The 69,750-nt window shown below is 40.7% G+C and overlaps 6 protein-coding genes and 1 long non-coding RNA gene across 17 annotated transcripts; 2 read left to right on the top strand and 5 right to left on the bottom strand.

The window, feature by feature from the left end:
* Positions 1-9,638: 9,638 nt before the first annotated feature.
* On the bottom strand, positions 9,639-16,860 carry pfkfb3 (6-phosphofructo-2-kinase/fructose-2,6-biphosphatase 3). 5 transcript variants are annotated; one of them, XM_034226118.1, is made up of 14 exons: positions 16,620-16,860; positions 15,736-15,864; positions 14,595-14,758; positions 14,441-14,515; positions 14,302-14,358; positions 14,070-14,194; positions 13,385-13,592; positions 13,165-13,311; positions 12,985-13,089; positions 12,691-12,820; positions 11,996-12,123; positions 11,702-11,890; positions 11,466-11,488; positions 9,639-10,230 (listed from the first exon to the last, which is right to left on the bottom strand). In XM_034226118.1, exons 1-14 carry the CDS (start codon positions 16,696-16,698, stop codon positions 10,224-10,226), a joined length of 1,566 nt encoding a protein of 521 aa, XP_034082009.1. In that variant the 5' UTR covers positions 16,699-16,860; the 3' UTR covers positions 9,639-10,223. The 5 variants fall into 5 exon arrangements, with proteins under 5 accessions (XP_034082009.1, XP_034082006.1, XP_034082008.1 ...); XM_034226119.1 differs by lacking the exon at positions 9,639-10,230 and adding an exon at positions 10,676-11,047; XM_034226115.1 differs by having other exon boundaries at positions 11,702-12,123.
* Positions 16,861-18,477: 1,617 nt separating this feature from the next.
* rbm17 (RNA binding motif protein 17) lies at positions 18,478-26,030 on the bottom strand. Its single transcript, XM_034226125.1, has 13 exons — positions 25,847-26,030; positions 25,342-25,473; positions 25,140-25,256; positions 24,831-24,997; positions 24,436-24,548; positions 24,049-24,099; positions 22,968-23,100; positions 22,436-22,587; positions 22,119-22,169; positions 20,884-20,960; positions 20,715-20,813; positions 20,563-20,635; positions 18,478-18,731 (listed from the first exon to the last, which is right to left on the bottom strand). Exons 2-13 carry the CDS (start codon positions 25,462-25,464, stop codon positions 18,628-18,630), a joined length of 1,260 nt encoding a protein of 419 aa, XP_034082016.1. The 5' UTR covers positions 25,465-25,473; positions 25,847-26,030; the 3' UTR covers positions 18,478-18,627.
* A 748-nt stretch (positions 26,031-26,778) lies between these two features.
* Positions 26,779-37,640, bottom strand: LOC117552424. Its single transcript, XR_004569965.1, has 3 exons — positions 37,585-37,640; positions 26,951-27,205; positions 26,779-26,838 (listed from the first exon to the last, which is right to left on the bottom strand). It is a non-coding gene; the product is annotated as an uncharacterized LOC117552424 (long non-coding RNA).
* On the top strand, positions 26,845-32,439 carry il15ra (interleukin 15 receptor subunit alpha). Of its 3 annotated transcripts, none has more exons than XM_034225825.1 (8): positions 26,845-27,000; positions 27,425-27,619; positions 28,891-28,935; positions 29,024-29,077; positions 29,934-30,044; positions 30,456-30,575; positions 30,663-30,735; positions 30,926-32,439. In XM_034225825.1, exons 1-8 carry the CDS (start codon positions 26,925-26,927, stop codon positions 30,993-30,995), a joined length of 744 nt encoding a protein of 247 aa, XP_034081716.1. In that variant the 5' UTR covers positions 26,845-26,924; the 3' UTR covers positions 30,996-32,439. The 3 variants fall into 3 exon arrangements, with proteins under 3 accessions (XP_034081716.1, XP_034081715.1, XP_034081717.1); XM_034225824.1 differs by having other exon boundaries at positions 28,891-28,941; XM_034225826.1 differs by lacking the exon at positions 29,024-29,077.
* Positions 37,641-38,037: 397 nt separating the features above from the next.
* Positions 38,038-53,182, bottom strand: fbxo18 (F-box DNA helicase 1). Its single transcript, XM_034226105.1, has 21 exons — positions 52,817-53,182; positions 52,246-52,413; positions 51,595-52,130; positions 50,935-51,071; positions 50,182-50,329; positions 49,908-50,089; positions 49,748-49,822; positions 49,567-49,655; positions 48,611-48,779; positions 46,800-47,013; positions 46,634-46,721; positions 46,465-46,554; positions 44,494-44,630; positions 44,136-44,232; positions 43,795-43,961; positions 43,618-43,702; positions 43,339-43,533; positions 43,036-43,161; positions 42,054-42,160; positions 39,179-39,313; positions 38,038-38,558 (listed from the first exon to the last, which is right to left on the bottom strand). The coding sequence occupies exons 1-21, from the start codon at positions 52,869-52,871 to the stop codon at positions 38,397-38,399; spliced, it is 3,162 nt and encodes a 1,053-aa protein (XP_034081996.1). The 5' UTR covers positions 52,872-53,182; the 3' UTR covers positions 38,038-38,396.
* Positions 53,183-54,782: 1,600 nt separating this feature from the next.
* On the bottom strand, positions 54,783-57,839 carry nudt5 (nudix (nucleoside diphosphate linked moiety X)-type motif 5). 4 transcript variants are annotated; one of them, XM_034225975.1, is made up of 10 exons: positions 57,759-57,839; positions 57,427-57,500; positions 56,931-56,998; positions 56,797-56,849; positions 56,613-56,720; positions 56,437-56,532; positions 56,244-56,345; positions 55,965-55,973; positions 55,825-55,878; positions 54,783-55,737 (listed from the first exon to the last, which is right to left on the bottom strand). In XM_034225975.1, the coding sequence occupies exons 2-10, from the start codon at positions 57,481-57,483 to the stop codon at positions 55,628-55,630; spliced, it is 657 nt and encodes a 218-aa protein (XP_034081866.1). In that variant the 5' UTR covers positions 57,484-57,500; positions 57,759-57,839; the 3' UTR covers positions 54,783-55,627. The 4 variants fall into 4 exon arrangements, with proteins under 4 accessions (XP_034081866.1, XP_034081863.1, XP_034081862.1 ...); XM_034225972.1 differs by having other exon boundaries at positions 57,677-57,765; XM_034225971.1 differs by having other exon boundaries at positions 57,665-57,764.
* Positions 56,696-65,848, top strand: cdc123 (cell division cycle 123 homolog (S. cerevisiae)). 2 transcript variants are annotated; one of them, XM_034225969.1, is made up of 14 exons: positions 56,696-57,092; positions 58,498-58,582; positions 58,797-58,868; positions 59,002-59,059; positions 60,624-60,656; positions 60,885-60,980; positions 61,169-61,275; positions 61,536-61,587; positions 61,785-61,860; positions 63,696-63,818; positions 63,954-63,982; positions 64,075-64,179; positions 64,347-64,484; positions 65,190-65,848. In XM_034225969.1, the coding sequence occupies exons 1-14, from the start codon at positions 57,053-57,055 to the stop codon at positions 65,247-65,249; spliced, it is 1,074 nt and encodes a 357-aa protein (XP_034081860.1). In that variant the 5' UTR covers positions 56,696-57,052; the 3' UTR covers positions 65,250-65,848. The 2 variants fall into 2 exon arrangements, with proteins under 2 accessions (XP_034081860.1, XP_034081861.1); XM_034225970.1 differs by lacking the exon at positions 56,696-57,092 and adding an exon at positions 58,338-58,410.
* The last annotated feature ends 3,902 nt before the right edge of the window (positions 65,849-69,750 follow it).

Genomic DNA, 69,750 nt, shown 5'->3' with positions numbered 1-69,750 from the left:
CCATGCATAGCATGCCGAAACTGCTTCTTAATTTCCTTTTACTTTACTGGCATTGATCCGGACCATTGACCTTGTATAAAATTCACAAGTGGACCTTTAACAAAAAAGTTTGAGTACCCCTGCCCTAGCCTAATAGGGAACGTAACAAAATCCCATTAGCCTTAACCTTGTTTTATGTGCAGAGGTGGGAAGTAGTGGAGTACAAATACTTTGTTACTGTACTTAAGTACATTTTTCAGGTATCAGTACTTTACTCCACTACTTATTTTTCTGACGACTTTTTACTTTTGCTTCTTACATTTTGAATACAAATACCTGTACTTTATACATCTTACATTTTCCAGGCTTAACAGGCTTGTTACTTTAATTTAAATGTGTGTTTGGTGGCGTGATCATTATTAATTAGTCATTGCGTGCCTATTGATTTGAACACGATCCGTGTATCCATCACTTCCTGGTCTTCTCTAAAAAAAGCGACCAATGAAAACGTTGTCATGTTGCCGTTGTTCAGCATGGAAACATTCATTAGCTAACAATGACATTATTGTTCTATTAATATAAAGGGAGGTCAGTTAAAGTTACTCTTTAAAACAGCTGGTAGTTATGGGTACTTTTTACTTAAGTACATTTTGAAGCCCAAACTTCTTTACTTTTACTTGAGTAAAGAAGTTTAGTCAGTACTTCTACTTTTACCAGAGTATTTTTAACCACGAGTATCTGTACTTCTACTTGAGTAAAGGATGCGTGTACTTTTGCCATCCCTGCTCATGTGATATAATTAATGATTTACATTTCAAAGATAAAAAAAGGTGCGGGTATCAATGGCATGCTTATGAAAATAAAAATCTTCAAAAACAGCAACAAGTTGAACATTTTAGCAAATATTTTCTTGCCTATAATAACATAAGAGGATGACACTGGTGTCATGCATGTCAGTTATATATGAAGCTAAAGCAGGTTAGCTTAGCTTAGTTTACCTATCTTTGCATGTAGCTAAACTAAACGCCTCATTAGATAACAGATAAAATATTCCCATGAAATGTTATTCCCATACAATTGTTCCTTTATGCCTATGGTATTTCTGTACCACAGTATCTATAAAACATGTGTGTCTGGGACTGAAGAGGCCCCTGGTTTCCCAGCAGCACATTTCAAACATGAAGAAGTGATACTCAGTTTAGACTACAGTGAGCTGTGACAGGTTGACAATCATTCATTTTAGATTTCAGTTTTCTTCTTTATATCTTACAGATTCAAGTGGGGGGGTTTTTATACGACAATGTAAGAATGTTAAACTATTTCTATCTCTTCTTATATGAATAACATTGACTTATTAAGCACCAAGCATACTGGCATTATTAGATTACTTTGGAAATAAATTAGCTAGAAAACAGGACATGCGGAATGTGACCTAAACCTCTTGGTATTCTATATCGTATATCTTTCCTGCTTTTGTCTTCCTATGTGTTTAAACCTTACATTTACTTCTACACAAAGAGTTCTCATTCAACTTTGTAGAGACTTTCAACACAGAACTTCTGCTCTTATCTTTAAAATAGAAAGCACATGAATTAGCGTGACTTATACTTTATTGCCTATACTTTATTGTTGGAAAGTCGTCTCTTAATCATACCACTTTGATTGAAAGTTTGCTTAGGGAATTACAGTATGTGGCTCAGACCATAACATCGACAGTAAAAGTCCTGCAGCCCATGCATTGTTTCTTATCGTGGCTCAGTTCAGAACAACATTTTTGAATATTTCATTCATTCATTTTCATGAATCAGATCAATTATAGATTCATTATTAAGTGTTAATTGACGTAAAAACGATATTGTTTTTATTGCATATAAATAAACAATCTTAATTTGCTTAAATTGATTGCTGTCACGGAACAACTGGATTTTGAATGACAGTCTAACTCTTTTAGTGGAAAATGTTTAATATTTATATAATATTTAATGTGAACATGCCTCTTGCTTGTATCTTAAACCCTACACCACCATCTAGTGTACACTGGTAGTAATGACTAATCTTGGACAAAATGATGTCAGTGTAGCAGATAGAGCTGTTAGTTTTTACAGCAACACAGTGATTACAATTATTATTGCAGAGTGAAGAAATTCTTATTGGGCAACACAGCAGGATAATTTAGGCTTCCCCTATAAATAACATCTAATGAAACATCTAATGGAACAGCCATAAGACCTTAGAATCAACTGCAATATGACACATAGATAATATTCCTTTATTGGCTAATCCCTAACTCCATAGGCGTTTCACGAAGATTCAGTCAAGATTCTATTTCCTTTACACACCGAACTAAAATAGTTATGGAAAATATATGATGTGAAGTTAATGCTTATTATTTGTTCCCATCATAGTGTCATGGTGTGTTAATGCCGGTTATCTGTGTTCAGTTGCAGATAGTAAATATATATCCCTCACCTCTTGCCAATTAGCACCGGGTTTTCTGTTGTCATACAAAATAATGGATATCATTGTTCAGCAGTTTTTTTAATGATTTTTACATTTTGTTTACTCTATTAACTGTCCTTATGTGTCCAATGTTGTATATTTGTGGTCTTATAGGGTCACATGTTCAAGCAGCAGTGACTCGGATATAACTCATGACACTGGTATGCGCTCATCTTTAATATTATTTACAGTTGTGGTTCAGTCGTTTTACCAGCAGGTAGCATGAGAGCTACACAGGAAAGTTAACTGAGTTAATACTGTGTGCTCTTTATCTTAATAAGTGTCCCCCTTATATCAAATAAAAAAAATGTTGATAAGGGTCCCCCCTACTTTATTGATCCGAGTCCCCGCTTAACTTCAGAACTAACTTTTTAGATAAGGGTCCCCCACTCAATGCATACTAATCAGGGTGATGTTAGTGGGCCATGCATCCTGAGAGTTAAGAGGATATGTAGGTACCGTCATATTATGTTCAGCATTACACCGGCTTTGCTCAAACTAGATAGCAGTAATTAATACAGTTTAAATCACTCTGGTAAAATTGCGTGACAGACAGCGTTTCTGAAACTGATCCTGGCTAAGACCATTGCAGCTGACCCGCAGAGAGGATAGGGGTGAGGGGGTGAAAAGTTCACGTGATAAGACGCTGAACAATACCACACAGGACTGCGGCTGAATTTACCCATGTGTTACACACATTATAACATCATTTATGTCATTACTGAAACAGGGTGAATGAAACTGACAAAGGGCACGCTGAAGGTGAACTGAAAGTTTAACTTGCAGAAATGACTTTTTTGCAACACGGGGAACTTGGCTACGCAACTCAAGAAATTCAGTTTTGTCATGTCTGTTGCAAAAGAAACAGCAAAGTCACAATCCTTCATTCCAACCCAAATACATTTTCCTCATACAAAATATATTTTCCTATCTGACATATTTGTCTGTTATTTCGCACAAACATGTCGTCTTTTCAGATATTTGTACTTAATACAATGAATGTTTACATTTACTTTGGCATGCTATGCTGTGACTTTTGATTGATATTTTCAACAGACTATACTACGTTGTTTTTTGTTATATTTTCGAAATACTATACTTCGTCGTTTATTTGCATATTTTCAACATAATACATTATGTCGTGTTTTTTGCAAATACCATGTTGTTTTTTTCTCGAATTTGTTCAAAATATACACTCAAAATGTCATTTTTGCTCACATTTTAGACAGTCGTTTTTTCGACATACTATACTATTTCATTTTTCGACATGCTATACTATGTCGTTTTTGTTATATATATATGTCCTTTTTTCTGAAATCTTCAACATACGACATACTACATAGTATGTCGTTTTTCTCCTGTTTTCGACAAACTATACTATTATTATCGTTATTTATATATGTAGTCAAATATATACATTGTTGAAAATGTGTTTGGCCAATGAGGGTTGGAGCGTTTGCCTAGGGGATAATGTGTAATAATAAGCCATGAAATAGTTCATGTTGATTTAAACTGTTGATGAGACTACGTGAGCCTCCACACACCACCTTGTGGATTACTCATGTTGAGGGAAAGGAGGGGGGAATTATAGGAAGTGTGAAAGAACAGGAAGCTCACTGGTCGAACTTCAATTTTTAGATCCTATCCCTTTCAATTTTTATGAATTTGACCCATCTTTTTTTCCTCATCGCTTCTTTTTTTCCTCCTCTTTTTATTTCCTCTTGTCCCTCCCTTGCTCTCCTTGCCATCCAATTCTGAATTGTCCTTGTGTTTTCCCCACTGTCCTTTTTCTGGTCCACTTATTTGCTTTCATAGTTTCCACTCTGTGTCCACTTCTCCTCTCTCTCATAATGTTGGCGTGTCTGCATCCTATTAGTCCACCATTTCTAACCCAATTACTTGCAGAGGAATAGGAAGAGTCAGGACAGCGATTATAACAGGAAGTAAGCTGCTGTTGTCCAACTACTACACCAAAAGCACTTCTTGGCAACCTCCCTTTGGAGATTTAGATCAATTGCAATCAATCCACTAATCTAGGGTATATTTGGACCCCAAGGAAATGATGGTAATGTATCCTCTGCCAACGCAGTTGACTCCTAAATCTGTCCTCTGCAGTCCTCATCACAAACAGGGTTAAGACTTGGTTATGAACACAGGTCAGTAAACAAACACACATGGACACAGATACATTACAATGCTTTTATCCGGAAGACTCCCAAAGCACTTAACAACGTTGGCCGTGGCTATTGGAGCCATTTGGGGTTCAGTATCTTGCCTAAGGACACTGTGAAGCTGACAATTGAGCGGCCCGACCAAGCAAGGAGGCAGAGGCAGAACGTCCAAAAATACAACCCGGTGTGGGCATTTATTAAAACATGAACACATTACACACCGCCTCAATCCTGCTGCTGCTGTTCACGTGAGCCCAGCCTGCAGCCACCAGGATCTCACTCACACTCCCTGCCCCTAACAGACAGGGAAACAGAGCCTAAATACCCACACACACTAATCAGCAACAAGACACAGGTGAGGGGGGAGGAGACAACACAGGGCACCAGGTGCACACAATCCAGCAACAGACATAACGGGAGGGGGAACACTTTTCAAACACAAACATATAACTGAACAGAAGTACACACATACAAACCCAACTAAACGCAGTCAGCACTTGTACAATTAATGCCACTTAACGCTATGATGTCTACACCCCCACATATTATTTGCACCCGGATTATTCTTAACCGCTGTCATTCTACACCAGCATAAGCACTTTCGGAGCTCTCGCTAACTCCCCTATCTTGTCAGGCGGAGCCGAGGACCCGACCAGCACCTGCCAGACGACATTTCAATTAATACGGTTTAATCCTTTAATAAATACTATCTCAATAATTAATATTTAAAATGTGCAAATATGCCATGCCAAACGGTACTGTGCAATCACGCTAATAAAGTGCACAACTGTTCACTAAAGTGCTGAGTTACAAGGCCCGAAGCCGTCAGTTCACAGTGACGAAGTTACCTTCGTCACAGACACTTCAACATGGTAAGGGACTGGGGATCGAACCACTGACATTCTGAATTATATGGCCATCTATGCCCTGAGCCAAGTTAAAGGTCCCCTATTATACTGTTTTTCATCAATATATTATAGGTCTCCGATATATACAAAACATGTCTCTGAAGTGTTTGGCTCGAAATACCAAACAGATCGATCATTGTAGCTTCCCATAATCCCCTTTGTTTCAGCCCTGTTTCAAAAGTGCTGATTCTCTGTCTGTGACTTTAGATGAAAATAAGGAGCCCCTCCCCACGCCCCTCTGAGAGATATTTGGTTAACACAATGGTGCTCTAGGAGGAGATTCAGGTGATAAGGTGGGGGGGGGGGTTACCTTGGTTGGTGATTGGCTAATGGTTACACAAGCCAACAAATCGTAATGACATCATAAAGTGGCCAACATCTGACTTCCTGACTTCCATGGATCAGGACAAAAAGTAGGCGAATATTTTTTCCTGAAACTTTCAGAATCTCTTCACACAGAGGGGACACATGTTGATGTATAAAATACATGATAAAGTGGATTTTGCATAATAGGTCCCCTTTAAACCAAGTAATAAAAAGAAGATGTATATGTATTTGATAATATCCCAATGCAATACTACATTTAGAAAAAACAATTGTGACAAAACTATGCAAGGTATCCTGTTAAAGGGCTTTCATGTCAGTGCCAGTATATTCAGGTATAACCCATGATCTATTTAATCTGCTCTATTCAAGGCCAGCTGAGTCACTTATCCTCTCCATTCAACGCCCAAACTCCTCATCAATGGCCTCTGCACAAAGGGAGTCCCGCACATCAATAATGAGGTAAAGCATTCTTTACAAACAGAAGGTATGTGCACAAGGTCAACGTGTGTATGAGGCAGTACCAAATTGCTTGCTTGAAAAGTGCAGTAGTCAGATTTCACAGTGTAGGGACTGCACACCCAGGCATGGTGGGGGTAGGATTTCCCCTTTATTTGCATATATTTTTTAAATACCAACAATCCCTCCACCCTGAATGTTTTGTTAATTTTCTGATTATATCAATATTTTTAAAGACTCATTATTGGATTAACCTGTTTTGGCCCGTTTGCAAGCTAAGAGCGGCTAGCGAGGCCTCGCCAAAACCTCTGTCCATGTTTCCAAGAGTGTGAGGCTGTAAGCTACTGCACGTCCACCAGGGTCTTTACAGTAAGGCGTGATGTTGCAGTCACTGCAGGGAAACCACTGCTGAGTCATGATGAGCAGCAACAAAAATAGAGACATGACTCAGAGAGTGACTCGCTCCGTGACACAGAAATGTGTCCAGGTGGAAGTGGGGCGCTCCTTCCAACATTCCAGACGTTCAAACATTCCAACGTTCTGCATATTTAATTCACAGTAGGGCACTTGTAAAACACAACAACATGCAAAGATAGAATTCAAAGTAGGTGTGAGAGTTTCAGTGACGTGAGGAGAGATGAGGATAGGCTCAAGTACACGAGAGTGTGTGTGAGAGAGAGAGAGAGTGTACCTGACAGCAGTCACATAACCATCTGACCACACAATGAGCCAATACACATAATAATAATTATTATAATTATTATAATAATAATAATAATAATAATAATAATACATAGTGGTTCCACATTGCAATAACAACAAATAATACATGCAATCCACTGCTCTAAAAGTAGGGAGAGATAAAAGACAAATTAACTGACAAACAAATTAATTAAAGTTGATTTTTGACAACTTTAGCTAGTTAGCATCAAGATTAGCCCAGATCTATCCTGAAGGTTACATCATGTACTTTAGAATATAAAAAATATCAGGAAACAATAAAAGTCCCGGATCATTTTCATATGCAAAGTGGGGAGAACGTCACAAGATGAATACAGAAAATATTCCTGACACAGCCTGAAACTGTTTGCATAGTTTGATCCAATAACTCTTGCACTCTTTGACTTCTCACCCTGAAAGGACTGAGAACACACACACACACACATACACGCGCACACACGGATGAACACGCACACAAAAAGACACACACACACTTTTAGCACACAATATCCCAGCAGCGTTGGAGGAAATTGAGAAATTCTACTTAAGTAGATTGAACCACAAGGTTCAATCCTGGGACCATTACTATTTTCGCTCTATATAAATGATGTACCATCTGTATGTCCTGACACAAACATCCAAATGTATGCAGATGACAGTGTAATATATGTACATGGAAGCAATATGACACAAGTGCCTAATGAACTGACAAACACCATGGTTCATGTAACAACTTGGTTGGAACAATGCTGTTTGCAACTAAATATTTGTAAAACAGTGCATCTTCTTCACCAAAACAAGACCTCTTGTGTTGCACCAGATGTTTTTGTATCAGGGGAGAGGCTACAGGTGGTGTCACAATACAAGTACCTTGGAGTCATGATTGATTCAACACTCAATTTCAAGGCTCAGGTTAAAAAAATATGTAATAGGGTCAAATTCAGTCTGTCGAATATTAGGTTCACCAGAGATGACATGTCAATTGAGGCATCTCTGATGTACACACACTCTCTCACACATCACCTACTGTTTAACGACCTGGTCACATGCCAGTACAACAACATTAAAACCACTGGAGTCATTGTACAAACAAACACTCAAAATACTGGACACAAAATCTGTTTTTTCGCATCACTGCCCAATACTCAAATACAACTTGCTAAACTGGGAAAACCTCATTAAACAAATGCTTGCCTTTTCTACAAGATTGTCAACGGCCTTACCTCACCTCCTCTTAGACAGTTTATTAACATACGCACAACTGCAACTAGGGTAACAAGAGGTGCAGCGTGAGGAGATTGCATTATTCCACTCAGAAAAAGTTCTTTCAGTCAGTCTTCATTTTCTGTTAAAGCTGCTCAGCAATGGAACTCAATCCCACCTCCAATCAGAGACCAGACCACATTCACTTTATTTAAATCAAATCTCACAATATGGTTAGTGAGGAATCAGCTCTGCCAACACTGACCCAATCTTCTGCTCCTTACAACCCACTGCCTGTGTTTTAACATGTTCTTTTGTTTTATTTGTTTTGTTTTAATGTTCTGTATTTTAAATTGTTTTATTTAAGTATCCCATTAATGTCTGTTGCATGTTTTAAATGTATTGTATTTACTTGTTTAAAATGAAATGTGTTTTAGGTTGACTTTTTAAATCTGTCCAGGGACCCACAGATAAAAAATAAAAAAACTTGGCTAACTCTGGCACATTTACAGAAATGTTCATTAATGTGCACTGTCCCTGTTAAATACATGTATAAATAAAAAATAAACCAACACCATATAAGTAAAGCTAAGTAAAGGTTCTGCATTCAAGTTATATTTAGTAAGTAAAAGTACTTACTATGGAGCCAAAGGGGCCCAGATGTTACATTATAATATTATGATAATATAAGATTAATAGATCTATTTTATTGTTGTGGCTGGCCTCAAAATAGTGCTTGTTGTGCAGTTTAACTTACTATATAACAGTGCTTTGTATTTTATGTCAATTTGTTTTTAAAATGCCCCCAAGATTATTAAATCATAAGAAAAAGGCAGTATATGTACAATTACATTAGAAGCATCAAATAAAGTACAAGTACATCGAAATAATTATATCTTTAGCAGTTATTTTATTGGCCCAGCAGATACAAAAAGGACTGTACAACATACTGTCCTCTCAGATTGAAACAGGGTACTACCTCTCCCTCCAAGTATCCCAAACTACAAAAAATAAATAAAGAATATAATAAAACAGTTTTTACAAAAGACAAGTATTTTGTGCCAACATGTTAACAAAGGTTTCAGCAGAGAGAGGTAAGCTTCTTTCTAAACATTAGTACAAAAATACTTCTTCATACATTTTCATTTTAAGACTCCAGAAAGTCTCTCCCATGCATCTCTTCATTTGTACTGTATGAACACTTACATATTATTAACAGCACGCTTCATAGAACAAAAATATAAGTTACATTTGTGCAGAGCAGACATTGTAAAAAGAAAAATTAAGAACTCTGTTAAATTATCAACATGCATTGTAGCGTTAAACATGATGAAAAGTAAATATTAAAGTGATATGTGGAGTCTCTATTCCATAGAAATGGCAAGGGGAGTGGCGTAAGGCTTGGAAAAAACAAGCGCTACAGGCACTACGGCAGATATCACCTCCATGACGTGAAAAATACAAAAGAATAAGCAAAAGTACAAATGTATTCCCAATGTGCAAAATAATCGCTTATTTTATAATGTAAGCATACAATTAAATCATCTTCTTTTGAACACAAATTAGAAAAATATGCATTTAAAATGCAAAGAAGAAAAAAATGTAAATTGACAGTGCAACCAGAAGTAAAAAAAAAAGAATGGGCTGAAGGATTTCTGTAGTTGTGACTGTCTTAGGTCTCTCAATTATAAACAAGTAGAAAATAGTTTATATGGAGCCATCTGAGCTATCCATTTAAAATAATTATATGCGTGACGTTCTTCAGTCTCAAAGAGATATAAAATAGGAGCATTTAAGAGTGTTTCTTTACATGAGATATGAACAATATTACCAATAACCATCATTTTTTAACAATAAAATGAACAGTTACTTGTGTCTCTTCACAACTGAACTCGTGCTTGTAGTTTCATGTCTGACCTTCAGTGAACCTCACGTCAGTGCAGGGCCGAGGTCTTTCTCCTCAGGTTCTGTAATGAAAACACATTCAGCAATAGAGTGAATATTTCTGTGACGCAACTGTTGAAAATGCAACACATTAACACATCCAGCAATAATGTGAAGACTGCTGTGTAGCAACCTTTACATACGCAACACGTTAGCCTCGGCTGCCAGAAGTTCAACCACAATACAAACACAGGCTTTACTGATACTTCCTCATGTTGAGTAATCCCTCATTTGGAGTGTAAATCCTCGTGCAGTGTAATCCCAAAAGTAGGACATGAAAACAACCACTGAGTTAATGATTGTGTAAACAAGTGGCTGGTTGTGTGTGTGTGTGTGTGTGTGTGTGTGTGTGTGTGTGTGTGTGTGTGTGTGTTCTAATTCCGCCTTTCCGCTGCGTCAGAAAAACATTCACAGACACATTAAACACATCTCTCTGTCTTTTCTAGACTTTTGAAATTGTCCATCTATAAACAAACAAATAACACTTCAGTTTGTTTCTGAGAAAAAAATGACTAAATAACTTTAAGCTTGTGAATATAATTGTTTAGCTTGTTAGCATGCTACCTAGCAAACCAGCAGCAACAACAACACAGCTACTGGAAGCTAGCTTTAGCATGCTACGTTTGAGTCTATGCTAAATGAGCCTGATGGTGTTTCTTTGGTCCAATATCTCTTCATAAACTGGACATTGTGTCAGAGTAATCTGGTTTATTTGATGTATTTGTGTCTGATGTGACTGCTAGCAGAACTACAGTACGCAGCAATGCAGAGCCTCGACAGTGTGTTTACCTTTGAAAGACTAAGAGTGAAAACACCTTCAGATATTGGAGGACAGTTTGTCTTTAAGCAGGCCAGATATAAAGCAAGCACAGAGACAAGGAGAGGACAGTAAGCATGAGTCAGCGTAAAGAGTGGTGACAACAGCAGGCAGGAATAACACGTGTTTTCCTGTTTCCTTTTCCCTCACTGGGAAGAAAACACACACACACTCATTTCCTGTCAGTGTGAAACATGTCCATCTACGGAACAATTATGCATCCGTCATAATATATACTCACAAGTGAGATTACGGAGTCACATGTCACTATTAAAAGGTACAGTATGTACATTTATATATGACTTTAGATGCTTTTACATTTTATGTCCAAAAAAGCAAAAGCTGCTGTTAAGTTGAGTGCGGGAAAAGTAAGTAAACAAAGAAGCAGCAGTAACAGGAAGAGAGTGTAAGGATTGGATGAAAAGATAACAGAATACTTACAGGCAAACTCTGCCCAGCCAGTGCTGTGAGGAGCAGAGGGAAAGAGGAGAGAGAGAAGAAGATAGTAGATGAGCAAAAGAGGAAAATAACAGAGGTAGGGAGGAGCAGAGGAGGAAGAGACATAGATAAGTCAGTGGACAAACGTGCAGTCTGTACACAAACCCAATAAATAAAGAAGCCAGATTTAACAGAAAAAGGCTTGTGTGTGTGTCTGAGTGTGTTTATGCGAGCCCTACCTGTCCAGACAGGCTGATGGGGGTGTGTGAGGGGCTGCAGAGAGACGACGAGGACACAGATGGAGGCAGCTCGGAGAAGCCGGCCTCGTCCAGATCGTCGATGCGGGGTTTCTTGATGTTGGACTCGGGGCTGGTCAGAGGAGTCACGCTGTTCCTCCTGATCAACGTCCCGGGACCCCTCTTCACATCCTGCAGGTGGGCATGTGGAAATGTTAATTTGAGGATGAGCTCAACATGTATCCACTTCTTTACAGCATGCCTCCCACATTCAGTAGCGAGTTTCTCTGACGTTACCTCCGGCCTGTCTCGGTGGGTGTTCACCGCCTCCACATTCAACGAGATGGACTCCACTTTGCAGCCGTAGGCGACCGGGGTGAGCTTCAGCACCGTGTGCAGGGGACACTTCAGGTACGGCATCTCCTCTGGAAAAACACATATGAACAGCATTAGCATCTTAAAGGTCCCCTATTATACTGTTTTTCATCAATGTATTATAGGTCTCAGATATACAAACATGTCTCTGAAGTGGCTCCAAATACCAAACAGATCATGCATTGTAGAATCCCATAATCCCCTCTGTTTCAGCCCTGTTTCAAAAGTGCCGATTCTGTGTCTTTTACTTTAGATGAAAATAAGGAGCCACTCCCCGCGCCCATCTGCGAGCTATTTGGTAAGAAAAAAGAACACAAAGGTGCTCTAGGAGGAGATTCAGGTGAGTTACCTTGGTTAGTGATTGGCTAACGGTTACACAAATCGTTATGACATCATTAAGTGGCCAAAATCTGATCAGCTCATTTTCAGACAGGTTTTTATATAAATGGATCAGGACAAAAAGTGAGGTAATCTTTTTTCCTGAAACTTTCAGAATCTCTTTACACAGAGGGGATACACGTTTATGTATAAAAGTGGATTTTGCGTAACAGGTGACCTTTAAATCATTAACATTATGATACAGCAACAGAAGGTTTCTGGGACTTTGGAGTACCCACCTGCACTCTTATCCAGGAAGTAGGCCAGCAGGCAGCGCATGACGGCCTGGTGGCAGATGACCAGAACGTTCTCCTGTCTCTCCAGGTCCATGATGACCGGCTCCACCCGCTGCACCAGGTCCTGGTAGGACTGTGATCAGGATACGGAGGGTTGGCGTCTTTATTATTGTTCGTATATCAAATACCTCTGAAGTAGGGTTGCATTCTTATGTCTAAAATGATAATCTGGGTTATTTTTGCTATATGTCAGCCAATGACCTAAATGCAAATCACTGCTATTACGTGTGTGCATACCTCTCCGGAAGGGTAGCGATAGTAGTATTTATCTTCATCTCTCAAAGCAAACTCCTCCGGGAATTTCTCCTTCATCTCGTTATACGTCATCTCCTCACACATTCCCTGAAATGACGGATAATATATCAGTTTGGCCGCAAGTAAAATACTGGGAATTTGGTGTGTTAGTGCGATGCTTACGGCGTCTATCTCATTCAGAGCCTTCCACTGTTCGTACGGGACGCCCAGGCGCTCTGCCGTGTGGATGCTGCGGCACAGCTGGCTGCTCCAGACCTTCAGGTCCTGCAGCTGCTGCTCCTCCACAAAGCCAGCCAGGGCAGCTGAGAACTGAAGCAGAGCATATTTAGCACCTGAAACCGGCATTTCGTCATATTTACAAATCTACTTCAAGGGTTCCTACCTGTTTGCCCCGCGGCGACAGGCCCGAGTCCCCGCCCAGACGCCCCTCCAGGTTGTCGGTGCTCTCTCCGTGCCGACACAGGTAGATGCTGCGGGGCTGGACGTGGATGTTCATCAGGTAGTAGATGATCTTACTCTGGATGTGATCCTGGATCCGGTTGACTAAGAAGCGCCGACCCACGTCTATCACCTTGATGAAGGAGAGGTTCCTGGAGGAAGAAGAGGATGGAGGGAGTGTTTCATTAACCTTCATGAAGGATACAAGGACCATTTATTGACAGTGTTAAACACAGGGTCTCCTACATAAGAAAAACAAAAACACTTGTAACGTTTCCAGTCGGGATGCTTTCTAAGGCTCCACTGTAAAGCTTAACAGGAACATGGCCGTGGGGGTTTTGTTACATTTGCTTAAGACATACTGCCTTTTTTTTAGCTTTTTCAACCGGGATGGAGATATGGGATGTCCATATCGGCTTCTCTGTGATGCTGATTCGCAGAAAAGTGTGCACCTGCTGTACAACAGCTTCACTGATGTAGACAGGTGTGTGTGTATTTTCACCTTTTCCTACATTCAACCACCTTGGTTTGTTAAAGTTGAGCCTTAAGATGTTCTATGAGCACCTCTCTGCAATATAGTTGATTTCCTCTCCATATAAATACACAAAACGGCATTTAGATATTGATACCTGTCATGTCGATCAGGGTCCAGAGGTTGGTAGCTGGTTTTGTAGCATTCAATCCTCCTCTGGAAATCCAACATGGCGTCAGTCTTGTTGCAGTCCCGGTAATCTGGACAGGACACCTTCACTTCCTTGAACAGGGAGGAAGTCAGTCAGACAGAGATACAGTACCACACCTTATGCCACAGAGTTTGCATAGTATGCCGTGGGACCAGGATGCACTGGAGCTTTGACTCACCATGATGTTTGACGCAATAACGCTGGGATCGTCACACACGGACTCGATGAAAAAGATCTGGGCAGAAAAAGCAAAAGCAGTTAAACTCGCTGCATTGAAATGGAGGAAATGCTGTGAATCCTCAGGTAGCATCACGGACCTTGAAGCCGTTGTCACTTCCAAACTGGAGGATCATCTCTCTCCTGTCTCTGGTCGTGTTAGTGGCGTCAAAGACCTGAAAGGACACAAAGCGGGTTAAATCGAGTCCAGGTTACGAGAACATTTTAGAACGCAATGAATGATGGGAAACTCACCGCTATTTGGCCTCCCTCGTCCTTCAAATAGGAGTGGACATCCCTTAAGGCTGCTAAGGCACATTGCTGTCGGATTTTAACAGCACACTCGTTGTCGGGCTTGAAGAAATCATAGGAGCTGTAGTTCTTCACTGCTTCCCTGCGGTACTCTCCCACATTGAAGACTACAACACACACACACACACACACACACACACACACAGGAAAAATAATGAACACGATGTGCAGGAGGTGGAAACATGATTAATGCTGAAGTGGGTGTGTGTGAGAGAGAGTGTGTGTCAGAGTCCTGCACGGGTCTGATTTTCAAGACCCGCTCCCGCGACGTGCAATACCGAACCCGCCCCGCTACCCGCACATATTGCCAATTAGTTCCGCAACCCGACCCGTCGGCACAAGATCCGCAACCCGACCCGAACCCGCATATCCTATATATGAGCAGTGAAAACGTGCAATTATTAACACATGCAGTTGCATATTTGGCTCAAAAAGCGTGGGATGTTGGTTCTTTTCTCCATCTAGGATGACACCAAAAGCCTCCCAGACGTTGGATTTCGCTCTTGAGGAAGTGTTATTGAAAATGCTGTATTCTCCGCTAGAGAGCTTCACCTCAGCCATTTAGAATGTGGCGCGCTCAGCAGCAGATTGATGCGCTGCAGAGGTTATGATTATGCGCGGTCCCGCGGGGGAGAGGTCTGAGGATTTAAACATTAAACTAATTTATTATTATTTTAATATATTTATTATGCAATACCCGCGACCCGACCCGCATCATCTTTGTTTTACCCAGAACCGAACCCGGAAAAAAGCGTTTTAAAAAATACCACCCGCAAATCACTTTTTTTGCGGGTCATCCGTCGGGTAACCCGACCCGATGCAGGACTCTGGTGTGTGTACCTGACAGCAGTCACATAACCATCTGACCACAGCATGAGCCAACACGATCTCTGTGTGTGTGTGTGTGTGTGTGTGTGTGTGTGTGTGTGTGTGTGTGTGTGTGTGTGTGTGTGTGTGTGTGTGTGTGTGTGTGTGTGTGTGTGTGTGTGTGTGTGTGTGTGTGTGTGTGTGTGTGTGTGTGTGTGTGTGTGTGTGTGTGTGTGTGTGTGTGTGTGTGTGTGTGTGTGTGTGTGTGTGTGTGTACCTTTGGTGGGAAGGCCGATCCAGTTGAGGTAGCGGGTGAGTTTTTTGGACATGTATGTCTTTCCTCGAGCCGGAAGACCCACCATCACGATGACGGTGGGGGGGTTGGCGAAGTGGGGGGCACCGGCCGCTGCAGAGAAGAATGGGAGGAGGGGGAGGTTGTTATGACAACAATGCCTGTTTTCCCGGGATTTTATAATTGGACCTTGTATTTTTGCTTTATTTTCTCTCCACCCCTGCAGCCTACCTGAAATGTATTTATTGAAATCTTTATTTCTGTGACACGCCCAGCAGCATGTGGCTGTCAATCTCATTTATACTTGCTGGCCTTGTTTCTATACAAACGAGCCATGCTGCCTAAACGGATGATCGGGTTCATCATCCTCTCTGCACAGCACCACCTATGTGCTCATTTGTAACTCAAATCATAAGAGTCTGCCTGAGTTTAGCAGGGAAACGTGACCAAAGACGAGCAGAGTGCTTTCAAATTGCTTTAGTTCCTAGTTTTAACTATTTAAACTAGAGCAATGGAAGCTTTCTGTTTCTTTTGCAGAAACTTGACTCTTGTGTTGAAGCCATAAGAAACATCCTTCACTCAGAGTTCCCCGAGCTCATCCCTAGGCAGGGTCTCACTCGCTGCCCGTCGATCAATAGAAAACAAAGCATCACACAGACGTGGTAACCATGGTGACCGCAACTATGTCATTCTCCAGCAAAAGGGATGTGACGTACGGCGCGTGCCGATGATGAAGATCAATGGAAGTGAAAAAATGTGAAGGACAGGTGCACAACTGTATATGACGACATTTGTCATAATAATGTAGTGATAATTTAGATTAGAAAACAGCATATGACGCTGTAGTATAGGCTACTATGGGGCTTTACCTCTTCGGTTGGCCGGTGGGTCATCCTTGGACCGCTCCCAGGTCTTCTGGATCCGGTCCTGGGTCAGCTCTCCGGGCATTCCTCACAGTACACGGGCACCGAGCCGCTCAGTTTAGGGGAGAAGACACAAAAGAGCCGGGTAGGTTCAGGCGAAATGAGGCGAGCTGTTCCTGAGCTGAGCCGGGTTAATCTGCAGGCTGCGGCTCACATTCTCTATTTAACCCCGCCCCGCCGGCCGGCAGCAACGTGACAGCGGTGACGACACGAACCCACTCACGCGCAGATACGCACGTTCATACAGCACAGCGCCTCTGTGTGGGGTAACCATAGACTTGATATAACAGATAGTATGCACGCAGAGGTGGAAAAAGTACTCAGATCTTGTACTTAAGTAAAAGTACCAGAGTGCAGGAATAGTCTGTTACAAGTCCTGCATTTAAAAGTACAAACGTTGAATTAAATTAAAGTACCAAAAGTAAAAGTACTCATTATGAACATTTCTAAATTGAAAATGTGTCTTTTAAGTAATTATTTAAGTATTTTTTTTATTAATTTTTTTTAATGTCTTCCCGTAAAATGATACATCCTCCACTTTCTACAAAAATGCCTCTAAGAGATCCTATTTACATCATAATCTTACTATTGTTTCATATCATTTAATTTGCAAGATGCAAATCCAGATTGGGATAAACTATGTTTTGCCAATATATGTTAAGATTCAGGAAACCATTTATGTATTTTGACACTGAATCATCCCCCATTCATAGAAATCAGAATATGAGTCATTTCACTACAACATAAAACTATCATTCTCCTCCTGTGTTTTAGTCAATAGTCATAGCAGTTGACCTTGACCAGTGAATCTGCGGCCGTTTCAGGACTGGTATAAAAGATAATGTATCAGACTATCAGTCAGCATGACAGCTTATTTTTAGGCCCTGTATTTTTCCGCATAGATTAAGATTGACAGGAAAAAGGACAGGCTGTGGGACCATGACCCTGTTCACTTAAATAAGATACTAAGTACTAGTCATTTATGCTTTGGTACTTTTACTTTTGTGATGACGTTTTTTTCTGTCACTTTCTTTTCTTAAGTTAAACTTGTTTTAAACACATTTACTTGGTTTAGTGAGAAACATCCTCAATGTGTAAAATTCAAGAAAGACATAGCTGCGTCTTTCAAAATACTTTCCCCGTTTTCATGTCAATATATCCAGATCAGCCTTTCCACACACACACACACACACACATTTTTTACTTCACCAAAAATCCCATTCAGGATGTCATTGCTTTGGCTCTGTAATGTGGCTTGGAAATGTATTTTCAGCTTTTCAAAGTAAAAGAAACAAACTTTTGCTCTTTGAAAGTATCGGGCGAAATATCAGATGCATTCTTCTAAGAAAATGTTATTTACATTACCAGATCTTTATACCAATACATAAGAAACATATTAATAACAGTCATTGTCCGCCGGTCAGACATCCATCTCCTGCCTCTTCAGCCATACCCTGACCTCGACCCTTGCAGCATAAAGTAAAACTCTCCTTTCAGTTTTCTCTCCCTGATCTGAATAAACCTGCTCCGGTGGGATCCCTGCTGACGCATTTCACGGGCAGCTTCAGGCCCCTTTAGGCGCACTTATATAATTTCTGAATGAGGCCCTCTTTCCACAATCAATCAGGGCTAAGTTAAGACCATTGGGCTCTGGAGATGTCTCAACACTACTTTGGATGCAGCGTTATGTCATGCAAAATGTTGAGAAGGAAACTAGGCTCCATGACAGGATGTGTGCAGGTTGCAAAGACATTTTCAACAAAAAACCATTGACAGTCCAAAGTAAAGAAAACAGTAAACTGGATGTCGTTCATACTCTTTATTTTGTCTCAACATAAAAGGTATTTTTAATGACATGAATCTACAAGACGGAATCACCACTACATACTGACAGGTCACTGTTGTTCAGGAAATATAAAAAAAGTTTATATACACGTTGTGAGATGATGAGACGTCACACCTGCTCGCCGAGGTCCAAAACCCGAAATTTGTCTAGATTGTAGAAGCAGGCCCTGACGATTCGCCCGCCGAAATAACGTCCGTTCAGATCCACCACGGCTGCAGAGGAGAGCGGAGGTTACACTCACACTGATAAGGACACAGATTAACCATTCAACAACACACTTTGGTTAATATTTATTTTATAGCGAAGAGTTAACCATTGAGTTATTTCAACTGGTGTTTCATCAGAATGCCTTTTCTCACTGTATGGTTGTTGAACAGTGGCACGCAGTTCAATAGTTTATTTAACCGTCAACGCTCTTGTTCTAAGTTGTTTCATTTGTGTGGAACAAACTCCGGGAAACCACAACTTGAACACCACAAAAGTAGACGTGGCAATAAGGAAAATATGACTACAGAGGCAGCAGACAGTAAATGCTGTTATAAAGTTCCACTCATCGAGGGGACCTTTGTACAAAAAGGACATTGGACATACTCAGCGTTCAGTGTTGTGTCTCGAGGAAACGAACAAGCTCTTATTGCCACTTAGTGTACAAAACATGTTGCAGTGATAAGACTGTAGATTGTTTTGCGGTTAGGCTCATTACATCATGTCAATGGAAACAGGGCAACATATTCTTTCAAAGGAGTACATCAAACATGTCTGGAGGTCTTTGTTAGTGTGAGATGGCAGAAACCTTCTCATGTTTGTACGCTAAAAACATACCCTGCTGTATCGTCTATTTTACTCTGAACGGGAGGAAGATTGACTAAATAAACATCATGCTGTACTGGAGAAGACTTGAAACTACAAATTAAGACAATAAAGTCATTAGAAACCAAGAGAGAAGTAGCCACATTTTCTCATAGTCTTCTACACAATCGTCTCGGCCATATTTAACTATTAATTGGAAAGAATCCAGGTTTAAAGGCCCTTCTGCATTGGCTTCACTTTTCAAACCCCTTGGTTGCTGCTTAAATTGCTAAATGTACTGAATTTATATAGAAATGTTCAATTATTTGCCATCACTAAAAGAGCGGTCACATACAGAAGTCAGCATTCACACACATTCATCAGCAGTTTAAACATTGACCTCTCACTGCTGGACAACCACTCTTGCTACTTGATTTTTCAGCAAAAAGTAAAGAAATGTTTAGTCATCATCTGTAGAAATAGATCACACTAAGCGGCTTGTTATGCATCGTTCTGTCTGTCCCACTTTCTGAGCGTCGGTGTTTTGGCCGTTCTGCCCCTGCTGCAGAGTCATGTAAGATGTAACACCACAGGGAGTCCCACCTTCATTCTGATCTGGGCCAACACATTTAGAATGGGTCACACTCTCACCCACAATATTAGAGCAGTTATACAAGGGTAATATGTAAGAATGAAATCCTAAATGTTATGTCCATGGCCTAAATATTCAATTGATAATTATGAATAAGTCTGGAGTTGTTCCATAGACGATACACATGAGACTGATTTTTGGAACCCACAGAATGTTTTTTTTTATACCAAAATGAGCTTTACTGTCTTGTAGTGTTCCCAGTTGTGAAACAAAAACCTTTCCCATGCTTTCAGAAAATCCCCCTGGCTGCTCTCACCGTCTCATCTAACACAAATCATCGTCTATGTATCACTTCCTCACTTTAAAGTGATGATGTCACACATTTGAGTTCAAGTTGTTGGGGAGTCTTATACTAAAGGATTTACATATATGTATTTTGGAAGCATCCCGAATGAAATGTGTTTTAGAAATAAAAGTTAGCATTGTCAACAAAAGGGGAAAAAATGTCTGAGGTTCGGATACTACTGTGACATTTACAGCCATTTTGAAGCAACAGGAACTGACTCGTGTTCAAAATATTTGTAGTGTCTGGTGTGTCCAGGCTTTACAAAAATCATGTAAGTGGACCTCATGCAGGTGACTACAAAACAGGAAATACCTACCTTTGATGGCTGACTCCACCCTCTCAAACTCCAGAAATATCCGGACAGCGTCCTCATCTGGCACAACTGCGATCTGATAGGCAAAGAGGGCTTTGTGAGTGTCATGTAGTATAAATGAATTAACTGCACACTTTGTATTTCTCTTCTCTTACCTCAAAAATGACACATCTAACCACTTTGCCGTATTTCTCGCACTCTTCTTTCGTCTCTCCCTCCAAGTCTTCGTCCACCTCTCCTCTGCCCACCATGTTCTACAAAACAAACACACATTAGGCCTTACTCAGGAGACTACAAGTATAAATCAAACACAGACACACATACCCTGAGCAGGACAACTTTGGTGGGGTTTTTTAGGATCTCTGTGAGCGGGTTGGCATCTGACTTCTTGACATTGTCCCCTGGTCGGTGAAAAAAACGTAAACAACGGTCAAATGTTATTCTATTCAAAATAATATGTATATGCGGTGCTGAATGGAGTAATAGCTTATCATTTGTGTTGTTATGAGTACAACACAAATGATGAATGACAATTTGGCAGATATTTATTCAAAAGCTGATTGTGAGCCCAACAGGAGTTTTCTGTCACGTCTGGCTGTTTTGTCATAGTTTAAACACTGCTTTTATGTTGTTATACTAACAATACGCTGCAGAGGAATTGACTTGTTCAGAGGAACACAGAAAGTGTCCACATGTGTATACACAGACATTACATATTATTAGTCATCCTTTCAGCAGGTCCTTAGATAAACTCTGACTCATAAACTGGTAATCAGGAGCAACAATGTGTTCCTCAGGAGGGCGCCGACGTCCTTTAGAGAACAGTGTAAGAGTGACTGTATTCTCATGTTAACTGTACCGTACAGCATACAGAGCTGATAACAGAAGTGCTGCTGATTGGCTGTAATCCCTTCACTCGTAGTACAACTACAGAAGCAGTGAAAGCTAGGCAAAGACTGCAACTGGAAATAGCACAGGGGAATTTCCATTGTTTTCACTTATTATCAACCCATTTCATCTCCAGTTTACATTTGATTTCACACTTTACCTCTGAGGTAAGTTCTAATCTTTAAATGAATTCATTACTTTCTGTAAGAAAGTTAAAGGGGCCCTATTATGCTCTTTGGGGGTTCCCTTTCCTGTAGTGTGTTATATAGGATTTTGTGCATGTACTGTAAATGGTCTGCAAAGGCTAACGTCTCAAAGTTACCTGCAGAGGGAGTTTCTCTCCCACACACTCCCCCCCCCCCCCTGCTATGTGTTTTTTTTTTTTTTAAATAACATTTTTTTTGTATTGGTTTTTCAGTTGAGTTATACTTAAAGTTCAGGGTAATCAACTGTTCAAAACATACTGTTCAAAAAAAAAATCTCCAATAAATTGATGTTTTCAAAGTAAATGGATAATCGTTTTTAATAATCGTGATATCAATTATTGACCCAAATAATCGAGATTATGATTTTTGCCATAATCGAGCAGCCCTAACACACACACAATTTCTGAATAATAGCCTAGCATGGCAGTATACTAATAGGAGAGAAAATAAAAGGTGAAAGCAAACCTGAAAAGCCTCCTCCTGAAGTCTCAGGAGCACCTGCCTGGCTGGAGCCTGCTGCACACCACACACACACACACATTAAAACATGTAACTGATCCTGGAATGACACCAGGCTCACTGGTGAAGAATGAAAAGTGATATACTAAGAGTCAAAGCAGGTTACACACAGACACCAAACATAAGGGCTGGCACCAACAAATTAAAATGCTACTTCATACAGAGAAAAGATTTTGAAGGAAAGTCAAAACATTGGGCGCGTGGCCTCCAGCATCATGAGAGAAAAATATCAGCAGAAACACAAACGTAACGGTAGTACTTACGTTTTTCTGCAGCGTCTCCGATGATGATCTTTCCTCCTCTCTTGCTCGTCTTCTCCACAGACAGCGCCGTGCTGAGGCCCTGCTCGTGCTTCCCCAGGCCCTGGCCCTCTTTGAATCCATACTTCTGCATGATCTTATGGGCCACCGTACCTCTGTGGGAGGCGATATGGAGAAGGAGGATTTCAAAATGTGTGTTTGTTGTAATAATAAAGCTGTTTGTCGGCACTTCAATTTATAGAATCATTATTGAGTCAAATAAGGGTTCTGTTATTTATGTTGATGCATTGTATCTATTAGATAGTAATGAAGTAATTGACAAAAAACTGTCCAACATACAGCTTTAACACGTTTACTCAGCATATAGGCTGGCATGTTGTGTGTGTGTGTGTGTGTGTGTGTGTGTGTGTGTGTGTGTGTGTGTGTGTGTGTGTGTGTGTGTGTGTGTGTGTGTGTGTGTGTGTGTGTGTGTGTGTGTGTGTGTGTGTGTGTGTGTGTGTGTGTGTGTGTGTGTGTGTGTGTGTGTGCCACCCACCCCATGTTAGCGAGGAAGGAGCTGGTGGGTCCGGGTGGTGAGCGCGCTCGCTCTGAGTCTTCATACATCGGGGGAGGGATGGCGGCCTTTGAGCCTCTTGGGGGACGAACTTCCTCTTCGTAGCAGTAGGAGCCTACACACACAGAAAAACAAATACAATGTTATTTCTTTCGCGTGTACAATTTATGTTTGGTATTCCCATCAACCAGAATAAATACAAAAATAAATATCTGTTTGAATCCGTTTTGTATTCTGTTTTTTTATATCACTGTGTGAAAAATTAAGGATGATACCGGAGCAAAGAACTCCCCGCCTCTGTCCTAGTGATTTAACACTGGCATCACATGGTAAAGATACTTTAAACGGTGATGCTGCTGCCCTCTGCTGTACGCAAACTGACAGTTAACATAACCGACAAAGACAACAAATAAACGAACTAAAGCCCCTGCGGGTAACACTGATGCACGTGTATTACTAAAAAGTGTTTTGTACTCATTTCAGGGAACAAAACAAAGTTCAAGCAAAATAACTAACTAAGGGATAGTGTATCTCTGAGCCGTTTACATAGGATTGCTTCCTGGTCTATTTGATAGTCAGGGTTCATATACTTTTTCACCAATGATTTTCCATGACTTTTCCAGGACCTTTACCTAATTTTCCATGACCAAAAAAATTACTCTTTCTCAGCGTACCACTGAAAATGGTTTATTTTAACATGGAACAGGAAAATAAGGTCTGCATATGAAACATGTTGTGCCTATCTAAAACAAATCAAATAGGCTTACTAGCTTCTACACGCTGAAGCAACTCAAATCTCACCAGCAAAATATACGATACAGTATTTATTATCATTATAGTATTACTATTTTGGCGATTAGATAAAATATAAATTATATTTGATGCAACTTTCGTTACATTTCCATGACTTTTCCATACTTTGGGAAAAATATTGTTTTCCATAACTTTTCCAGGGCCTGGAATTAGCATTTTGAATTTCCATGACTTTTCCAGGTTTTTAATGACCGTAAGAACCCTGATAGTCTGTGGTTTTAAATGTCACCACCTGCTAGATAACACATACCGTCCTTGTCCACGAGTGAAGATGGAGGGGCGATGGCTGCTCCACCTAAAGCTGCGAGAGCGAGAGAGAGAGAGAGAGAGAGAGAGAGAGAGAGAGAGAGAGAGAGAGAGAGAGAGAGAGAGAGAGAGAGAGAGAGAGAGAGACAGACAGGAGATTCATCACGTTAGAGAAGTTTGACACATCATTACCGTGACACACAGCAGGGCTACATGCATAGAATCAGCAAATGATTAAGCTATTCATCAACGCTAAAATGTTTGACATGTATTTATATACATTCAGAGTGTAACCAAATAGAGCATGTCATCATTTTGGAAAAGTCAACCTTCAGACTCGGAAAATATCCAAGTAAAGTGAATATTTCTGTTGTACAAAACAAATATTCACTTCTTTTCCTCCGCTCTGCTTCATAGTCTTCCTCCTCATCTGACTCGCCCTCCGCTGCAGGGAATCGAGAGAAGCCACTCGGAGCTCCTCCCTCGTGCCTGTCCTTCCTCTTCCTGCAACACAAGAACATCAAGATTTAAAAAGGAGTCCTGTCCTCTAAATATTCAGTCCAGTAGACTCTCAGTTTCATACAAATTATTAATCCGTGACGAATAATAAAAACCACAGCCCTTTTCTTCGGTTGACCCATGTTTGTTTCCACTCTCTGTCATTAATGTGAATAGTGTCTTGGCAGAACTTTTGATATGATTTGGCATCCATAGTTAAGCATTAACTGGACATGCTATGGCTTCAAGCCCGGAAACAAATGTACTGATTGACTGTCATGACCGTACTTTTCTCTATCATCGATCTCCTTCTGCCGCTCCTGCTCCCTCTGTCTCTGACGCTCTTCTCTGTGTCGCTTTACCACCTTCTCGTAGTCGTTTGGGAACATTGGATCGTACTCATCTGCCAACGGGATCAGCGCATCGCTAGAGGAGAAACCACTGGGCACGGTATCCTGAAGCAAATATGTACATGTTGTGTGAGCAGATTGGGGGGGGTCTTTGTGCAGCTGCATCATAACACCACATCCCACTCAGTATCATATTACCACTAAGTATGCACTTTTTCACACTGTGGCTCAGGTTTGTGGTACGAACCTTAAGTCCAGCGGCAGCATGTGGAGGAGTGTCTATGATCTGTCTTTCATCAATGGAGCCTCCTCTCTTTAGATCAATAACCGGAGCCAAGACCGAGCTCTGCTTCATCCGCTGGGTCTACACACACAGAAATTGATTGTGAAAGCTGCCATATAAATAAACTTGCTTTGCCTTGCAGTGCTCACATATTACATGTGCCTACCTTGGCTTGGGTCAGAGCAGCCTTCTTCACTTTCAGCTGGGACTGCAGCAGCTTGAAGTTCTTGGACCAGCCTTCAGTCTTGGTGTCACTGGCACCCACACCGATCTCATCGTATAACGACATAGCTGTCTCCTGCAAACACACACACACACTTCATTTGTGTTCAACCACAGCGTGAATGTATCTAAACTAGCTTCACATGCATCATTTTGCTCTGCAACACTTGGAGAGACATTGAGTCTGTAAGCAGCTGTCTACATGAGACGCTTCTCAATTTGTATTGTAACGAGGGTTTTATTAATTCAATGCATGGACATGTTAACTTAACGTTAGCTATATTAAAGAAAGCATTGTTTCACTTAAAACTCAGGTGCAGGCAAGGAGAGACTAGACAAATATCAATGAAGCTAAACGTTAGCTAATGCTAACATAGCTACGTGACTGTCTACTCCTCAATTACATATCTTCACAACAACTTTATTAGTTTAGCTTGTTTTCAACCTACCGGTTTAAGAAATGTCTGCACATTAACTATATGCCAGTGCCTGTAACATAAAAGAGTTTAGCGGCACATTTATTAAAGTTAGCTCCTCGCTGTACGAAGCGGAAGTCAGCAGCACAACAACAAAACTAAGGGCGACAGTCAACGACATCATGGCGACATTCTTCTCTCTTCCTCCACCTAGCGGCTGGCTGACTCCACCACAATACACTTCAATGTCCAATAACAACTTTATGTTTAAAATGACGGCTCTGTGCAGCCCAATCACTTCTCAAGGTGGATATGTATGTACCTTTTCGACTAAAAAAGGGGAATGTATAACTGCAGCAAAACATGGCGTACCACTTGATCCATGGATTTGCATACTGTAGCCTGTATGTATAGATTGTAGCCCAGGGGTGCCCACACTTTTTCAGCTTGGGAGCTACTTTTAAAATGACCACGCCCAAATGATCTACCTACAGGGCCGCCCCAGCCCAATCTGTGTCGTGACCAGTCTATGGTCGTGACCTGTACGTCAATTAAGTGGCAAATGCCATAGTAAGGATGGATGAAAGGCTAACTTTAAAAAAAAAAATCTCACGTTGCTCGCTTCAAAAGTTGAGCAATGTTCAACTTTGAAAATTGTAAATAAGCAATCTGTATGTAAAAAACCACCTGTATGTAAATTGTAAATAAGCCATCTGTATGTCAAATATGTCTTATATGTCTTAAATGACATAATGAATTGGAAATGGGGGACCCTGATGTAAACAAGACGAAAGTCTTTCTCTGGTCTGCATCCCCGTAACAATTGTATGTTTTGAGCTGTACTGTACTGTACCCAATATACAAGCTGTTAATAAACTTTTCAATCAATCAATCAATCAATGAAGCTTCGACGGAAGCGTCAGCCAATCAAATCATATGCCAGTACAACCTTTAGCCAATCAAACCGCGTGCTTGTGTGTCCGGGGCGGGAGATTCATGTGATTGGTTGTTGGTCGCGGGAGTGCCTGAAAGTGAAAGTGAGTATTGACAGCAGTGAGGATAGTCTCTTCTTGTAGATGGCTACTCTTCTGTGAGCAGATCAGATCGTCAGATGGAGCTGGACTCCTCTTCACTAACCTGCCTCACGGTGCTTTGTCTGCTCGGAGCTGCAGAAGTCTCCAGCCTCGGTGAGTGCACAACAAGAATACTATGATCTCAAATCCGAGCGATAGTGGCAGGATTTAGGGACATGAACTGGGGCTTCTTCTTCTTCTCCTTCTTCTTCTATGTATATGCGATATGTTCCCTTTCAGCTTGGATCCTTTTGCACTTTTATAGGCAGTGTTGGAAGAGTTGTTGACTTGTGTTCATTTAGGCATACTGTAATACAACCTATGGATTTACAATAAAGCAAAAGCAAATATCATATCATTACAAAAGACCTGCATAACTGTATCAGGACTCAATCACATCTGGCACACTGTTTCTGAAGGACTTTTTCTATATTTCTACAAAGCTATTACCTTTGCTATCTGAAACTCACTTATAAAAGTTGAAGCATTTGAAACGTCTCTTTTGTAATCATGCAATCACACAATGTCTATCTTCCAGAAAACAACACTTGCTGTCCAGATATTCCCGAAGTGAATAGAACTAAACGTCCCGAGGTCCCCTGCTTCAAAATTAACAGCACATTCCGATACACGTGCATAGATGGCTATGTGAGGAAGTCGGGAACCTCTAATTTGCTCAAATGCAAACCTAATGGCATCATTTACACCCCCTCCACCACCTTTGAGTGTATACGTAAGATTGTTTTTTTTCATCTTTACATTTGTAGACACACTGCATGCAATCAGAGCAGCGTAAACTGAACACAGATAGTTCAACTTGTGAAACTGGTATGTAAGAAAAGAGAACAAGAGTGTGCATGCCTGTAGGATGAATCATATGTGATATAGCATACAGAATTCCAACTGCATGTAACGCTAACAAACCAAGGTCCCAGATGATTCAAATGTCTGCTGTTTAACTCTAACAATGCAGTGTGAACACTTGGACTTGACTTGAGCCTGGAAATGAAAGCAGTGAAAGCAGCATTAAGAAGGAAGCCACCTCTTTAGCCTGACACATACAATCAAACACACAGTTCAAATGAATGATGTAGCCACTGAGGCACACTGGTATGTATATCAATCGTCCACATGCCAACTACATGTGATTTCTAGTACTAGAGTCTCCAGTCATACGAAGAACAGACATGACAGGAGAAGTGCTGCTAAACATAAGCAGATGCAACGTAATCATTACTTGTCTAAACAGCACGATGTATTGGCTGCAACTCAACAGATTTCTTCATTTAAATGTCTCTGTACTGCAGCCTATTTTCCAATTTAGTCTGGTTTTGTAGAAAAAGGAGTGGGAGTATGTAAAACATGGTGATGTATTTCTTTTGAAATGTAGATATGATATGTGTACGAGACTATTTTAAGCACCGTACACTAATAATACATCTAAAAGCAGACGTGAAGATAGAAATGGAAGCATCTTTTTCTACACACCACCCACACACTTCCATCCAGCTTTCCCCATGTATAATAATTGTTTCCAGAAATGGACAACTCCTGGTGGCCCATAGAGCATATATCAGGATATAACTGAAGCCTGGTCAGTGCACAAGCTGCCTTTTATTGAATGTGTGGCTTTTATTACACAAAACCTGTGAGGACTGTACTATGTCGAACTATGATAGAAGAAATAAATAAATAATTTGATGGTTGGGGTTGGTCGAAGATAGTTTCCAGATATATTTAGCAGGGCGGGAAGAAACGGGGGTACGTTTTAGACAAAGAGCAGTATATCATCCGCGTACAGTGTGAGGTACTCTGAGCGTTAGCTTTGAAACTAAAATAGAAAGTGTTTTATTTCCTTCACCAGGCAAAACACACTAACAGGTCACATTGTTGGAAGGGTAGGGTGCATTGTTTTTGACAGTGATAATGACAATCCACAATCCTTATCATCTTTCTGGCTTTTTCATGCTCTCAAGTTTCAACTTTTTATTCGTGTTTTTTCAGTTGACCCAAAGAGAACCACAGCACACCCCAAGAGCACAGCAACAAGTAAGTGTAAGCTCCAAGTGCTATGTTTCAATGTGAGCTGGACAGAAGTGTGTGTTTCACATTTATGAATAATGCTCTGATCTTGCAGCGGGACACACCCATATCCGTATCCCCCATGAATCCACCGCTTCCTCCATAGTCAGTGAGTTCTATCCCAGCATGAAGAAAATACTACTACTATACTAGAAAAATACTAACAATAAAAAAGCACTAATAATGGAACTGAAAGAGTGACATATATACATAGAAAATGTGTGTGTGCAGCAGTGGTAATAATTAGAGGCAGTAGTAAAGTTAGTAGTAATAAAATCAGTGGAAGGTTTATCAGAAGCCATAATGTACTGGTAACATTGCATTGTAGGAGTTACGGTTTAAATGAGTACCAACCAAATCAACACAAATATAAGGACTACTTAACACTATTACTATATACTTAGCTCATTCTAATGTATTCTGAGTAAGTACTTTGCTCCATGTTTAAATTAGTGGGAGGGAGGATAAAAGAGAGGGTTCAATATTTCAATGCAACATTCATGAAGTTGTTGACAGTGCCCCTGAGACATTTCAGGAGCATGATAGTCGTGAGACCAAACTGGTTATTACATCTGACAAACTGTTAATTGCACAACATCATTATGATCTTATGATCACGCAGATACATGTTATCGGGTTCCTGTGTAGAGTCGGAAAATGTGGTTTAGAGGTAGAAGAAGCACGAATGTAACTGGAAGTCAAACATGATTCAAGATACTATCACTAGTGGTTACACTATGGTAGGAAGTAGAGGAAACGGCCATATGCTTAACATAAGCACTTATAACAGTAGTATGAATACTAATATATTACAAAAACAGATTCTGGCATGTGTTTTTTACCTTTTGTTATGAATTGTGTGGCATATTATATGAAAGTATTCAACGATTCTTACAGTTTCAAGGTTAAAAAGTCATCTCTAAGCAGTATTAGTAGAAGTAAATGTATTTTGTTATCCACATCAGCTTCCCGCAGTCTTCAGACCAGCCAGAGTATACAGCCGTCAGACACCCTGCGTGCAGAGCCCACCTCCAGCTCCACCTTTAACTCTCCTGCCCCGCCCGGATCCTCCCAGGGTAACCTGCTAATCAGTTTAACGGCACTGCATGTTGCCAACAGTTGCTCTCAAGCCTGGGCCTGTATCTGTTAGACTTCTGTAAAAGATAAACAATTTGATTATTATTTATTGTGTTGCATGGCATTTATTAAGATAATCAGTTACAATAAATACATGAATAATTTGGGATATTTAAAAAAATACTTTAATGTTGGATCAAGCCATATATCCATTCAGAATCTATCCTGTTAGATAGAAAGGTTGGACTTTTACACATTACGCTCAACCATTGTTTTTTTTCAAACATACATGAAACAGCATTAGTTGTAAAAAAAATATATAACAGTACCTTGGGGACATGATCCTTTCTGGACTGCCTCATTAATAACTGAGCAACAGGGGAATATAATCATTTTTTCTTCCACACCAGGGGCGGTAGATTCCATGCCAGGGACCAAAGCATCCACATCGCACGGCACACTTTCCACCACGACTGAGGCGTCCGACAACGGGACAATTATTCCGGGAATGCTCTCCTCCACGGCCCCCAGTAAGTCACTCTACCCATTTGTGCTAGCTCGTGGTGGATGCAGCTTGAGAGCCAGAAAAACACTGAGTATTTCTCTCTTATTGGCAGGACTTGTGATTGGCTGTGTTTCACTGGTGATTTTCTGTGCTTTGGTGGGAATCAGCTTCTTTTTCTATAAAAGGTAAGCATGCTCACATACCTGTGTTTGAATGTGTGCAATTATGTCCCAGCAAACTGTTTCATGTGATGAGAAAACTCAGATTCAGGTATGACACAAACAGTTTTTATCCATCATAGCAATTTGGTTAAATGTCCAATTATGGATTTATTGTACTGCTTATGATCCCTTTACTTTTTCCTTCATGCCGTAGGAGGTCCAAAAACGAGATCCCTCAGCAGACCGATGAACAGATACCCATGAAAACGGATCCACGTGACTGACAGGAGAATGGGTTATTAGACTGTGTAAATCACATATAATGGCTGGCTGCATGACATTTGTTGTATGAAGTTAAACTGACTTTTTAATGAGCAGATCTCAACCAAAGATTTGATCTTCATCTGAGGAACTTTAATTGTTGAAGACTGTGATCTTCTGCAGCTACAAGATGTAGATGTATGTTGCTGATATTGTCTTCAAATCCCAGGAAATTACAAAAATAAGCAATTAATCAATTCCCAACTACAGGTATGGTGTGTATAGATCTTAGTGCCTTGTGCCAGAGTTCCATTGTTCTGTAGAAATGATTGAAACACATAAGTGGGCCGCACCAATAAACAATGATCACATTAGCATCTAAAAAAGGCCCTTACCAAACTACATTTCACAAAAGAAAAACCTTGCTTAAAACCGCAGTTCCCAGTGGTTTATGGGAAGCATTCAGCCATTTTCTAAAGACAGAGAAGAAGGTAGGGAACCAACTTGTCCTTCACCCCATGATCTGGGAGTCAGCACTGCAGGCTAAGAAGCTACCCAAAGGCCAAAATGCTAACTACGATAGGCTATATTTATGGCCCAAAGTAAGATGTGCCTTTATTTTGATATTCATATCTGTGGTCATCCGAGTAAGTACACTGTCAAGTAATATCTGAGTAGCTTTTTATGAGCTTGTAGAAATGTAATTGTGTTGAATGAGCATATGATATTGCCTCAGGTCACTGAATCCTATCGAAACCGTATTGTGGCATACTTTGTTATATCAGCAAATATGGTATCATAGTCCAATAAATAGATTTATAGCTTCAAGATTAACTCGTGATTTACTCTCCAACTATTTAGCAAACGTAGCTTACGGAACGCCTATATTTCTTCATCTCTTATCTGTTTTACTCATCTGAAATGCTAAGCCTGATGTTATTTGTGTAGCGGTTGTACTGAACCATGCACTGAACAAAGACTGTCAGCAACCTACAGAGCATTATCACTTAAAAATATGGTCCATCCATTACAGGACAAAGTTTATCTTATTTCTGAGATTTTTGCAGCCACTTTGGTACAATGAAATGAACAGAATATTTGTTTCCTCTAAGAGCACCAAAGCATTACATGAAAAACACAACAGCAGGTTCAGGTCTGGGAATGAATAGTGGGAAAGTAAACAATTCCTATATCATAAAAATAAAGCTGTTAACACTTATTTAATCTCACTCTAAAGCTTTTTCTTTATGCCTCCATGTAAAATGTGCAATCTAAAATATTCAGCTTTGTTGCTATGCTTATGAACTTTTCTTTTTCATACAAGTGTTTCCTTAAAGTTTTGTTGATCAGAAAAAAGTCCTCTTATCAGAGCAGCTTTAATTATTTAGATGATTGTTGTGTTCCTGTATCTCTTGTTGTGCTGCTCTGTGCATTTATATAATCATTAAAGTATTTCTTTTTAAAAAACGGTCTATTCTTGCTTATAACAGTTTTAGTACAATGACGCCCACCCGCTCTAGAAGAGGAACATCATGCTTGTTTATATGTTTCACTTCTGCAGTTCCTAAATGTAACTTCACTATGAAGTCATTTAAAATATCTGCCAGGCAGCATTTAGCCTGGGTCAGAGCCGTATAATAGAAGAGTTACGACAACGGAAGTCCAAAAACGGTTATCGTCACGTGGTTCATGTAGACGAGGATCGTTCCCCGGAAGTTCATGGCGGGCAATGTGAATGCACTGATAACAGGAGATAGAACTACGATTTTTGGTAATTATTAGTGAATAAAGGTTTTGATTTGCAATATTTATACAACAAATCGATATGTGTATGTATTTACATCAATATGTTTTAAAAAATAAAATAGAATTTGCTAATATTAAGTGATAATATTAGGATTAGTGTGAACAACTAGTTTACATGTTAGGCTAACAGTGCCTTGGTTAAAGAGCCTGTTGCTGTTTATTTATAGCTTTGAATTCTTTAAAACCAATATTATCTTCTTAAACTTGTATGGTAGTCAGGAGCATCACTTTCTAATGTTTATTGATATATTTAGAGGGAGGGGATCTAAAGTAATGCTTTAAAATTCAGATTAGATTAATGTCTACCATTTTCTTAAATTCATGGTAGTTTCAGTAATCCCATGGTAATTGAGGACACAAGTTATCTAAATGACTAATGTCATCTTTATGGCTTTCAGAAAGGACAGGAGACCGACAGGTGACTATCAAAGGACTAGCAGCAGCAGCATGATGATGTTAAATGTGTTGTTTTAGGAACATCCATTGCAAATACATGGAATTCAATAAACATTGAATAGCATATCATGCAGTTTGTCTGTGCCTTTTCCTCCGTGTTGTCCTGGTTTGCTGTGCTGCCTCCCAGTCGCCACCATGGTTTGCTGTGCTGCCTGGGGATGCTCAAATCGCTCCGAGAAAGGAGTACGAATGTACGGCTTCCCCACTGACACAGAGCGGAGGAAAAAATGGCTGGCTCAAGTCAGCAGGAGCAATTTCACGACCAACAGCAAAAAAATATGTGAGGTAATTATATACAAACACTGCATTTGCACTTTTTCACAAAACGAAAACCACACCATTGGGAAAGCTTAATGTTTTGTTTAATACAAAAAAACAGGGAAAGGCTTGAAAAACACAGAGTTGAGACTCAGGGTGCAGGGTGAGGGTCTCAGTGCAGGTATTCAGGCTCCATTGAATCCCCCTCTGGTTCTTGTGCTGAAAGAGGATTAAACAGACAGGAGAAAGGGTTATACACACCTATATAGCACACCTATTGGATGGGAAATTGCCTTGGGGAGATAAGGTGTGGTCTTTGTTCCCAACTGAAGTTATGGAACTTTATTATTTGTGAATTTAATAAAGTATGACAAATGGCATCAGTAACAGATGTGATATGAATTTCTATAAAGTTGTCTCACATTCTTGGTCATATTTTATATACAGTATGTAATGAGTATAACATGTCCAGTAAGTATAAAGTGTTTCCTAATACTGTCTATTCAACCACTATGGAATATGTATGTGGGCAGACAAGATTCAGACACAGTTGTTCTGTGTGTGAAGTAACCTCAAGTCACTCCGCAGGCACATTTTGATGCAGACCAGTTTGTCAAGACAAAAAAGGGCAAGACTAGGCTGAGAGCAGAGGCTATACCCACCATCTTCGTGCATCGCGCTGTGGTCAAAAAGAGAAGGGCCCCTGCACCACGATTCACCCCGGGACCTGTATCTACAAAGCCCATAGCTCATGATCACAGCTATAGTGTGAAAGGTGACACAGGTATAATAAGTATGAACTCTTAGTAACAAAAGTAATATTTCTTATTTTTAAGTGGTATAATATTTTAAATGTTCGAACATTTACAGTGCCATGTCTTCTACTTACATTAGACTCAAAGATTGAGGGAAGAAGGGATGAGGAGACTGAGAGAAAGGAAAGTGAGGGTGAAGAAAGAGAGGACATGGCTAGTGAGGAGAGACAGGGAGGGCGGACACCACCCACTCAGCCAGCAGCCAGTCAGCATACGAGGGAACCAGCAGCCAGTCAGCATACGAGGGAACCAGCAGCCATTCAAACAGATCTATTACAACAATTAAAGAGAAAATTAAAGAGCCAAAAAGGAATCACCAAAAAAGCAAAGGCTGCACTAAGAAAAATCAGGAAGGAAAATGCAGCTCTCAAGAAAACAATGAAAATTAGGGACAAGAAATATAAGAAAACGTTTTCAAAAGACCAACTGAAGGCAGACTCACCACAAAGGGGATGAAATGGAGCAATGAGACAATTAAGAAGGCTTTAAAAATTCGCTTTGCGAGCGGACCAACGGGTTACAAAACTCTGCAGGAATTGAAGATTCCCCTTCCAGGAATAAGGACACTGCAAAGAAGGATGCAATGTGTTAAGTTTGAGCCTGGTGTGTTGACAGAGGTCTTTGATTTCCTAAAATTGAAGGCAGATAAATTGACAGACCTTGAAAGGGAGTGTGTGTTGACCTTGGATGAAATGGCAATCACACCAAGTGTGGAGTTAGACATGATTACAGGCAAACTGTACGGTGATGTGACTTTACCAGGTCACACAGGGGTGGCAACACATGCTTGTGTGTTTATGTTGGCTGGAAACACAACACGGTGGAAGCAAGTAGTGGCATATCATTACACTGGCAATTCTACCAATGGAGCAGAGTACAGGCCAATCATTATTGAGATAATACAGAGGGCAGCATCCATAGGGCTACATGTGCTTGATGTCACCACCGACATGGGTAGCCCTAACCGAGCCATGTGGAAATCCTTTGGGGTGGACCAAAATAAAACATCGGTGCCACATCCAGCAAAACCAGACAGGCAGCTCTATTTCATGCCCAATGTCCCACATCTGGTAAAATTTTTTAAAAAAGTGCCCTTGTCCGTGGGCAGGTCTTCATAATTCCTGAGGATGTTGTTAACAGAGAGAACCTCCCCTCTAACGAGGTTTCTGTGGTCCCCATTAAGGACTTATTGACCTTTCAGGAAGGGATGGCCTTACAAATAGCTCCCCATCTTTAAGCTGCAGCCATCGAGCCAAGTCACTTTGATAAGATGAAGGTTGGTCTTGCTCTAAATGTGTTCAGTAAGGCTACAAGTGCTGGGCTGAAATACATGGTGCAGCAAGAAAACCGCCCTCTGTCATACCTGACGACAGCGTGGTTCCTGGAGCAGGTTGATCGTTGGTTTGATCTGATGTCATCTCGCCATCCAATTACAGCCCTGAGCAGGCTCAAGATGGAGGAGTACCAAAAGGCCATCACCTTCCTCCAGAACATCGTCCGTCTGTTTCGTGGGATAAAGATAGGTCAAAAGGGAGGTTGGAAGCCTGTTCAAACAGGGGTGATAATGGCAACATCAATTTTGGCCATACAAGAGGAGATGCTTACACAAGGACACAGGTTTGTGTTAACGTCAAGGTTCACACAAGACTGCCTTGAAAATACATTCAGCTGTGTGAGGTCTAAAAATCCTGTCCCAACTCCAGTGGAATTCCATCATGCACTGAGAATCATATCTGTGGGGCAGTTCCTCACCACCATCAGCTCTGGGAGCTACCAGGAAGACCACAGTAGCTTTTTGGCAGACTTCCTGGACACAGGGGAGCCAAAAATCACTCCATCAGTCAGAGTGGAACAGCTGATGGCGGTGAACAGAGCAGCAGCACCTGACCTCACAAAAACTGAGAAATGTATTCTCTTCCATCTTGCAGGCTACATCGTCCACAAAATCATCAAGTTTGCCAGCATCTGTGAAAAATGCAAAATTGCAACAGAGCACCATGATGAGAGTCCTTCTGGTGACAACAGCTTGTTAGTGGACTTGAAAGACTTCAAGGCAGGTGCTCTTTGTCGTCCCTCCCAAGAAGCCTTTGACTTCATTCACCAAAATGAGGAACTATTTAGGACCAAGACTGGTTCCTCCCTCATGCAGCTCCCCAACGCAGTGGGTGTATTGGAGAAAGAAGCTCAGGCCCTCTCCAGCAGGCTTCCGTCATGCTGTGGAGTACAACAAAAACTCGTAAAAAGATCTATACGGCTGAGGCTGGTTACCAACAAGATTACTTATATAATACAGTGATAGAATACATGTTTAGTATGCTTACTTATATAAAACAGTAGTATTAAACGTACCTTGTGTTTTCACACTCACTTAAGTCCCTCTCCCTTTGCCATCAATCCAAAATCAGCTGAGCTGCAACATTATACAGGCAGGTAATAATCAACATAATCACAAGGACACAATATGGCTCTGCTAAAAACACTCACTCTTACACGCACCAAAGTTATATTTCTCTAATATTTAACTCCCTCCACCCCCGCATACAATCCCGTTTAGAAGCCCCTCTTCTCTAATTCAACAACGTTGGACCAAATGACATTAAGAGAACGGAATTTACAATTAAAAGGTTGTTCAACGTCTGTTGCTAACTTGCTTCGGTATCCTAGCTTAATCTGTTATCTGTAAACGTTCCCTAAATCTAATGATTTAGGGATAATCCACTGACATCCTTTAATACACATGTTCATTTGAATCAGATGTACTGATAATATCCGCAATATAAATCTTTAAACTTCTTCTTACCTTTAAAAGTCAGTCACGAACGGTCTATTATGCTGCAACTCTACCGCTCTGCTAGCCTTGGCGCTAACTTCCGGGGAACGAATGAGAGGCTCCACGATCCGCCATTGCTGTAAAAAAGTGGTCCATTGGAGTGAACGGAGATGTCATAACTCTTCTATTATACGGCTCTGGCCTGGGTGTTTCTCAATCGCGAGGATGCTGGCTTGGTAGTCGTGTACTTCCAAGTTACTTCCTTCAGAAACGAAGCAAGTATACTTCCAAGCCACGGCTTCGAAAAACGAAGAAGAATGGAACAGGCTAACAAGTGTGCCACTCTCTCTAACGGTTTCAACATAAACTGTACCGAAAATAAATACCTCACGATGTCTATCTAATTATGAACTTGCTTTACTTTCACGGAACATATTTTTGGTGATAACAAACAAATGTAACAAAGTAACATACTTACCAACACATGTTCTACGCCACTATACTTACGTTTAAATGTGTGCTGCGTCGGTTCAGCAATTCTCCGCAAGGGTTTTTGAAATTGGTCCGTGCGCAAAGCATTGTGGGGATTTTATGGACGCGAAGTCTACCCATGTGCGGCCTCGAAATTTCCCCCAAACCAAGGACGCGGCCTCGGTGGAATTCCAAGTATGCTGGAGATTGGAACAGTCCTTCGGCGGCACTCGATGACGTAGCATCCTTGAAATATTGGCTTGGAAGCCAGAAACCTCGAGATTGAGAAACGGCCACTGTCATGATGAAAATAACGTGACAAAGAACTGTTTTTATCTAGTTGTAGATGCTCATTCTCTTAAAGGAACAATAACGGTTTTGAGCCATTAACTAAAATGATGTCTCAGTGAGAGCAGCTGCTCAGCAGACCGAACAGGATTAAGTGCATCCCACTGCATTGTAATGAGTATTTTTCTACAAAAATATACGTTTGATCTTGTTAGATACTTTTTTTTAAAAAGCATTAAAAACATTTATTCATCTCAGTTTGATCGGAGAATAACGACACTCACAAAAGTTGTTTTTAGACAAAGTAGACAAGTCTTCCAGCAGTTACACAATTATACACAATCCTCCTCAACTGCATAAGACAACAAGATCCCTCATTAAAAAAAGAAATATAAACAGAAAGTCACAATGTAACCATGCATTGCAGAGAAAAATTAAAACATTTTCAGTTTGTCTGGTCGAGCGAACAGCACCTTTTCTCTGGCTGACGTCTTTTCTCCACTAAACAAAAACGATTGTCTCACGAAGTTTTCATTGGAACTCTTTTAAGAAGAGTAGTGTTAAAAAAGGGCCACCAGCATCATGTGGTGGACCTGCTGGCCCAGTCTATGTGGTATTTCCGCCATGGATTGCACGTCGTCGGTCATGAGGAAGGCGATTGGTCCGACCCGCGTCCACACACACCTTTCGCACAGTGGGCCGCCAGCAGCCACACCGTCAGACTAAAAACAGACAAAAAAAAATGTTGTTTAATATCACAAAATGCTAAGTGGCTATTCAATATTACTGTAAATGAAAGGCAGTTAGAATAAAATATGTTGTTTTCTGAGGGTGGTTTTAAAGGTTCCCTATTATGCTGTTTTTCATCAATATATTATAGGTCTCAGATATATACAAAACATGTCTCTGAAGTGTTTGGCTGGAAATACCAAACAGATCATTGCAGCATCCCACAATCCCCTCTGTTTCAGCCCTGTTTCAAAAGTGCTGATTCTCTGTCTGTTACTTTAGATGAAAATAAGGAGCCACTCCTCACGCCCCTCTGAGAGATATTTGGTTACAAGGAACACAATGGTGCTCTAGGAGGAGATTCAGGTGATAAGGGGGGGGGGGTTACCTTGGTTGGTTACACAAGCCAAAATATCGTTATGACATCATAAAAGTGGCCAAAATATCGTTTTTATATAAATGGATCAGGACAAAAAGTGAGAGAATCTTTTTTCCTGAAACTTTCAGAATCTCTTCACACAGAGGGGACACGTGTTGATGTAGAAGAGACATGAACAAGTGGATTTTGCATAATAGGTCCCCTTTAATGTTAGAGAGGAGGATATGTTCTTACACATTTCATCTGTTGTTTGCACATGATGAAGGCTGATCCGGGGGTGGTGCAGTTTGGGCAGTCTGGGATGCAGCACGGGAGCGGATCGCCCTGCTTCATCAGGGTGCTCGGCATCTCCGATTTCAGAAAGTACTCCTGCAGAGGACATGAACTTACAATCATCATGACGTAAAGTGAACAACTGTTGCAACAATTGTTTGGCCTTTTCCGACAACTTAACGAGGAGCAGATGCTGAGCCCCATGTGTGCTGAGAAAACAAAGGAAGCAGAGAACCGTATCCATAGGCTGGGTTACGGGGGGGGACACTTTGTTGGCCTCACGCCCGGCCCAGACCAACCCCCGCTAAACATTTAGCCTTCATGTAGAGCTGCAGAGATTAGTCCATCAATCTTTAAGGTCCATTGAAAGGAAGTTGTGGTCTTCTCTAAGTACTTCTTAAAACCCACCTCTTAGCGTATTGACGCATACGCTAAGGCATGACGTATCTTTTAGATTGTTGTTTTTATTGCTTTTAATTTGTCTATTGTTTTGACTTGTACTTGTTTTATGATGTGTGAGCTGTGCTGTGTGATTTATTCGTATGTTTTGTTTGTTTATTTGACTGTACAGCACTTTGGTCTGGAGGTTTTAAAGTGCTTTAGAAATAAAGCGGTATTGTATACTGTGGATCCAGCAGAGTGTCTTTTTTATTTCTCTGCACTGTTCAGGCCATCAACAGAACATCTGTTATATAACTTGTATGACCGCTATGGGAAGTGCTATGAGAGAAATGTACACAAAGTCAAGACTCATTTTGGACATTGTTTTTGTTCTTTGCTTTCAGTGTGGTCTGACACACATCATCTGCTGGCTGGATGTCTAAACCCTAAAAAGAGAGTTGTTTTAACTTGCTGCCTCTGCTGCTCCATTACACCTGTATCTCCAGAGGCCTGTACGACGAAGCCGGTTCAACATAACCTGGATATGTTTGAGTTACCCGGTTTACCTAATACAAAACAAACGCGCTCTCGCTAAACTGTCCTACGACACTGGTTATCAACTCGTTAACTCAAGCCAGCTTTGCCCTATCTAGTTAGGTGCGCGTTCACATGAAAGGGGTGGTATCTGGAGCATTCGACCAATCACAAACATGGAGAAGCGTACTGACAGCGCAGCGTCATACTTCCTGAATAAAAAGTGAACTATAATATTAGTCAAAAATGAAGAAGTTAAACTTTAAACATCCATGACTTAAACACTTGATCCAGGATAAAAGCCACATAGCTGCACCTGCAAGGTGAATACAGCTGGTAACAGAAAAAGTGTGTGAATGCATACATTAACAGGTTTATGATATCACTGCCCCGTCTAAAACGAGTGGATCTGACTTTAATTACATTTGACTCGAGGGTTTCGTCAACTTAATGTGTTGCTTGAAATAATACTTCTGCATACAGTATGTGACACTGAGTGTTGCACGGCCAGATACGGCTCAGCTGACTCAGATAAGGAAATATATGATTATGATGTGATATGCCACGGACTGTACTTAATGTTACTCTGATCCGGCTACTTATGTTGTGGCAGATATTTAAGTAAGCTTTCTTAACGCTAATGTTATAATAGTCAGATTGCTCTGAAGATGGAGGTGATATTCTATTCATGTTCACGTTCACACAGTCGGTGATTTTTGCCCGCCGTCTTTCCTGCGACGGCAGCTTTTCTGTATTTCCTTTCTCCTGTAATATGACTTGATCGCTTTAAACTCCGCACACTGAGCTCTGATTGGTCAGCAGGCAGTGCTTTCACTGAGTTGAGCTCTTAGCCTGCAACCTAACCTGCTCCGGACCAGGCTAGCCGCTCAGCATAAGTTACCATGGAGATCTAGCCCGCTAAAAAGAGAGCGTCGTGGGACCGGAAATACCAAGTTTTTTCCCTGAAGTTAGCCCGCTAAGCGAAAATCCGGCTTCGTCGTACAGGCCTTTGGTATATCAAGTAATCTTTGATAATAATAATAATAATAATAATAATAATAATAATAATACATGTTATTTATATAGCACTTTTCCTGGTGCTCGAAGCGCTTGATGGAGCATAAATCGTGCAATGTGGGCTAAACCACTTTACTTATATTCCGGCACAAATAGAGTGGTCCAGTAATGAGTCCTAAAACCCGGAAAAGACTAAGCATTCGACCACTTTCACTTCGCTCGTCTCAATGGTTTTTAATGTGTTTTAGATAGAAGACTAAAATAAAGTCTGATGAAAGGCTGAGGAAATGTTCTATTCTGACTTCCATGTCCGGCCAAAGACGTCATCACTGCCCCACTCTATACCTAGAAGTCATATGAAATAACCTGAAATAACCTGGCTGGCAGATGTTTAGGGAGAAACTGGTCGAACTCTGACAGGTCATCTTTAGAAATCAAAAGCAACAAGAGGGAAGTAGAAATGCAGGGGGAAACCTAAACATGATAGTAATTGTATTTTGTATGGTTTCTGTTAAAAGTCCCCTATTATACTCGATTTCAACAATATATTACAGGTCTCAGATCTATACAAAACATCCTGATTCAGTGTCAGTAGCTTTAAATGGTAATGAGCTGCGACTCACCACGGCCCTCTGCAAGACGTTAGGTTTAAAAAAAGAAAACACACAAATGGTGCTCTAGCAGGAGATGCAGGTGATAAGGAGGGGGGGTGTTACCTTGGTTGGTTATTGGCTAATGGTTACACAAGCCAAAAACACATTTTGATATCCCAAAGTGGCCGAAATCTGATCAGTTCATTTTCAGACACGTTTTTATATAAATGGATCAGGACAAAAAGTGAGCGAATCTTTTTTCCTGACACTTTCTGAGTCTCTTAACACAGAGGTGTGTAGGTGTGCCTCACCCCTGCCTCTGTGAGAATGCGACGGATGGTCTTTGTGATGATCAGAGTCGTCTTGGCTCGAGTCACCGCCACATACAGCAGGTTCCACTCATCGTCAGGAACTTCATCTGAGAGAGAGAAGAAATACAGACTTTTGAGATCAAATTCAATCAGAACAATAACAAACTTTGTTTACATACCACATTTCGAAGCGCTTACAGAGAACACATTTAATAGGAAAGTGATGTGCTTGTATTTTCGAGTTAAAACCCCAGCAGCCTACATTTGGATGAGCTGGAGGCGGGAGGGGGATTTTTTTGCTCATGCTAGAATAACAGTAGTCTTATCTACTGGTGATTCATGAGTTTATAACTGTTTCCAGATTTTTGGGAGTTGGAAATGGTCCTATTTTTACATTCTAATTCATTTGACTTGGGTGGGTTATTGAATATGACATCAACATTTCTGCAATTGACCTGGACAGAGAGCCAAGACTGTTTGATATTATTGGCTTGCCTTATTTCTGTCTTATCAGCATTTAGCAGCAGGACATTAATAGCATTTGAGGATTTCCTAAAAAAGCAGTTTCGGAGGCTACCATTGTTCTGAAAGTTGTTTGCCGGGTCCCAGCGTAAATAGATCTTTGGTTTAGTCTGCGTAACTGATGTTGTGTCTACAAATGAGGTGGCCCTAGGGGAGCATGTAATTGTGCAATATCTTAATGTTAGTCGATATTAAAGTCATATTTGTATTGTGTGCCTCTACTGTGATACGTTAACATGCTTTAATATTCAAAAAGTGCTTTATTTTTCTCATACTGCCTGTGCTGCAGCACCTCTTTTCACCCTCTGTCTGAAACCAGAGCCCAGTCTGCTTTTGATGTCCATTTACATGCACAAAAAACAATATAACCCACTACAGGAAAAGTAGAAACCCAAAAGCATAGGGCCTCTTTAAGTGTTAAGCCCCCCAATAACGAAATGTCTTTGTGAAGGAAACGTACCAAAGGAGAAATCTGGTCTAAAGTGCAGATTGTGTCTTGAACCAGGAACTTTGGCAAAGTCATCGGTGACCATCACAGTGTCGAACTCCAGACCCTTGGCCTTGTGCACTGTTCCCACGATAAAGTCTGGAACAAACAGTAGCAGGGGAAACAACTCGTGAGTCGAGTGCATTATACAGCGGAGAGAAAAAGGACTCGTGTATAAGAAATATATTGTTTAAAACATATCTTCTAATGTGCCAGTGAAGTAACATTATATCATATCTGTAAGTTAGAGGTCACTTTAATACACTTTTCAAATACCTGCTTGGTGGAAGTTTTCTTCAAAGCACCTTTCCAGGCGAGAGGCCAGTTCGGGGATGCGCTTTCCGTATTTTTCAACCATTTTGAGTTTGCCGTCCAGCTCCAAGTCCTCGGTCAGTGTGGCGTACGACTTCAGGGCCCAGTAGCCACTCTTCATATTCTTGGCAAATGAGCGGATGAAGGGGTCCTTGATGACTGAAAGCAGAGCATGTCCAATATTTAGTCAAAAGGTTAAAAACGTCTAAACTTGGAAAGAGTAAATGTGTGCATTAGTCTCACATTTCGAGCTTTGCGTCTCCTCTCTCGTCCCTTCAAACAGCTTCCAGATGTCCAGGATCCTATTCAGGCCGATACCAGTCACACCCTGATGGAAGAAAATGGAGTGTTGAGTACAAGTCAAATTGACGTGTGTTCATGCTAGTCTTTCTTGTCTGTAGTGCATACACACTGACTCACTCCTATGAAGTGGATGCGACACTGCGGGTTGGCATCGGTGAGTCGGACGGCTTCACTGAACACGCTGAGGTTGCATCTTGTCAAGATGGCCGTCTTCCCCTGACTGAGACTGGCACCCGAACTCACCGCTGCTCCCGCCTCGTCTGCCTTCTCGTCACACACACCGCCTGCACACCGGACATGTAGCACACACACATGCTAACACAACTGTGACTAGTATTTTCCTAATTCATCAAGTACAGAGGGTGTCTTTTTCTGAGGCCAATTTGTATTTGGTGATAGAATTTCATTTGATTCAAGCATCAAACATTGAAATGAATACACATTACTGCAGTATTTACCTTTCTGATTTCCTCCCACAAGGATCTTATCCACTCCCTTGCACACTTTGAGGATGGTCGCGCCCACGTAGGCGATCTGAGCACCGAAGCGAAAGCTCTGAACAAAGACATCAGTAACATGCATGATTAGTATACAACTCCTGATAAAGAAAGGATTCATGTACACACATGATATGCTTTAGTATCAACATGGTTGTGGTTTTACACTGTCTTTTTTCAAATGGGATCAATTGTTTTTTAGCCGTGGCACTACAGTTCCCATCATTCTTTGGGTCATTCGAACTGTTTTTTGTTTTGTTTCTGTTAACAGTAAACTGAAATACTCAAGTGAAGAAAGACATCTACATTTGGTGTATACCTGTGTCAGGTAGAAGATGTGTGTGTGGTCGACAATGTGCAGGGCATTGACCGCTCCTTTGAAGGTGTAGATCTGCTGATGAGGATCTCCCACCAGGATTTTCCCACAGCGCTGAGACAGGAGCACATCCATGATGGCTGAGAAAGGGAAAAGAAGAATTCATCACCATCAGAGTTCAGCTAAATCACAATGGCGCCCTCTACAGTCCTGCAGCACTGGTAAAGGGGCCCTATATGCATTTTGAGATGTTCCATTTCCTGTAGTATGTTATAGGTTGTTGTGCATGTAAATGGTCTGTAAAGGCTAATATCCCTGTGTTCCCCCCAGAGGGAGTTTCTCTCCTCCCCCCCCCCCCCCCCCCCACTGCCTGAAATGCCTTCATTGGACTCCTTGGTTTACTTCTGTTATATAATGACATCACTATGTAACACTCAAACCTCTATTGGCTAGCGCTCCAACACATTGTACGTCATAGTCTAAGGGGCGGGACATCTCTAAGCGATTGACCGATTAAAACCGAGCCGACCAGCTAACCCAGGGGTCGGCAACCCGTGGCTCTTGAGCCGCCGCATGCGGGCCCTTTAAGCCCTCTGCTCTGGCTCCCTAGCTTAGACAAAAATAAGAAGGAAATTAAATAAAAGTATTTGTAGGACTATTTATATTTTGTTGCACGGTTGAAAATGTTTCGTATCTTGTATTTTGAGGTGATACTGTGACATAAATAAAAAACTAAACGGTTTTAATTAGGTCAACTAAAATATGCGTCACATCCTGCTACGGTCCCCTTTTCTTGCTGGTGAATAACCTGACCCCCGGCTCGATGAGCGAACTATGGATACATCAAAGGAAAAAAAAGTACCGGAGGAACACAGGATTTAATTCTGTGTGGACAGAGTTATATGCTTTCATAGCAAACGATGCTGGTTTACCGGTATGTTTGATATGTAGAGAGAAGTTGTCAAAGGTGCTGCAGCCTTTACGTATCGAGGAGAAAAACGGAAGAGGAAGACAGCTGACGATCTTCAGTCATAATTCAATGGGCCGGGGTATGTCATTTATTTCAGAAAACACTTTTTGTTATACTCCATGGAATGCTCTTAACGTCCCGATAGCAATGAATATATTAAATGCTTTGACAATAACTACATAAAAAAAATGTCATCTGTGGAAGCCGTAGCACTGTAAAAAGCACGACCAATCATCTGAGCCGGCCCGGCTAAAGTAACTGGATGGCCTACCTGCCTGTCAGCCTTCCATCTGTGCACAAACTTATCTCGTGCCCTCATTGGTCATGTGCGCGTTCGTTTGTGTTGGAGGAGGGGCTCTGTGAGGAAGTCTGAAGGAAGGGGCAGATCTTTCCGGTTGTGTACTTTCAAATTCTAGCACACTCTAGCTGGTTTCTCCATTCTTACCTACCCTACCTTTAACTCTTTTTAGGGTGCAGCTATATGTTTTATTTATTTCAAAGTGGGCCCATTTTAATTATATATTTTTTCCTTCAAATGTGCAGAGGACTCCCCAAGTGCTGTGTTTCATTTATTTTAAAGTTGGCCTGTGTATTATTTTAAATTCTCCTTATAAGAGTTCTTTGTTTCTTATTAGAGGTTAACAGTTTTATATAATGTACTAAATAATAAATGCAACAAAACTTTAGTTGTTGTCTATGATATAACAATAAATACAACTTTATAAGCTATCAAGCTATGAAATATGTTTTGCGGCTCCAGACAACATTCTTTTTTCAAAAAGGGAGCAAAATGGCTCTTTTGGTCAAAAAGGTTGCAGACCCCTGAGCTAACCAATCAGAGCAGACCGGGCTCTGGTTTCAGACAGAGGGTGAAAAGAGGTGCTGCAGCACAGGCAGTATGAGAAACATAAAGACCTTTTTGAACATTAAAGAAGTCCCAGTAGAGACACTAAATACACATCTGAACCTTAAAGTGGGCGTAATGGGCCTCTTTAAGTTGTTACCTGGAGTGCAGTCCTGAGCCTCGTCGATGAAGAGGACGTCGTATTGGTCAGACAGGCAGGGTCTCTGCAGCTGCCATAACTTCAGGTATCCTGGGAATGAAAGTTGTGATGACCACCTGTACAGCATTCCCTTCAACATTACAACCAATTGACTTCACTCATTTCGTACCATCGTGGGTCATGGGGAGGTCGTCTGATTTGGTCTTAGTCAGATCCTTCATTTTGATCCAGATCTTTCGCGCGTCTTGCACAAACAACTAGGATTGCACAATGAAATATTGAATGCATGATTTATTCACACTCCAGGTGAGCAGTGTGTACAGTCACGCACATACCTCTCTTTCATAGTCGGTTATTATCTTCCTGCGGCCGTTCTTCCCCATGCGGGACATGGGGACGTGGCTGATGTTGATGCACTCGTCTGTGGAAGCCTTGAAGGCGTTGAGAGTGGTGGTCACCACCTTGGCCTTAGCAAAGCCCCCCCGGCCTGGAGGCAGAACGGAGCTGATGGTGAACGGCTTCATGTTAAAGGTCAGCTTCTGGCGGTATCTGCAGAGAGGGAAGATCACAGGGGCACAGCAAAGAAAAAGAGATGTTTCTATTGGAATAACAACTGTTGGACCAGTAATTCACTCTGAATGTGATCAAGGATGTATCCTAGATCAAGGATCAAGGATGTATCCTAGATCACACTGAGGGATTTACATTTAAGAATATTTATAGGGACAAGGAAGAATGTTGACTTTCTTCTGGATCCATTGTTTCTTTTTATGTATGTTTATATGTGACCCGCTCTATCGAAATCAGTCGGAAGTCACAACGGCTCATTTCAAAATAAACGTGGATTTACGTAAAGAACAATTTTTTCGGGGTTCGGGTGTTTTGTTTGATTTTAAACAAAGTCTTGGCTTTCAGAATATGAAACTTTTATTTCCAAAATCACACGATAGATACATTTTTGTAGCTTGTAAAGGGACGAAGACAGGCACCTCTCACTCGCAATCTGCTCTTCCGCAGCGCCGCCCCCCTCCCTCCGGCTGACATTATGAATGTAAGCGTATAGTAATCATAGATAACACGGCAGGGTCCGTTACAGTTTGTTTTCATCTGATTTCAATTAAACAAAGTCTTGGCTTTCAGAATATTAAACTTGTTTCGGCAAATTCAGATGATAAATACAACTTTGAAGCTTCGGCATAATTACAAGCGGAGAACGAAGTAACTTGACGTCACAGCAGGCATAACAACAGCCGGTGTTTCTCGTGAGGGTTTTCTCCGGGAAACAAACACAATACACACAAACGCAAAAATACACAAACACGTATACACACACACTCACGAGCTTCCCCTCCAAACGAAAATATCTTTCCTCCGTAGTATTTTGATCATTTGCTAATAATCAATCAGATCGATGGATTCCAGAGAAGAGAAAACTTTGAAGGCCTTTTTCTCAAAATGAGGACTCGGTGACAGTCATTATATAATGTGACATATTTCGCTTAATATTTGGAGTACAACAACAATCCTGATATCATTAGAAAGCTAGGAATCTCCTCTTTCCAGCAGTGTATACAACTCAAAATGTGTCTTCGGGTCAATGCGACTGATTTCGATGGAGCAGGTCACAAATGATCTTTTTCTTATTTGGATTGTCTAAGTTGTAATTGTATCATCGTTTTTCATTTCTGTACACACAACGACTATTGCACGTCTGTCCATCCTGACAGAGGGATCCCTTCTCTGTTGCTTTTCCCATGGTTTCTTCCATTAAATAGTAATTGTGGAGTCTCTTTGGACCTTGTTTGGTACGAGGGTCTAATGACGGAGGGTGATGTATGCTGCACCCACTGTTAAACCCCTGAGAGAAATGTCTAATATGCGATTATTGTCCGTATAAATCAAATCTGATTTCATCATTACTAGGTTAACCTTTTTAAAAGTGAACTGTCATATTTTACAAAGGCTTAATACACCAATGCTTTCAAGTGTTTGTCATAAACAGGAACAACCTGCAACCACAACACAGCTGGGGAGAATCTAAGGCATTGACCAAGAAACCGCCAGGAACTTGTGAACACTGGACTCAGACACACACAAACAAAATCAATTCCCACAGTCTGTATTTCTCTGAGGGGAAACTTCTCACCTCCTCCCAACGTCAGTGAAGGCCAACGAGTGGACAGTCTTGCAGGCCACGTTGCTGGGGAAACGACGCAGCGCCTCAGTGGCCACTGACTTGTTGAAGGCCACGTAGAGGAAGCGGACGTGCGGCCGCTGCTCGGCGTACTTCACCAGCGTGGTGGTCTTCCCCGTACCTGCAGCAGACGGCATTGGAGCTCACAGATCATCTCTCACATTTAAACATCATCTGTGAGTTTCAAAATGTAAACACACTTTCTGCAACATGCAATTAGTACTGCAATAAGGCAACAACACATGATTCAATTAGTCAACCTTTTAAAAGAGAGGATTGATGACGGATTGTGTTTAAAGTGAATTCCGTCTGCAGCCCCTGGGCATGCACACATCCACAGACACTATAAACATGTAATTACATCACATTAACAACTATACAGACAAACCAACAGACACACATCATTACCAGCACATCCATCAAATGCAACTATAACATGACAATTAAATACCCACAAATGTTTAACCTGGTTGCTCAATATCCATTATATTACAACATTTGATAACATGTTCTTATTTTTCAAAGCTGACATACAAACCAACAACAACAACAACATCTCCATGGTATAAAAACCCTGAAAAAGTATTGAAAGAATGAAACAGAAAAAGGACGCCTCCTTGTCATGTTTGACACTTTCAATTTGAACTAGCCTTCGTATTACAATAATAATGATTGTTATATTAATAATGATAATATATTAAATTTGTATAGCACTTTTTTAAAGCACTCAGTTACAGTGTTTCACGTATAGGATAGAGTTACAAACAAGCACTGCAGGTGGGGCAGGGATCCATGTCTTATTTAATCTTTCTATGTTAAGTCGGTTTAATTTGTCAATAGACGGTATTAGTTGTTTAATTGTTTTAGATTTGACTAAGAAAAAGGAATGTGGATGGTGTCGTCTGTACCTGCAAAAGCCACGATCTTCACCACATGTTTGGCCTGGACGTCATGGCTGAGGATCTGCTGCTGTTCACCTGTGAGCTGAATCTGAGTCCTATAACACACAGACACGTGTTAAAAAGTGAATACTCCTCACATATCCATTATCTCTGGGCGTATTTCTCCTGCATGTCAGTGACAGCTCACCCAGTCTGAGAGGAGCTGACAGCAAAGGAGCTGTTCTCCATCAGGTGAAGGACGTAGTAGATGTTGTAATGCAACCTTGAGGGATCAGAAAGAGCAGAATTGTAGCGAACCTCACAAGAACACAGTGGGACGTTAAAGCGCTGACACTTTCAACTCGCACCTGTTGCTAATCTTGACGATGTTCCTCTTTATGGCGAGCAACATCATGGCCATGTGGCTGAGGTACTCTATGATGGCGGTGCGTGACATGTATCCGGTGAGCAAGGACACCAAAGCCTGCACGTCCGCAACACTCTCACTGAGGATCAATATGACCGCCATGGCTGCATAGGGGTTCGGACCCTGGAGATTGGACACGGAGGAAGGTGAGGTTTCAGGATTCATGGACGTACTTCAACAGGAGACAGCTGTGTGTCTGAATGGGTGAGTCCTACCTCAATGCCAGGGTTAAAGTTCTTGAGAATTTCGGGAATGCGTAATCTGATGGAGGCCTCAGCCTGGGGATAGAGGCGATGCTTCTTAACACGCTCCAGAACATCCTCCGGCCTCACACGCTCTCCCATCTTATGCTGCGCCATTAAACTGACAATACACACACAAGATAATTACCACAGTGAATATTTAAAGGGGCCCCATTACGCTCACTTCTAGGTTCATATTTGTATTTTGTGCCTATACTCTGACATGTCTCCATGCTTTAATGTTCAAAAAGCTCTTTATTTTCTCATACTGCCTGTCCTTCAGCACCTCTTTTCACCCTCTGTCTGAAACCAGAGCCTAGTCGGCACTGATTGGTTAGCTGGCCGGCTCCGTTGTGAAAGGTTAACCATAAGGAATGTCCCATAAATCACGTATAATGTCTTAGAGCGCTAGCCAATAGAAGCTCGAGTGTTACATAGTGATGTCATTATGTCAGATCAGGGCGTTTCAGGCAGGCTGAACACAAATATAATAATAATTAGATAAAGATGTCATTATAAAAACAATAATAATTATCATCTTGACATTTTGGTATCTGTAAAATACTTTTTTCAGGCTTCTCCTCAATGTTGGCCATACAAACGGATAATTATACACACTTTAGTTCTCTGCCTTGAGATGCTACAGCGGTTCATCTCTAATTGAAAACATAACAGAGACTCTCCTTCATACATGTACTGCCCGTTACTAAGGAAACTCAGGCTTACACGGCGAGGCGTCGGATGCTGTGCTGTGATGACGCTGGATCTGTTATTCCGCAGTTTTTCAGCATGCAGCTGATGGCCAGCTCTGTCACCTTCTCTTTCATCATGAAGCGGTAGTATTTCTTCTTGTAGGGGACAAACTGCACAATGGCACACAAACACACATCATCAATACGTTTAAGTAGGACTACAACGTCAATATCCAACCACAAGAGACTAGGGCTGCTCAATTAATCGTATTTTAAATCGCGATTACGATGATGGCTTGCAACGATTACGAAATCAACGTAATCGAAATAAAAATACTTTTTTTTTAAATATTTTGTTGTGGTTTTTCAGTTGAATTATCCTTAAAGTTCAGGGTAATCAACTGTTAAAAACATACTGTTCACATTTTTTCTCCAATAAATGGATGTTTTCAAAGTCAATGAATAACCGCATTCAATAATCGCAATTACAATTATTGACCCAAATAATCGAGATTATGATTTTTGCCATAATCGAGCAGCCCTACAAGAGACGGATACATTAATGTCAACACAGAGGTCATCTATCAATCTCTCAAACGTCAACCATGTTCATGTAGGAAGCTGCTGATATAAACACTTGCCCCCCTCACCCTGGTGCTAATACAGAACTTAATGAAAATGGGATTTGTTGAACCTTGGGGTCCTGGACGATGCCCCTCCAGTGACGGCAGACCCGGATGACACTGCGGTAGAGGTCCTGGGCGGGCACCAGGCACATCACTTGCCTCAGCACCTCCTCTGGAAGATCGTCTATGCATCCCTGGGGCTGTTGGAGGACTTTGCTGCATCCCAGGAGCCCAAAGTGGTCGTCAGGGAGGGCCTCCACCTCCTCTTCCTCGTTGGGTATTGCACTTTGATCAAAGTCATCATCTTTTCCAAACATCTCTGCTGTCATCCCCTCCAGATAATCTGCGGCCAACAAGCTGGCATCGTCAACCTCATCCTCTTCTTCAGGCTCTGCCGCCAAGGAAGCGGCTAGTAGGCTCATATCGTCATCATCCTCCTCCTCTTCCTCCTCTTGCCCTTTGAAAAGCTCTTTATTTGGCCCATTTGTGCACGTGGATGTGCAGGGCTGAGAGGATTTCTGCGGACTGGAACGGATTACTCCTGTCACGGGGAAGAAGCTGCCGATGCTCTTCTGTTTCCCAGAAGGACTTCCCGAGGCAGATGCTGGTGGAAGAAGGAGTGAGAGAGAACTTAGATTCAATGATTAGCGCATCGATGGCAACCTGTCTGTTCATTGTTATTTGGAGTACACGCGTGTCAATTAATTACAGCACATTACCACACTTCCGTCGCTTGGTGGGTGTCTTGGGGTAAAGCCCCCGGTTGGGGTCGCGTTTGCCCGGCCCCTTGTTGATAGTGTGGGGCTGGACGAGAGCACTAGTGCCCGCTGCACTTTGTCCCAGTGCATCACACTCCTCTGCATTCAGGTGCCTCCTTTTGGCCTTTCCTGGAAAACAAAAAACTAGATTCAGACATGTCAGCACAACAAACACATCTGTATTAGTTTTGTCCTTATGCAACATCAGCATTTTTCTGTCTGTAATGGTCTTCTTTAAAGTGCTCGGGTAAGACAAACATGCCAGTTTACATCATTGCTTTGACAATTTAGCAGCCAGAACTTTCCTGCTTTGTTTCTAACCTGTTTATTCAATGCATTTATTTCTTTAGCAATCTTTAAAGGAGTGCCAAATCAATAAGTTATGTGTGAATACTAAAAAGTTCGGTTCAATTTCAAATGTCGCACCCTGAAGAGTTTAAAACAACTCTTCAGGGTCCTTTTATGTGAAATGAAAACTGAATATAGCCGTTTTATGGTAAGCTAACGTTGCTGGCCTCAACTTTAAACGTACCTTTGGCAGCCATTTCCATCTTCGTGTCCAGCTCATCCGTTTTCCAGTCAGACATCTACACGACTTACGCCATTTTCAACTTTAATCAAGCAAAAAGGCGTCGGGCTAACTTTGACTACAAGCTGTGTAAACAACGACTGTTGCTAGTTCATTTATGCTTGTGCTAATATAATAAAACGTCTCATTAAAATATGTACCTAACAAACTGTACAGTAACTAACATGTACCGCCCTGGTAATATTGAAGTTACTTACTAGCGGTGACATTTATATTAAGTAGCGTTTTTCACTTTGGAAAATGCTCCGGTTAGCTTACTTAGCGTTAGTGAAAGGGTTTGTTTTTGCCACCTGATTGGCTGCGACTTCTTCTTTGCTTCTTATATTTGTGGTTGATAACTTGGGTCGGGACGCATTACCGCCACCTACTGGGTGAAAGCGATGGGCATGGACATTTTTTATTATAAACTAGTTCAGGAAATCCTTTATTAAATTGTAGTATCTGGTAGGGCAGTGGTTCCCAAACTTTTTGTGCCCAAGCCAAGGCACACCAAAGGACAAGTAAAAATCTCAAGGCACACCTATTGTGCAAAATAGCCCTTATAACACGTGTTATCACTCATATCATGTAAAATATCTGTAAATGTGCATAATTATTTACTAATGCCAAATAAAATGTGACAAAGACAACTATATTACTCATGAAATATTTATTAACGAAATATTTCAGAAATTAATTTGAAACTTTATCAAATTAGGCTTCATCAAAGCAGCAACACACTCATTTAAACCAGACAGGTCACAACATTAAAAATGAGGCAAAGGAAACTCAGCAGAAATTCAGCACAGAGAACTGTCAATGCAAGGAAGCTGCATTATCCATGGTCCTGAACTACAAATTATAAATGTAACATTTCAGCAATCAGCATTGAAACATTTTGCCGATTTACAAATTAGTGAGATACATGTGCCTGTCGGGGCGCACAGGATTTTTTAATCCTTGGTGGCACTGAGGAGAGGGCCACTCGCAAGTCCTGTTCAACAGAGAGCCGTGACCTCCTGTTGTTCTTCATGTAAATCAGAGTAGAGAACACCAACTCCAGAGATGGGGTCGTTACTAAAAAAATGTAATATATGACATATTACTTAAATAAAATAATATATTAAACTACTTCGTTACTATCTACATAAAGTAACTCGTTACTTTACTCGCCGAGCACGTACGAACTGCGCATGCGTGAGTGGCAATAATCTTCCTTACCAGCAGGCGGCGGTAGTGTGTATTTGTCATTCAAAACAGGCAACAACCGGAAGACAGAGAAGAAGAACAGACGTGATATAAACAAAAAAGCATGTGTTCTTTGCAGGTGTTTGTTGAGGTTTGACGTGGTGTTTACAGCAGTGGATAACAGCTTCTGGCCTGGACACAGTTTGCACCTCACCGTCACATTCCTGTCTATTCTTCGGACGAACTCAAAATAATGGGCATACCTCCACCCATGGAAAGTTATCGCTGACTCAGCCATGTTTATGCAGCACTGCACGTGGAGATGTGGACGCGCAAGTCGCGCAGATTACGTACATATAAACCTACAAAGTACTGATATAGTAAATGAAAGAAATATTATTTTTGTGTAGTTGTATATTGCAATAATAACGTATGGTTGTCACAAAATCCCACGGCACACCCGGACTTGCCTCACGGCACACCGTTTGGGAACCACTGTGGTAGGGTATACAATAAATCATGTTGTATATAAATAATGTGTTTATTATATTAAAATGATATAAAATTGAAATGTGCACTAATCAAACCATGAGTTATCCATTTAACTTAGATTACATTTGACTTACAATGTAACAAAGCTAAGATATTGTGTCTTATCTGCATATCACATCACATACTACTACTCAAAGCATGTGTATAAAAATGAGCTCAGACAAATACACTTTAAAAAAAGGATCTTGAGTTTTAGAAAAAGTAGTGCAATATTTATTTATTGGTCAATCATTTGCAGTTGCTAGGATAAGTACAGCATACATTTCTTATTCATCAGTCAGTTTCTGCATTAACAGCATATTTTTGTTCCAACACAGTAGTTACACAGAAGAAACCCCTCACATTGTTCAAATGCTGTTAATATATCAATCAAATACTAAATGTAACAATGCATTAGTTATTTTGTAAGTAATTACTTGTTAACTTCCTCTAAAGTTAGTGAGTTTAGCATGCATACAGACAAAATGCTTGCTTGAAGTTATCCGAGAGAACAAAAAAAAGGGAATTAAATGAAGCAATAATTACATAGTTCTTCAACAACTGTTATATTTAACAGGTTATTTGTTTCTTCCATTGAAAAGCAGTATGTTAGGAATGTTTGACAATCACTAAACTAAAATTACAACAAACTGCTTCTCAACCTACATTTAATTTCATACCAACCTGGAAATGACTGTTTGTCAAGTAAGGCATTGGAGGCTGAAAGATATTCTGAGTTAAGTGTGCAACGATGAACGATTGGCCGGCAGAATACGCTTCAGTTTTTAAGATGAATGGTAGTAGCTCCATTCTGAGATCAAACAGTGGTCCCCTACATGTTAGGGCTCTTTCATAGGGTCACTTTCTACATATCATTATTACATTTTTGTCTTTAAAGAAACAAATATTAAAATACTGATTGCATGGTGTCTCAAACCCCAATGTAACAACAACTTTCCTATATCATTTTGGAATTTCCATTTCAATGCTGATTTTCCAGTCCCGTGCAGGAGCCCTATGAAACAGGAAAATACTATTTCTTGTTCTCTTGTTCTCTTACTGCTTCAGGACAGGAAGCTCCATGGGCTTGAAGAAGGCCTGGGCCATCCCCATGGCAAACATGTACACTTTACTGTCCACCACGATGTCTTCTTTCTTCAGAAGAACTGCCCCATAAAACAAGGAAGTGAGTTAGTGGGTTTTTTGTTGTCTAAATGCTAATATTACCCACTGGAAAAAAGTAAAAGCCTCACCATCTATTTTTGACTGGAATTCATCAAGAGGTAGCAGAACGACTTCGACAAATTCTGCAAAGAGAGGGTTAAGGCTCATGTGATTTTTTGCTTTATGAGAGAAAATGATTATTTCTGATAGAATAAGGAACAAAACTCACCTCCATCCCCTGTAGAAGAGCAAAGGAGAACAACATTATTTAGGTTTTTTTATATTTCAGACGAGCTACTGTTCTTATTGGTAGGATTTGTGTTAGTATTAAAATGTAGGTCGAACCCAAGAGAACAAATTAAGTGACAATTATGTGACCTGAGAAATAATTTGATTGTACGGGCGAATTTATGGAATAAGTGAGCATTAATGATGATGTGTACAAAAAGATCAAATGTGTATTTAGAAAAGTTAGTAAAGCTAAAATGAATGCTTCCTGTCTTCTCACCGAGCTGCTGTGTTGGGTTGATGTTCTCTCCTTCATCTCCGTTGATGTTCACCATGACGATCTGGGTGGTGCAGTTAGACAGGCCGGGGTCCAGACAGGTCACTGCAATCAACACCATATTTAATGCTCACAACATATGTTCCCAAAACAAAAAAGTTCACATTGCGCCACACACACACACACACACACACACCTGGAGTGACTCCCACTACTTCTCCTCTGAATCCGGTCTCTTCTTTCAGCTCCCTCAGCGCAGCAACCTCTGCACTCTCCCCCTCGTCAATGAGCCCTGAGCACACAGACACCGTGTCACATGATCAGCTACATATACAATTGAAAGACTTTTTTTATCATGTGTAACCTTCTGACCTGCAGGAAACTCCAGAGTGTAGCTTCCCATAGGAGGACGAAACTGCTTCACCATCACAACACAGTCCTTATGGAGCGTGCGCTTCAGCAGGGCGATGACTCCAACAGCTGTGGGGCGGGGGGGAAGTGTTACAGCCTGCAAACTCCATTTTAATTAAGATTACACTGAGGGGCTAACACATACCATCTGCACTTGGATTGGTGAGCCTCGTCGTCCTTTTCACGGTTTCCCAGGTTCTGGTGGAGGAAAACAGGATGAAGTGTTAGCGGGAAACTTGTGTGATGATGAAGTGGTGTCAGTCGTAGAGCGGACAGTACCTGGTGCTTCCGGAACGGTCCACATAGGTCATCTTCTCCAGCTTCAGCCATTGTCCTGCTGCCATGAGCTGAAACAGATGAAGTGATGCTACTCAATAATCACATTCCTCTACGGCCAATCAATGTCACAAGTAACCAGCAGAAGCTTTCCTACAGAGCAGCGTGAGTACTGAAAGCTTAAAAGCTATCGAAATGAATAAATTAAAATCATTGTACTCATGTAATGATTTTTAAAATGATCAATCAAAGGGCCAATTTGGTTTGAATTGTGTAATAGTGTCTACTTTAGAAGATATTCCTCAGTGGTGTGCATGACAAATCAGTAATATCTTTAAAATGAGTTTGAAATATATAATATGCTGCTTTGCATTGCTTGATATTACACATTGATGAGTTAGGATAGGGGATAATAGTTGGTAAAGAATATGAGTTTATGAGAAATTATAAGTTATAGTTTATACACACAAATAAAGCCTGAAAATAGACGCAGTGTTACCTCTTCTTTCACTACGTGTGGAGCACAAGTCTCTTTAGAGGCCTCAGGGTTGCTCATTTTCACTCTCTGGATATCTGCAAACGGAGGAAAGGCGAGTGAGAAAGCTTCGAATATGTTGATTACAAGTTAAGCTATACAACTAATCAGATTTAACAAAAACCACCGAGCTGTGATCATGGGATGGAAAATTAGCCAAACTTTGAGCTTTTCTCTTCGGGTACTTGTGTATACCCATTACCTAGATGCTTACAGTCAGCTATACTGCCAGAGATCGTGTATTTTATACTTACACTAATCATACATTAGAAATGAACAAACTAAACTGAACTCACGTGAAATCCCAACCGCAATGAATTGAGAGAAAGAGATAATACATAGGAAGCGATGAGTCACTCTGCATCCACTTCCGGAGACTAGTTGTATTCCTCAGTAAGGGAACATAAATAGTTTTAATCCCAACTAACTACTTATATTGTATAATTTAATTCTGCATTTTCAAAGGCATTCAATAGCACACCAATACATGCAACGAAAAAAATAACTATTATTTTATGTATCTACTTTGATTTTAGGATCCTGCTATTGTGCATTGGCTCTCTGTCAAGGCTTGACTACAGCCATTGTTAGTGTTATTAGTAAGTTTAATCTAGCACTAATTAAATGTAATATCAAAATAATGTCTGAAATGTTTATTAATGGTGTAATCAGTATCTCATGTCGTGTATTTGGAAAAGTAAAAATGTGTGCTCTGAACAAAGCAAATGTAGTTTTTTAAGGTGCTGAGTGAATCTTCTTCAATAAACGATCTATGTCCCAAATTCACCGACCACGCCCACACGTACGTCTCACAAAAGCTTCCCCTTCTGTAAACACATATATATTACACAATTCTATAAATAAAGCTCATTTTGTTTACCAATTTGATTAAAATGCAATAAAATACATTCATAGCAGCGTGAATGGAAAGCAGTGCTGCCTAAAATGGTCAATATATTAAATAACAATGGTCCGGCGACATTTAGGGACCAGGAGTTCGGAAGATATATACTGTTGCACTCTTTTACATTTCAGGATATTGCAGCATGAAGAAGGAGCAAGTGGCCAACTGTCAGTTTTCGGTTTGGTATCCAATATTCAAGAAACATACGATTAAAAGGTAAACAGCAAATGTTTGTACAGAAAGTCCCGGACAAATGCACATTGTTGTTGCTGTAAAAGCTAGCGCTAGTCCATTTAACCGAAGGCTAACGCAGCTACTTGCCTGTCTTTCTATTTATTATCGTGTGTATTATAACATCATTTTGTTCTGGGCAGCTCCATTAAACCCATTTCTTCTTCTCATGTCTGTTATTTCTTTTCTTTTTTTGCAGTGTGATTCTCCCGCTGCCTCAAAATGTAATAGAGTATTTACTGGACGATGGCACACTGGTAGTCTCTGGAAGGTAGGGACCCTTATTCATGCATCATAGCAAACAGGCCACGAGACCTTAAGCAGTTCCATTTACAACACACATTTTCTCCATCTCATAATATGAATCCTGCTAAATCATTATTTTCTGCTTTCTTTTCTGTCAGTGGCCATGACAATGTGCACAATAACAACAGCAACTCGGACGAAGAAGAGGACATTCAGGTACAGAGACCAAGGCTATTTTCACTATTTGTCCATTTATAAATACATCCTCTAAAGCAGGGGTGCCCAACCTTTTTTGAACCGAGAGCTACTTTTAAAGTTGCCAGTCTGCCGAGATCTACCAGTCCAAATAGAGAGGCGTAGCCATTACTGACAGCCTACTACCAGGTAAATACACACTTCTACTTGTATAAAACTGACCTTCGTACAATTAATACTTCATAAAATACTGCAGATCCTTTATCTTACCTCTTTCTAATCTACACACATACAAGTATTTAACTGAAGTTACACAACAGTGTTGTTGATACGGAGTTGGAGTTTATTCACACGTCACTACAGTGGGTAATGTTTTCAAGAAACATTGAACAGTGCTGCCACATATGACACAGGAAAAAAGAAAAGACTCTGAACCCTTTCTTTGTCATTATATAAAAATAGTGTTGCTACAAAAGTATAAATGAGGCTTACTTATAAGACAACTGAGATCTGAAGCTACAGGAATCTGCTGCCAAAGTGCAATAAAAAAGACAAAATTAATAAAATCAAACAATTTTTTTGTTGCATTTTAGTAGAATATAAAAATAAATGCCTTTTTAAAATAGGATGCAAGCAACACTAGTTTCTTAACCTGAATTGATAACAGACTATAATCAATTTAAGTTTGCATTCTTATACCATTTTGTACAATAATTATAATGAATAAGTTCAAACAAACTAAAACGTACAGCTGATTAATAACGGTATCTAACTTGAGATTTTATCAAAAACCTGTTGAAATGCTACTGTTTTTTACTGTCCCCCAAAAGCGCGTCGCAGCCTCCAGGAATACTTCTTTCACAACTTCGCCGTCTTTGAAAGACTTCATGTGTTTCGCAAGAACGTGACTTGACACGATAAGATGCTATGGTAGCAGCCTTGCTCTTGTTGTTGGGCCTGGTGAAAATGGACTGCTGTGCATTTAGCTGTCCTTTCAGGCCCCTCCCCTTTTGGAGCGTAGGGCAGAATTAGGAGGGAATTCCGTCTCGTAGCGTTTGTGCACTGTTTTGAAATGCTGCTCCGAAATTACCCTTCTTCGATAAAGCTACGCTCGCATTGCAGATGAGACAGATGGACTTTGAATTGGAATAAATACAAAAATAATCAAACCTCCCACTCGGAGTGACAATTATATGTTTTGCTTCTGCCATAATTGCGGTCTTGTTTGTGTGCGGACTGTCACTCCTGTTGACACGGACAACGTCAGCGAAATAGTGCCCACTGCCCACTAGCCACGCCCCGACACATGGGGTCATGCCGGCCAATCACAAAGCTTTGATGCGTTCAAGTGCATTATTCTAGCACAGGAAGATTATGTTATAGGACATTAACGATAAAACAGAATATTGTTGTTCTATTTTTAGACACATCTCGCGATCGACTGGGAATCTCCCGGTCGATCGCGATCGACTGGTTGGGCACCCCTGCTCTAAAGTCATACCTATCTTATCACTTCAAATATATATAGATATCACAGTAAATCCCAACATGCATTTAATTTAGCTGTTTCTTCTCCTCCCTCCAGTGGTCAGACGATGAGACAACCACCACTGCCACTGTACGTACATTGAATGTTGATCTGTGCCCAATCAAATGTAGCATTTATTGACTGCCTAATGAAATGTGTTTTGCAGTCTATATTAGCATGAGCTGGTCAGTTTCCTAACTCACTTTATGCTACTGCTCTCTGCATTTTACAGTAATACCATTCTTTCTTTTCATACACATTTTATAATTCAGTAGTTGTGACTGCCATGTTATGATGATGTTGTTGTGTGTCTTCTAGGCACCTGAGTTCCCAGAATTCACTTCCAAAGTGCTGGAGGCCATAAACGCTCTTGGCGGGCGTGTCTTCCCCAAACTCAACTGGAGCGCTCCACGGGTAAATAAAACTGCACTCAAATGAAAAACTGTATGCCTGCTTCATTTTCACTGGCAGAGTAATTCATTGATAAGAAAATATACCTTTAAAAAAAAAAAAAAAAAAAAAAAACTTAACCTGTGTTTTTTGCTCCACTTCATTATTGGACACAACTTAACAATGCTTTTTTGTGTGTTTGTGTGTGTCAGGATGCTAACTGGATTGCTCTGAACAGTTCCCTGCAGTGTGACAGCCTCCGTGATATATTCCTGCTCTTCAAAAGTTCTGACTTCATCACTCACGACCTCACGCAGCCGTAAGCCTCTCCTCCCAACGACATCAACACACACATTTCGCATTTAGATGGCAACCGATATCCACAGCGTGCTTGCGTGGGCCTGAGTAGAGAAGTCAATCTGATATATTCTATTTAATATGTTCAAAACAAACTTGTTGAGGTGACGTTTGCAGTGAAAATAGAAATAGAAATTATAATCAGATCAGAATCAATAAACAACCCTTATGATGCTACATACACATTTTGTATAGGGATTGTAACTTAATTTCTTTCTGCAGATTCCTTCAATGTAGTGACCAGGACTCTCCAGATCCAGTCATTAACTATGAGGTATTTTAACTCTAGAGTATTTTGATTAGCTTGTGTTTTGATCTGTTGTTCTGATGCAATTACAAAGTCACTTTTTCTAGGAAGGAAAATCTGTTATATTATCAACATGTAGTTAGACTTGACCACCTCCTCCATGTTGAAATAGGTGCAATGTTCATTGTTATTGAGTAATCCTGTAATATCTGTGCTGTCCTCAGCTGGTCCTGAGAAAGTGGAGTGAGCTGATTCCTGGCGGAGAGTTTCGCTGCTTCGTCAGAGAAAACAAACTGATCGGTAAAAACTCTGCGCTCACTATTCATTCTGGATTTTTGGAAAGAAAATCAATATACTAATTAAGCAGTGATTGCTATCAACCAATTATGTAATAAAACCCTGATCATGTTCTGCTAATTCATTTTACTTCACTACAACCAAGAAAAACATGTACTTTTTACTACGCTACATTAGTCTGACATTAATCACTAGTTACTTACCTAGATCAACAGAAAATAATCAACTAAAACGTTCTGATTTATTATATAGAATCTGAACATTACATTACACTACATAGTAATCAATAGATATAAGCACAACATTTACAAACTGGGATTTAATACAATAATATAGTTTTATTTTCTGCAGAATGAATGCTTTAACCTTTGGTTCCTTCGCTATATTTCGGTGCTGATACCTTTTCTTAAAGGGCCCCTCCCTATTATGCAAATGCTCAGGTTCATATTTGTATTTTCTTCCTCTACTGTGACATGTTTACATGCTTTTAATGTTCAAAGATTTCTTTATTTTTCTCATACTGCCTGTGCTGCAGCAACTCTTTTCACCCTGCTCTGATTGGTTAGCTCAGTGGTTCCCAACCTTTTTTCCCAAGAGCCCCCCCAAATGACTCCTGTTGGAAGGGCCGCCCCCCCCCCACACACACACACACACACACACACTCACGGGAGGGGGGGCGCAACAGTGGTATTTAAAGTTTAAAAGTCTCAAAAATGCTACAACTACTGTCACAAACTGGATGAATGTGAAGTATTTTGTTAAAGGAGGATGAAAGCGTAATTAAGGAGCACTATTGGAGTGACTTTGATGGTTATTGGACTCAGGATTAACTCATTTGGATTCCCGCTGTATGAAGAAATGAAAGGACGGCGGAAACAATTCACAAAGGGATTAAACTGTTTAAAACACATGCTCAAAGTAAGCCGGATTTTGCCGATGTGTTTATGTGGATTCAAAAGTCGTAAATAATCTACATGGAGGAGACCGAATCTGATCGGAGCAACTGTGACAAATAATCCAACTGAAACCGGCATGGACAATGACTATGTTTTAAAAATGCGCTTATCCAGCAAAGCCCGGTTTGGACACTTTACGGGCAGAAGAAACATTTCTATTAAAGAAAGAATTATACATTTTTGTATTTTTATGCCTTTAATACTAACTTGAATTTTTATTCAAATTAATTAATCAATTATTTTTTGTATTGTAATGAAGAGACAAGGCTTTTAGTGACAATCATGTATTGAGTTACAATTATATGTAAAAAAAAAAAAGTCTAAATATCATATTTGGCCTCAAATCATCTGAGGCCTGGCGCCCCCCCTGCGATCTCTGGCGCCCCCCAGGTTGGGAACCACTGGGTTAGCTGGTCGGCTCTGTTGTGATTGGTCAACCACTTAGAGATGTCCCAGCCCTTAGCCATCACATACAATGAGCTATAGCACTGGTCGATTTAATAAGCGTGAGTGTTACGGAGTGATGTCACCAGGTGTTTTTCTAGAGAAACTACCTCTGGAGGGAACTTTAGGATTTTAGCCTTTGCAGACCATTGACACTAAAACCTATAAAACACACTACAGGACAGGGAACACCCCAACAAGCATAACGGGGCCCCTTTAAGTAACATGTTGTATGACGGACTAACAGAGTATTTAAACAATACCCCTGCTGTTAACCAAACAATGCATCTCTGAGCCACTCAATTGGATTAGCATGCTGGATTTGTACAGAGCTGAGCTGAATATGTCTGAAATGGGAATTAGTTTGATTGCTATAGGTATAGTGTTTAATGCTCGACCTGTCAGAGCTCCCCTCATGGTGTGTGTCTGTGTTGGCAGCTATCTCCCAGAGGGACTACACACAGTATTACCATCACGTGTTGAAGCAGGAGGAGCAGGTCAGTCACGCCATCCAGGAGTTCTTTAGCCAGCACGTCCAGTACAACTTCCCTGACGAAGACTGTGAGTGTTTCCCCTCCTCTGTCTGTGCCAAGCTCCACTAACACACAGCAGGAAAAGCAGAAAACACAGATCCAATGTGTCTCTATTCAACGTGTGTTGATGTAAATGTAAGATGACTGTGTTTCTGTTTTACAGTTGTGTTTGACGTCTACAGAGATAGTGAGGTGAGCACACTGGTGCATTTTGACATAGTCCACTTTAAAATAGTCACTCTCAAACTGAGTTACACTTCTGTTTGTGTGTGTGTGTGTTGCAGGGCAGGGTGTGGCTGATAGACCTGAACCCCTTCGGAGCGCTCACAGACTCTCTGCTCTTCAGCTGGGAGGAGCTGAGGTCAGGAGGGGAGATCTCCCAGCAACAGGTGAGCTTTCATGACACGCTCTCTAAAAACAGACTTCATTGTGCGGAGCTTCACAAAGGCTCAGAAGAGAATCAAAGTATTTGTAGTGAGGGTGAACTTAGGCCGCTCTTAGTTCTCCTAAATCAGAAGTTCAACCTGTTTTATGGTGACTCTATTTTTCTGTGCAGGAGGGCCCGGCGTTCCGCTGCACCACCAGCGAGGTGACGGTGCAGCCCAGCCCCTGTCTGAGCTACAGAATCCCTCGGGACTTTGTGGACCTCTCCACAGGAGAAGATGCCTACAAACTCATGGACTTCCTCAAACTGGTAAGAGCCAGTTTTTCTGCAACACAACACTATGTCATTGTCCATTATGCTACACAAGGTAATGGAACAGGACAAAGTACATTTCTGTAGTCGTACATTGTATTGTCATTAATGTTAAACGACAAAGACAGTAGTGAGCATATGTTCAGAGTCAGAGTACATCATTTATCCTGGGGGAAATTGTGTTCGATTTTTGAATGAAGTAAATAAAAGATGAAAAAAGAATACAAGCATTTATGAAAACATAAGAATGTGCAATAAAATAATGACATTTCATAAAGTTCAGAAATGAAAAAATTATATAAATATTTATATTTTACTAAAAAGTCACATTTTAAAATGTCCAATAAAATACAAAATAATATAAATATTTGTATTTACTAAAAAGTCAAATTTAAAATGTCTAATGAAAGATAAAATAAATAAAAAATATTCATATTGACATAAGGAGTAACAAAGAAAATGTCCAATACATTTGAATACAAATATTGATATTAACATAAGAAATCTAAATAAAATGTCCAATAAAAGATAAAAATAGAATTCAAAATATTTATTTAAACACAAGAAATTATACATATTTTACTACAATACTTCATGGAAATATATCTACTAGTGTATTAGCATTAATAAGATACTATTGCTGAATTGCACAGTCTAAAAGGGTTTGGCTGCTGACAGTAAAGTGTGACCTCTCCTTTACAGAAGAAAAGCCAACAGGAAGCTTCTGAGGAAGAGGAGGAAGAGGGAAACGCTCCAAAGTGAATCTGAAGCCCTCCACACGATGTCGTCTGCATGACTCTCCACCCTCTGTCCTGCTAGAGCTTATTTTTCCTTTCAGCCTGTGAGCGATACGTGCTGTACGTGCTCTTTGAACATCTGTCTGGTGTTAGTCTAATGGAACATGCTACATTAGCGCAGCATGCTAACTGCTCTCTGAGGACTCATGTTCTACTCGGACACTGCTGAGCCGTCCAGCACTTTATTAAGGGGGGGGCTGTTACTGCTGCGGGATGTATTCTCTCACACTGTGTAGAACGGCTGATTTTATACTTTGAAATAAGTGTGTATAATAGTTTGAGTGTCTTTCTTGCTGCATATTGTCTGGATTTAAAAGGAACTCACACATTGAATTGAACTAGTCTGTTGTGAGGCTGTGACAGATCCAACACTAACGCTGTTTGTCACCTTACATTTCCCCCCCCCCTCCTCCTCCATCTCTCCCTGCCTATCCCCTCTGAACACTTTTGACACACTCATTGCTCCGAAGTCGCTCAAGGCACTCTTTCCCAGTCCACTTTTCCCATCATGCATCGCTGTAGACTGTTGCTTCGAAAGAACACCATTAAACTTGTTGTCGTGTATCGGCTCGGCTGTCAGTCTGGGGGAGGGGGGGGGATTGTTCTTTTTACCGCAGCAGCTCTCATTACGCCAGGAGCTAATGAGCTGTGTGCGCACACAGCAGGGCACTTCATTTCGGCTCGGTTTTTTTCTTCATTCCTGGCAGAGCAATTACAGTGTGATGGAAAGAGCCGGTGTGATCAGAGTACACCTCCTCAGTGTACGAGGGAATAGCGTGGGGTGCGTTGCACATTGATCATCATTTGAAATAAAATCGGCCTGTAAACAAAGCACCAGAACAGCAGCAGGTGAGGATAGGCTTCACTGTTTACCAGTAATACAGATTTAGGCCAACGATGAACTCCAATCTTTCTACCAAGAATCGTAATGTGAGAAAGATGATAATACAAAAAGAATCCATTTCATTTAGTGAATTGTAAAGATGAAATAAATTGCTGCTTTATCGCGTTGTTGTGTTCATAGTTTGCTGGCTGGGGGCAGATAATGCTGCTTTAAAGCTAGACTTTGTTTACTTACATACCCTGAGTTTTAGATAGTAGATATATACATCAGCATTACTCAGAGGTATCAATAATCTTATTAAAAAAGTCAATCTGGGAGTAAGCATCTCTAAAGATTCAAAGGAATTGTATACACTACATTTCAACACTTCTAAATCAGGAAAATAAAAGAGATATAAAAATAGATGGAACCTAATCCCAATGCTGAGCTTTGGATCACGAATAGAATCAGTGGAAATGAACATCCTATAGGCTCTTATACCTTTCCAGAATAACCAATTGAAATCACAGACCGAGCAGTTTAACGAATGGGATAAAACCATATCAAGGTACATTTGGCAAGGGAAGAAACCAAGGATTAGATTCTGTACTCTTCAACTAGCAAAAAACAAGGGATGAGTATCGCTCCCCTGCTTGAAGGACTACTATCAGCCCAATTAAGAAGCTTGTTTCTGCTGGTGCAAGCAGACTACAGAGCTAGATGGAAAGAAATTGAGAATAATATATTGGGAGGAGTACCAATCAAGGGCAAGGTTAGGGGATAAAATACATGTTAAAAACTTACTGGAAAAAGATAACCGCTGGATAAACCTCTCTTTAAAATGATGGTTAGGGTCCTTACCAGGAGTGACTTGCTGGAGGAAATGAAGATATTAAGATGGTGCTCACATGACCTTGAGTTCACCCCGAGCAAGCTAGATACAAAATGTACAGGTTGGGCCAAACATGACCTTAACTTCATACTGCAATTTTTCAGTAAGGAACCATGACCGATTTTCAAAACACTAAAAAAACGATATGGGTTGAATAACGGAGATTTTTTTAGATTCTACAGGTACGCCACTACTTAAAACAGTTTTCTGTCAGACAGTCAGAAGGCCACTTGAAAATCCTTTATTAATAGTTTTCACCAGTGCATACACATCAGACACAGGGATGAAAGTCATCTCAAAACTTTACAAAGCTCTTCAAGATATTAAAAAGGGAAATACTTTCTACATAAAACACAAATGGAAAAACGAAACCAAAAAAAGTATCCCTGACAAAGTCTGGACAAATGACTGTACTTGTCAATGGAAGATCTCTAGCTCAGGCACCTACAGGATGTTCAGTTGGAAGATGCTGAGCAGGTACTTTTTCAGCCCTGCTCAGTCATCACATCATCTAGGGCCCCCCAGCTGCTGGAGGAAATGTCACTACTAGCTAGCACATCACTACCATTTGTTTTGGACTTGCCCTTTAATAGTAACTTTTTGGCAAAAGATCCATTTAGAAATCGAAATAATACTACAGGAAAAAATCCCATTAAACTGGGACGAATTTCTATTTGGGCTCGTACATTCAATTTCCACAAACCTTAAAAGAAAACTATTATTTGGAATTCTTACTGTTGCAGCAAAAAAAGCAATAACTAGAAAATGGCTCAAAGCGGACATCCCTTCCCTTGACAACTGGTAAGAAAAAATCCATGAAATGTATGTTATGGAAATAATTACTTTCCTCATGAGGCTTCAAGAAAACACATTTGAGGAATATGGAAAAAGTGGAGAATTTACATATCCCAATGACGACCATCTCTTGTTGGACTGTGCTTCTATATACCGATTGAATGTATATGTATAGCTGTGTATGTATGTGTGTATGTATATGTGTGTGTGTATATATGTATGTTGATATATATGCATATATAGTTGTATGTATATGTGTGTGAATGTCTGTGTACATACAGTGGGGCAAAAAAGTATTTAGTCAGCCACCAATTGTGCAAGTTCTCCCACTTAAGATGAGAGAGGCCTGTAATTTTCATCCTAGGTACACTTCAACTATGAGAGACAGAATGGGGGGAAAGAATCCAGGAAATCACATTGTAGGATTGTTAATTAATTAATTGATCAATTCCTCTGTAAAATATGTATTTGGTCACCTACAAACAAACAAGATGTATGGCTCTCACAGACCTGTAACTTCTTCTTTAAGAGCCTCCTCTGTCCTCCACTTGTTAACTGTATTAATGGCACCTGTTTGAACTTGTTATCAGTATAAAGGACACCTGTCCACAACCTCAAACAGTTACACTCCAAACTCCACTATGGCCAAGACCAAAGAGCTGTCAAAGGACACCAGAAACAAAATTGTAGACCTGCACCAGGCTGGGAAGACTGAATCTGCAATAGGTAAGCAGCTTGGTGTGAGGAAATCAACTGTGGGAGCAATTATTAGAAAATGGAAGACATACAAGACCACTGATAATCTCCCTCGATCTGGGGCTCCACGCAAGATCTCACCCCGTGGGGTCAAAATGATCACAAGAACGGTGAGCAAAAATCCCAGAACCACACGGTTCAATGACCTGCAGAGAGCTGGGACCAAAGTAACAAAGGCTACCATCAGTAACACACTACGCCGCCAGGGACTCAAATCCTGCAGTGCCAGACGTGTCCCCCTGCTTAAGCCAGAACATGTCCAGGCCTGTCTGAAGTTTGCTAGAGAGCATTTAGATGATCCAGAAGAGGATTGGGAGAATGTCATATGGTCAGATGAAACCAAAATAGAACTTTTTGGTAAAAACTCAACTAGACGTGTTTGGAGGAGAAAGAATGCTGAGTTGCATCCAAAGAACACCATACCTACTGTGAAACATGGGGGTGGACACATCATGCTTTGGGGCTGTTTTTCTGCAAAGGGACCAGGACGACTGATCCGTGTAAAGGAAAGAATGAATGGGGCCATGTATCGTGAGATTTTGAGTGACAACCTCCTTCCATCAGCAAGGGCATTGAAGATTAAACGTGGCTGGGTCCTTTCAGCATGACAATGATCCCAAACCACACCGCCCGGGCAACGAAGGAGTGGCTTCGTAAGAAGCATTTCAAGGTCCTGGAGTGGCCTAGCCAGTCTCCAGATCTCAACCCCATAGAAAATCTTTGGAGGGAGTTGAAAGTCTGTGTTGCCCAGTGACAGCCCCAAAACATCACTGCTCTAGAGGAGATCTGCATGGAGGAATGGGCCAAAATACCAGCAACAGTGTGTGAAAACCTTGTGAAGACTTACAGAAAACGTTTGAACTCTGTCATTGCCAACAAAGGGTATATAACAAAGTATTGAGATGAACTTTTGTTATTGACCAAATACTTATTTTCCACCATAATTTGCAAATAAATTCTTTAAAAATCAGACAATGTGATTTTCTGGATTTTTTTTCTCATTTTGTCTCATAGTTGAAGTGTACCTAGGATGGAAATTAAATGACAGGCCTCTCTCATCTTTTTAAGTGGGAGAACTTGCACAATTGGTGACTGACTAAATACTTTTTTGCCCCACTGTACATGCTTGTGTATATGTATGTATATTTGTGTATATGTATGTCGGTGTGCTTGTATATGGGTATATGTATGTATATGTAT

The sequence above is a fragment of the Gymnodraco acuticeps genome, unplaced genomic scaffold, assembly GCF_902827175.1.
Source record: "Gymnodraco acuticeps unplaced genomic scaffold, fGymAcu1.1, whole genome shotgun sequence".
NCBI lineage: Eukaryota > Metazoa > Chordata > Actinopteri > Perciformes > Bathydraconidae > Gymnodraco > Gymnodraco acuticeps.
The sequence above is the reverse complement of the archived record's forward strand: the minus strand, read 5'-3'. Positions and strand labels throughout refer to the sequence as shown.

Bases quoted from the DNA above. Each gene is read 5' to 3' on its own strand.
- pfkfb3 (XM_034226114.1), bottom strand. From the start codon at position 16,698: ATGCCCGGAGAGCTGACCCAGGACCGGATCCAGAAGACCTGGGAGCGG. The intron at 13,312-13,384 runs GTAGGAACCCTT...GCTCTGCTTCAG, and splicing joins TGTCGCCGCGGGGCAAACAG to TTCTCAGCTGCCCTGGCTGG. The intron at 12,124-12,690 runs GTGGGTACTCCA...GTGTTTTTCCAG, and splicing joins CTTCCTGGATAAGAGTGCAG to AGGAGATGCCGTACCTGAAG.
- rbm17 (XM_034226125.1), bottom strand. From the start codon at position 25,464: ATGTCGTTATACGATGAGATCGGTGTGGGTGCCAGTGACACCAAGACT. The intron at 24,998-25,139 runs GTTCGTACCACA...TATTTGCTTCAG, and splicing joins ATGCTGCCGCTGGACTTAAG to GATACCGTGCCCAGTGGTTT. The intron at 18,732-20,562 runs GTAGGTATTTCC...TCTCCTCTGCAG, and splicing joins GGTGGAGTCAGCCATCAAAG to CCGTGGTGGATCTGAACGGA.
- il15ra (XM_034225824.1), top strand. From the start codon at position 26,925: ATGGAGCTGGACTCCTCTTCACTAACCTGCCTCACGGTGCTTTGTCTG. The intron at 27,620-28,890 runs GTAAGATTGTTT...GTGTTTTTTCAG, and splicing joins CACCACCTTTGAGTGTATAC to TTGACCCAAAGAGAACCACA. The intron at 30,736-30,925 runs GTAAGCATGCTC...TTCATGCCGTAG, and splicing joins AGCTTCTTTTTCTATAAAAG to GAGGTCCAAAAACGAGATCC.
- fbxo18 (XM_034226105.1), bottom strand. From the start codon at position 52,871: ATGTCTGACTGGAAAACGGATGAGCTGGACACGAAGATGGAAATGGCT. The intron at 52,414-52,816 runs GTACGTTTAAAG...TTTGTTTTCCAG, and splicing joins GATGGAAATGGCTGCCAAAG to GAAAGGCCAAAAGGAGGCAC. The intron at 50,090-50,181 runs GTAGGACTCACC...TCCAATCTCCAG, and splicing joins ACTTTAACCCTGGCATTGAG to GGTCCGAACCCCTATGCAGC.
- cdc123 (XM_034225969.1), top strand. From the start codon at position 57,053: ATGTCACAAGTAACCAGCAGAAGCTTTCCTACAGAGCAGC. The intron at 60,657-60,884 runs GTACGTACATTG...TGTGTCTTCTAG, and splicing joins AGACAACCACCACTGCCACT to GCACCTGAGTTCCCAGAATT. The intron at 61,861-63,695 runs GTAAAAACTCTG...CTGTGTTGGCAG, and splicing joins CAGAGAAAACAAACTGATCG to CTATCTCCCAGAGGGACTAC.
- nudt5 (XM_034225971.1), bottom strand. From the start codon at position 57,725: ATGATTAGTGTAAGTATAAAATACACGATCTCTGGCAGTATAGCTGAC. The intron at 56,999-57,426 runs GTAACACTGCGT...CATCTGTTTCAG, and splicing joins CACACGTAGTGAAAGAAGAG to CTCATGGCAGCAGGACAATG. The intron at 56,850-56,930 runs GTACTGTCCGCT...TTCCTCCACCAG, and splicing joins GACCGTTCCGGAAGCACCAG to AACCTGGGAAACCGTGAAAA.